The sequence below is a fragment of the Nicotiana attenuata genome, unplaced genomic scaffold (genome assembly GCF_001879085.1).
Source record: "Nicotiana attenuata strain UT unplaced genomic scaffold, NIATTr2, whole genome shotgun sequence".
NCBI classification, from domain to species: domain Eukaryota; kingdom Viridiplantae; phylum Streptophyta; class Magnoliopsida; order Solanales; family Solanaceae; genus Nicotiana; species Nicotiana attenuata.
The window spans coordinates 217143-280961 of record NW_017671406.1 but is presented as its reverse complement, the minus strand read 5'-3'; the positions used below and the strand labels follow the sequence as shown (position 1 = coordinate 280961).

Here is a 63819-nt window from a genome sequence, read left to right as displayed (position 1 = left end):
TGTTTTCAGAATGTAGTTCCTTCTATGAAAGTGTGAGCTGACACTTCATTCGTCTGATTGTGATGAGGACAGTCTCTGAGTAGCCCCTTGAACCTTTCCCAAGCTGAGTATAAAGATTCTCCTGCTTTCTGTTTGAAGGCAACTATCTCACTTCTGATCTTTGCAGTTTTGCCTGATGGAAAGAACCTTGCCAGAAATTTTCTTGCCAAATCATTCCATGATGTAATGGAATTTGCTGGTTCTGCCTTTAGCCATCGCTTAGCCTCACCCAACAGAGAGAATGGAAAAAGTGTGAGCCTCACATAATCTGGAGTGACCCCGTTAGTGATATAAGTATCACTAATCTCCAAGAAATTCAGAATATGCTGCTGTGGATCCTCGTGTGGAAGACCCATAAATTGCCCGTTTGCATGAAGTAGCTGGATCATGCTCTGTTTCAGCTCAAAGTGCCCAGTGATCCTGGGCTTCACTATACTGGAGGTGACATACAATGCTGGGCATCGCCACCTCCTGAACAGCCATGGGTTGCTCCTCTGCCATGTCCACAGGAAATTGAACAAGTTCCTGAATATTATTCGTGTCCCTTGCTTCCCTCAACCTCCTGTGAAATGTTCTCTCAGGTTCAGGATCAAAGCCTTGAAGTCGGTCCTGGCTTCTGACCCTACGCATTCAATCAAAGTTCCAAAGATCTGAGCAACAATCAAGTAACGTTAGACTAGACGAAATAAACAATTAAAGCAAAAACTAGCAAGTAGTTAATATTCAAGTCCCCGGCAACGGCGCCAAAAACTTGTTACTCCCAAACGCACACGCAAGTATACGTGGTCGACAAGTAATATAATGATAAATTGAGTGTCGAACCCACAGAGACTTGTATAAACTACTCAATAAATCACTAAAATTATTATTCAATCCAGCTAAAATTAAAGTCCAATAATATGATTATATTATACTACGATTCTAAATACTTATCAAGTAACAAGTTGATTGTTGTGTATTCAGTAGAGACAAGTATTCCAGGGTTGTGATTGATTCACCATTCGTATTGTGTTCTAATTAACTCTCCCCTTCATATAATTCACTCATGGTTGCTAATTAATCGATAAATGCTCTCATAGCCTTCTCCCGAAGTACTACTCACCTATTCTCAATAGATTAACGCCTATATTCCTATGAAATCAATCTATTAAGAACGCATTAAGATTACGATATTTAATTAAGCACGGTGACTAGGTATATTCCTATCCTAACCACAAATCCGCTCCCCCTAAGTGTTAAGATCATGCTCTCTTCAATTCTTCTCTAATCTAAACACGGCTTTCCGAAGCATAGTATAGATAGTAAATAGAACCTAACTGCTGGCCAGACAATTAAGCAATTAAACACAGAATTGAAGAAACAACCATATGTTGGTGAATTATAATCAAGGTTAAGTTAATATCAAACAACAATATTCATGGCTAAATCACAACCCCAGAACAATGTGTTTCTAGCCACTCATGAAGTAATCAAACAATTGCATAAGTGTTGAATCAATTGAAAATACTAGAAAAAGATGATGAAAACTGAGAATTCTCCGCTTCCTCACGATCCCGTGTGTGTTTTTACTCCAAAGTGGAATCTCCCCCTCCGAAAATAGGTTTAGTCTTGCTTTTATACGTGTTGGATAGGTCTAGGGCCGAAATAACCTTGTCCTGGGCGAAATAGGAAAAAATTCACGTCACCGGCGCCCAGCCCAGCGCCAGGCGCCCACCAGGGCGCTGCCCACTTTTGCATACTATTTTTGGCGCCACAGGTGGTGCCAGGCGCTACCTGTGGCGCCCAACTGGCTTCCTTTTCCGATTTTGTTCATTTTAGCTTCAAATCTTGCACGTTTTGCCCCCAATTGCTCCCGAATCATTCCTACAAGTAAAAATACTTCAAATTAATATAATTCGTAGCATTTAACATCCCAAATTCACGAAACAAGAGTAAGATATGAGGCGATATACATAAAAATATATATACTTTAAGCTAAACATCAGGCCACCTTCCCAAAGACGGTCATCCTCCATTTTTCCCTCCGATCGCGCTCAATCTCCATGATGAGAGTCTGATATGCAGAGGAAAGAAAGTCGACTTAAGTAGATTACGCATACAAAACAAATCCAAAAAAGGGGGAGAGTGAAAACATTTACCCGCAAAGCCATGCCAGAAATACTCCGTGATAATTCCGCGTCACTCATCGCTTGAAGCGTCGTGTTCTCGGAAGTAGCACACAAAGGGGAAAATGCTGACACTGCCTGCTCGGAGTTCACTTATGGATCGTAATCCATAGGAATGATTACGTGTCAATTAGGACCCTCCGTCCTCACTTCCACGCGGGTATTTCTCTCCAAGAAGGCCCGCACATCTTCAGGATCGATGTCCGAACCTGAACCATCGTCCTCAGCAGGCACCGCTCCACCCCCTCTGGCAGTAGACGACGTGCTACCTTCAGCAGATCCTATAGATACCCCGCCTTGGCATGTCTCTTCGGCCCTAGGTGACCTCCCTACCAAAATGGCGTCCTCCACGAAAACGGCCTCTATACCTGACCTGGGCGAAGACGCAACTCCCGAAGCAATAGTTTTCCTCTTTCCAATGCCGGTGGCGACGGCCTTCCCAAGCTCCACCCTCCTCCTCTTTCTCGACGGTGATTCATCTTCGTTGGAAGATTCATCTACGAGGTGGTAGATAGGACGGGACGAGATCTCGTCCTGTACAACGACAACCTGAGGAGGGTCCCTTTTGGGCAAAGTCTGAGTACGACCTCCGCGGATGAACTCGGCTATAGTAAATTGCATCCCTGCTGATGCAATGGCCTGGCAAAATGCCAGGACTGGAGCCTTCTTTTTGGAAATCTGTCGGCTGTCACCACAAATGGATCATATCAATAAGTAATAGCAAACAACCGAAGGTCGGAGCAAAAATAATACTTACCAGACGGAACCTTCGATCTGAAGCATTTGAAGAAGGCGGCCCAATCTCGAATCCCCACCATGTAAGGTAGCACGCAAGCTACCCAATCCTCAATGCCGACGACAGGAAAAGGCGCACGCCTCTCACCTGCACGGAAAAATCACGGATGAATAATAAATAGAAAGAGTGAAAGTAGATAACAAGCTTACGGCAACGACACCTACGGTTATGATTCCACTGCTCAGGAAATCCAGTAGGGTCCGACACCAAGTGCTCCGTTTTGATGAAAAATACTTGTGCTAAAACTTCCAACTCGCCCTGTCATCCGTTGCAACCACCAACCCCTAGTCCCGCGATGCCGCAAATGTATCATGGTACCTCTATGAAAGCTCGAGGAAAATAAATGTAAAAGGTGGCAGATGTTAACCTCACACCGAGCCAACTCCGCATACTTCGTCAGCATTAGAAAGATTTTATACAAGTACGGAGACAGCTGTGCCGGACAGACTTCGTAAAACCGACAGAACTCCTCCGCCAGCGGAAGAAGAGGGAGGGTATGACCAATCACGAAAGGATACACATAAAAAGCACAATATCTAGGTCTTTGGACCTCTACGATGTCTCCCCCAGCTGGAACCATCTCGACGTGAGGAGGAATGTGGTATGTAGACCGGAGTTCGTCTATCTGAGATGGCCCAGTTTCAGAAATCACCGGAATGGGAGAAAGTGCAGGTTCCTTATGAAAATTGCTCCTGGACAAAGGGTTTCTGGGGAGTATCTCCTTCACGGTAGGGAAACTATCACCCTCCTCGGCCGTGATATCCTCACCATCGGAAGGAGGGGCGACTAACAACGGAGTGGCATCGGAAACTTCATCGTGTGAACGAAAGGTTCGAGACATCTCGATAATAGAGGGTGTGCTAGTAAACCTGAAGGGAGAGACGACGACTAAACAGGAAGATGGTAAGCAGAATCGCAGAAATGGAGCTAAGAACTGAGAAAGATGATCAAAGGAGAGCAATGTACATACAAGGAAGGAATGGCAAAAATTTCTGAAAAAACAAAACCCCCACCACCTATTTATAGGGATGGGTGGCGCGAGAATCGAAGCAGAGGAGTGTCAATGGCGCTAAAACCAAAGCGACAAGCACACAGACGCTGTCTCGGGAAGATGCGTAATGATGACGCGCGTGGTGGCTGATAACTAGGGATTCTAGCCTATTTTATGCTCCTTTATGCTTAGGTTTTGGATTAAAAGTGTGTACAAGTATTCCCGAAAGCTAACTTGTTGTGCTTGTTTGATCAAAAAGAGACAAGAAAGTCAAAACCAGGTCAAAAAGGAGTGAAACCTGCACAAGTTCAAAGCTGAGTCAAAAGGACGCTGACAGCGGAAAATCAGAGGCGGACGCGGAGGGTCTACTGCTGAGGCGGTCTTGATTACACTCTCAGCGGTAGCAAGGTTCAGAGACTTGCAATTTTTGGCTTGCAAGTTACCGCTGCCCGCGGTGAAATTGTGCGGCAGTGGTGTCTCTAACGCGGCCGCGGACATTTTATCGCCCAGCGGAAGTGGGAATCAGAGAGCTCATTCTGGAGCTCAAATTGAAGACCGCGGTCCGCGCTCATATTTCGTGGCCGCGGTTGGAGGAGCGCTAAGGTGGTAGTTTTTCCGCTCCCAACGGACTCAAGTTCAGAACCTGCTCAGAAGAGAAGAACCGCGGTCCGCGCTTGCTTTTGCACGACCGCGGTAGTCCAAGCACTGAGGCGGTCCTTTTTTCGCTGTCAACGGTATCCTCGTAGGGGCAATTTTGTCCAGAAAATTTAGCTGTGTATAAATAGTTCTTTTTCAGATTTTAGGGTCATCTGTTGTTTGGTAGAGCACTGAACAGCCGTTTTTAGCCTTTTTGAATAATTTTTGAGCTTGTTTAACCATTAGTTTTAGATTCTTCTCTTGTAATTACTTTTTATGGGTTGTATTTCATCTAAATCTTTGATTTCCTCTTTAATTATGAGTATCTAAACCCATTAGATAGGGTTGTGGCTCAACCCTAGTGTGGGTATTTAATGGGTCTTCAATTTTAGGGCTTTTGCGTTTATGGGTGAATGATATTTGGCTTGACTTATGCTTTAAATGTTGAATTGGTGGTTGCAAACACTGATTTGTGCCTTTTTGACTTAGACTCTTCTTGAGAAAGAGAGACTAAGTCAAGGAAATTCAGGCCAACAAGGAATTGGGGTGCATTCAAGAGATTGATAGCCCCAATTAAAGGGTTAAACCTAGAGATAGTAATACCCGACTTGAGCCAATTTTACTTGCATTGTTTGAACACACAATTGGGCTTGAGGAAGCCAATTAGAGCAAAGTCACTCAAACTACCGAGAGGCATAGAGTGAGTAGTTACGTGCAGTGGCTATATCATGATCCCAATTATAACAAATTTTTCCTAAGTTTTAGATCCCGCTAGATACTCACCTAGGTATAAGTCACTTCCCTAGTGCCTTTTTACCAATTAAAAAAACCTACAAAAAATATCATACTTAGCTTAGTTTCCTACTTCATTAGTATTAAAATAGAATAGTGAACAAACAGAGAATGATTGGGAGTGCAATCAAGAACATCGTACATTGCTAGATTAGATAGGAACCCAATTCCAAACCTATCTTAGCTCTCTGTGGAAATCGATCCCGACCCCTCGGGTAAAAGCTGCATTGGTCGCTTTTGCCATTCTATAGTGGTATAGAGTTGGAACCAATCAGTGGTGACGTCACATGTTAACCCGGCGTAATCTAATAGCCAAATTCTCCCACAACGGAAACGAATGATGTCCGCTTACCGAGGACGTGCGGGGCTACGACCTCGCAAGCGGAGGGACTAACTGTATAGGTCCAAATTTGGTAACCACGATAACGGATAAGCAAAACATAGGACGGGGTTGATCACGACACAAAGACTGACGGCCGTCCAAATAAAGGCAGACGACTAGACGAGGGCGGCTGATATAGGATAGTAACGGTAACTTAAACACATAAATAGACAGGAAGAATATTCCTTTGGATATTCTTTATATTGTACTTTTTAGGGTTTTTTGGGGAATGTCCCTTATTAATAGGAGGAGATGGGGAACAAATGGGGATCTGTCCTTTTTGAGAACTGAGACATATTGTAAAGTTGAGAGAAGAATATACGAAAGAGTTGTCTTATTCTCTTTATTCAAGCACATGTTATTCAATCTTTATCCACAAATCTCAAGATCCCATAACTCAGATTGATTACTTACCTTTCAACGCCGTCAGAGAAAGAAAACACCCAATCGCACAATCATTGGGTGACGATTCCTTTACACTACAACCCTTATCATTCTCGCATTTATTATACATTTATGATATTACATTTCTTGCCAATCATAGCATATTAAATTTGCTATTTAATGTTCCTAACCCCAACTCGTCATACATTTATTATACATTTATAAAATAGTAAAAATTTTGGTCAAATTTAAAGTGCTTATAAGCTAAAATTCATAAGTTGGGGGTGACCAGCTTATGACTTTTGGCTTATTTTTGACTTATAAGAACTATTAACTTTACCAAACACGTAGATAAGCCGAAAAGTGCTTATAAGCTAGTTTGACCAGCATATAAGCTTACCCAAACACCCTCTAAGTATGTTTGAATAAAAGAGATGGATTTGTTTGTTTTCATTACCGTAGCAGTAACTGTAACTAAGCTCCCGTACGACTTTGATTTAACGCGATCAATTCGACGAAGTTGTAAGAGGGGATTTCTTTATATGTTATTATGTGAAGGAATCAGCATCGAGCAGCAAGTGAATTCTTTAATTATATGTAAAAGTGAAATATAAAGAAAGTCTTCTAGGTTCCAGAGGAGGGATAGGTGATCTTGCAAAAGATCATATCCTTATTCATATGGTACTTCAAATAAATCCCTTTTCGAGCAATGTGCTCTTTTCTCTCCTTCTATCTTTCTCACTCTTTAGTTTTGCTTACTCTCTCTGTTTCAGTTGTTGTGAACCTATTTTCTTTCTGGTTCGTTCTAAAAAAAATAATTCTTTTCTATATTTGGTAACAGTTTAGTTTAAAATTACAATTCTACCCTTAATGAGAAGCTTTTATAACCATACAAATACTCTGGCCCCTTTTTTGACTTGTTTAAGACCACAAATCCAAAAGTCTTTATTTTTTCTTAAACTTCGTGCCCAATCAAACAGGTTCACATTAACTGGAATGGACGGAGTAAGTTTTTTCTACTGCAGTCAATGGATTATTTCTTTTCTTTTCTTTTATCTCTTCTTCCTCTCCTATACTTGCTGTATTGGTGGAAAAGTGACATTACACGTGGAATGTTAATATGCTGACGAAGCATGACGCGTGGATCGGTAATATAGCGACAAGTGGCATTCTCAATTAATAGAACTAGCTGAGAGAGGAAGGCACGGGAGAAACACCCACGGGACAGTACAAAGAAGAGAACCGGGACTAATAGTTGCCAAAGAAGAGGCATGGACGGAATGAACAAGGATCAAAAAGAAGGGAAGATACATGAACAAGAAGTAAATAAGGAAGGGGAATCAGAATAGTTATAGGGCATTTATAACATTAAATACGCCAGTTACGGCTGTGGTAATGGGCAATTAATACAATTAATGACCATAATAAACCCAAATTACGTGAGAAAATCGTTATGATTGTACACTCCAATATAAGGATACAAATTCCGAGTACTATTGAAATATATTCTTTACTTCTCTGCTTTATCGAAGTTCTCAGCCTTGAGTTTATAAATTGGCCATCAATTTATTCCTTATTTCTTTTAATAAATTTTCTTTGCCATTCTTATTATTTTCCTTAAATATCATTGTGAAAGTGAAGTAAAACCTGGTTATCAATAACTCGTTTTCTTCTAAATTTAGACTTTGATCGAGAAATCTGTTTCTTAGTTAAACAAATTAGTTCCGTTACCGGAAATCTGATAATCTTTTTACTTTTCAAATTCTCTCTTTGACAACCAACCATGTCAACTGTCAACTAAAATAACCAGCTGAACCCACAGGAGGGAGAAACTCCACCAATCCCTTCTCCACAAGGATCTCCTCTACAATCTTGTGAGGGGTCACCTGAAAGATCAACGTCACACGTGAATGATCATCAAGGGGACGAGCAGATTGTCAAACAAGACGCTTTTAAACAATTGATCGCAGAACACGTGAACAGTGCTCTTCAAGCCTTTGTTAGGGGGTTGCCAACTACGCCGCAAACTCCTCCTCCAAACAATACTGTAATCGTAGAAAATCAACACTCGGGGCTCGCCAATTCTGGAAGCGGAGGAACTCCCAATGAATCTCGTGATGGAATGTCAGGTACACTAAATAATTTTGATTTACAAAATTTGGTACTAACTTTGCAGAAACAGTTGAAAGAGCAAAATGATCGCATAGAACAAATACCTGGCGTACCTTTCGTGATTAAAGGTGTAGATATTGATAAATATTCACAACAGCCCTGGAAGTCAAGTGCAACACCTTTGCCGATTCCTAAGAAGTTTAAAATGCCTTATATTCCAAAATATGATGGAACAACTGACCCTCGAGATCACATAACTGCGTTTACAACTAGCGTGAAAGGCAATGATTTAACCAAGCAAGAAATCGAATCAGTTTTGGTTAAAATATTTGGTGAAACACTCACGAAAGGAGCATTAATGTGGTATTCTCTCTTACCTGAAAAATCTATTGATTCTTTTGCTGAGCTTGCAGGTTCATTTATAAAAGCACATTCGGGAGCTCAAAAAGTTGAAAAAAGGATGGAAGACATCTTTAAGGTAAAACAAGGAAACATAGAATTACTCAGAGAGTTTGTGGATACATTCCAACGGGAGAGGATGATGTTACCACGAGTACCTGACAATTGGACAGCCATGGCATTTGCAAGCAATCGAAACGAGAAAAGTTCAGAAGCCACGAGGAGACTGAAGGAAAGCTTGGGAGAATTTCTAGCAACAACTTGGAATGACATGTACATCAGATACAACACGAAGCTGCTGATATAAGAAGACACGGTTGCACAGCCAAGGGTTGATGAAAGAGCAGGGTCAAGACGTTCAGAATCCAAAAAAAGACTGGGAAAAACAGGTACGAGCCTTATATGGGTCCTGCAGGTTGAGATTCTCGGTCCAAATAGGAAAACTTACGACCTGAATCGAGATCAGGACAAAAAGATGTGGGTTCCTCATCTAGATTTAGAAAGGAACGGGATGCACGAAGTGAAAACTCCAGCACACATGCGAGAGTCGTAGATTACAGTTTTAATGTTAGTACCTCCAAACTGGTGGTTGTTTCAAGAGGTATGGGAGATAAGGTGCGGTGGCTTAAAGAAATGAGATCAGACCTAAGCAAAAGAAATCCAGATTATTGGTGTGAAGTTCACAACGATCATGGCCACAGAACAACAGATTGCAGGTTACTACAAGGAGAGGTTGACCATTTGTTAAATCAAGGTTATCTAACTGACCTGTTCAGCGAGAAGGGTAGACAATCATATATGAAGAACAGACAAAAAACCTCGAAACCTCCATCTCCAAAAAGAACAGTTGACGTAATAACCGGGGGAGACGAGGTCAATGGTTTGACTTATACAGCTGCGAAGAAGACGTCAAAAGTCATAGTCACTCACGGTAAGCGAATACGCCAAGCCTTGGAAGGAGACAATATAACATTTGATAACGAAGATGCGGACGACTTGATGATTCCTCACAATGACGCACTTGTAATATCTTTACTTGTACACGATACTAACGTAAAACGAGTTTTGATTGACCCAGGTAGTTGCGTGAATATCATTTTACTAAGAGTGGTGGAAGAAATTCAAGCTAACGACAAGGTGATACCAAAGGCACGGTCTTTGTCTGGATTTGATAATTCAAGTGTTATCACAAAAGGGGAACTAGTGCTTCCTACGTTTCCAGAAGGGGTTATCAAGGACACAAAGTTTCAGGTGATATATGCAGATATGGCTTATAATATAATCCTAGGAAGACCATAGATTCACGATATGGATGTTGTACCGTCCACATTGCATCAAGTTATCAAATTTCCATCACAGTGGGGGATTCGTCAAATCCGCGGAGATCAACAAGCTTCTAGAAGTATCAATTCAGTGGTGGCTACCAGCACGGTAAACGATGTTGCAGGCGAGAAATAGCAGTTACAGAGTTTAGTTGAGGATGTTGTAATACAAACCTCAACTGAAGGCATTCTAGGACAAATTGATGTTGAATCGAGACCCGATGTTATTCAAGAGCTAGAAGATTATGAAAATATTAAGACAAATACCAAAGAACTCGAAGCGCTGGTGCTATTTAAATACTGGCCAGACAAAAAAGTTTACATCGGAGAATATCTGAGCACATAAATGAAAGGTAAGGTAATTGAATTTTTAAAAGCTAACGCACATTCCTTTGCTTGGTCGCATTCAGATATGACAGGTATACCACCGTAGGTGATGACTCACAAACTGAATGAGGACCCCTCATATCCACCTGTCAAGCAGAAGAAGAGGAAGCAGGGATCCTTCAAAAATCAAGTGATCCTAGATGAGGTACAAAAGCTTTTAAAAATTGGGTCAATACGAGAGGTAAAATATCCTAACTGGCTAGCTAATACTGTGGTAGTACCAAAAATGAATGGAAAATGGCGAGTTTGCGTAGATTACACTGACTTAAATAAAGCTTGTCCTAAAGATTCATTCCCTTTATCGCACATAGATCAACTAATTGATTCTACCGCAGGACATGAGCTGTTAAGTTTTTTAGATGCATACTCAGAATATAACCAGATAAAGATGGATCCTATAGATGAAGAAAAAATATCATTTATCACAGACAGGGGGACTTACTGTTACAAAGTCAGGCCCTTTGGTCTAAAAAATGATGGAGCCACGTTCCAAATATTGGTAACTAAAATGTTTCAAGAACATCTGGGAAAGACTATGGAAGTATACATTGACGATATGCTAGTCAAATCGGCACAGGCGGGAGATCATTTCCAACGTTTGTAGATACTTTCCAAATTCTCCTCAAATACAATATGAAGCTAAATCCAGAAAAATGTATTTTTCGCGTATCTTCAGGTAAGTTTTTAGGTTTTCTTGTTTCTAACAGGGGAATTGAAGTAAATCCTGAACAAATCAAATTTATCGAGGAAGTACCGGATGTACTCACAAGCAAAAAAGAAGTACAGAGATTAACAGGAAGAATAGCAGCCCTGGGAGATATATTTCAATATCATCGAAAAAGAGTTTTAAATTCTTTTCAGTATTGAAAAAGTAGAATCATTTTGAATGGACTGATGAATGCCAACAAGCCCTCAAGGACCTAAAATCGTATCTGTCAAATCCACCTTTGCTAGCCAAACCAAAAGACGGAGAAAGGCTGTTTATCTACCTTGTTGTGTCAGAGGTGGCGGTAAGTGCGGTGCTCGTACGAGAGGATAAAGGTAAACAATCTCCAATATATTATGTTAGTAAATCTTTGTTAGATGCTGAGACATGAAGCCCTCATCTAGAAAGCTTGCTTTAGCATTAATTATGGCATATAGAAAGTTGAGACCTTATTTTCAATGTTATCCTATCTCTAAAATGACTGCTTTCCCCCCTGAGAAATAAATTGCATACACAAGAACTATCCGGTAGGTTAGCTAAGTGGTCAATAGAACTCAGTGAGTATGATATCATATATTAGCCCAGAACTACAATAAAATCGCAGGTTTTAGCAGATTTCAGCACGAATTTAATTCCTAAAGCAGAGTTACAGGTATTTACCGGATCTAATCCGGGGACTTGAATTTTATTTACTGACTGTTCCTCGAGTGTTAAAGGAGCGGGCCTAGGTATTTTTTTAATTCCACCTTCAGGGGAAGTCATAAGACAAGCAATAAAATGTTATGCAGAGTACGAAGCTGTGATTGCAGGTCTGGAATTAGCACGAGAACTTGGCATAGAACATATTGTAATCAAAAGTGACTCGCAGCTAGTAGTTAACCAAATGCAGGGAACTTACATAGAAAGAGAGGCACGAATGCAACAATACTTGGAAAATGTACGGGAATTAGTCAAACAATTTCAATCATTGAAGGTTGTCCAAATACCCAGGGAGGAGAATGCAGAGGCAGATGCGTTGGCCAATCTTGCGTCTGTTATGGAGATAACGAATGCCGAAAACGCTATTGCAATACATTTGTTTCATTCGGCACTCGACCAAGGCAAGAACGAGGTAAATTTTAATAATTTAACTTGGGATTGGAGGAACGAGTTTGTGAACTTTTTGCAGTACGGAATCTTACCCGAAGACAAGAAGAAGTCACAGATACTTCACCAAAAAGCCGCCTGGTATTGTTTAATTGGTGGAAAATTATACCGAAAGATGTTCGGTGGACCTTTAGCACGGCGCCTTGGTCCCTCACAAATAGAATATGTGATGAGGGAAGCACATGAGGGTCACTACGGCAATCATGCTGGGGGAAGATCATTGGTGAAGACTTTAATAAGAGCGGGATACTTTTGGCCAAAAATGGAGGAGGAAGCAGAAAACTTTGTAGCCAAGTACGATAAATGTCAACAATATGCCAATAACATGCATCGCCCAGCAGAATTGTTACATTCAGTTATCTCGCCATGGCCTTTCATGAAGTGGGGCATGGAAACCGTAAGTCCGTTACCTCAAGCTGAAGGTTAGGTACGGTTTCTATTAGTTTTAACGGATTATCCTTCAAAATGGGTAGAAGCAGGAGCTTTCAAACAGGTGCGAGAAAAAGAAGTCAGGGACTTTATTTGGCAAAACATTATCTGTCGTTTTGGAGTTCCAAAGGAAATCGTGTGTGACAATGGCCCACAATTCATAGGCACGAAAATCACAGAGTTCTTTCAGAGTTAGCAGATTAAATGGATTACATGGTGCGCCTTACCTTTCCGTAGCCAATGGGCAAGCTGAGTCAACAAACAAAGTTATTATTAATAATTTGAAAAAGAGACTATAAGAATCAAAAGGCAAGTGCCAGAAGTGTTACTAGGAGTATTATGGGCTTATCGAACAACAGCAAAATAAGTACGGGCGAGACTCCATTTTCACTCGTCTATGGCACTGAAGCCCTAATTCCAGTAGAAATAGGTGAACCAAGTACGAGATACACACATGCTACTACGGAATCAAATGAAGAAAAAATGCAAACGAATCTAGATTTATTAGAGGAAAGGAGAGAAGCAACGCTAATAAGGATGGCTGTTCAAAAACAGATGATTGAACGATATTACAACAGGAAAGAAAATATGAGATACTTCAAGATTGGGGACTTCGTCCTCAAAAAGGTGTTTCGATCAACAAAATCGGCTAATGCGGAAAAGTTAAGTCCAAATTGGGAAGGCCCTTATAGGGTTTGAGGCATCACTGGAAAGGGAGCATATGAGTTGGAGACCATGAATGGCTGCATACTACCATCAAATTGGAACGTTGTTGATTTGAAAAAGTATTACTTCTAGACAAAGAAAATACCCATGGTCAGGTATCACTCAGATATAATTTTATTTTGTTCTTTTGAATTTTACTAACAATTTTAGATGATATGCAAAAAGCTAGCCCGTACCAAATGATGATATTAGACCCGAAAGACACGCGAAATACTGAATTATTCTCAGTCTAGGTTACAACCTTTCTGATGGAAAAAAAGGGGTTAAGCAGTCATCATCTAAATGTATATCTCCGAGTCTCGTGTGTATTTTCCTTTTCATGGAATGGACCAAAAAGAAGGAGCAATCCGGTGTTCAAGATTTCATACTTCAAAGCTCTAACACTTGGGGGACTATACATATAGACAAAGAAGTAAAAGAGCCAAAAATCAAGCCTGAATCAAAAACCTTGAAGCAACCTTGAGAAGGTGTAAACTCGCAAGAAGGATACAAGATACGTTCCAAGTTCCTACGAGTTTTAGGTTAAGGACAAAATTCAGCCACGAGATAATAAACCCGATTTTGCATGTGAAAATCCGCTAAAAAAACAGTTGTGGGAGTATTGTACGAATAATAGTGAAATTCATATCCAATGCCAAATGTCCATTTTTGTTTCTCGCAGATACAGTCACAACCATTATTCGCTTGTCTATATAGTTAAAATGTTTTCTGAAAATACGCATTTATATTAAGTTCCAATACTGCTACAGAAGTGGGCGCATCTAATGGCTAAAAGTTTTGAATCGGCATGTGTGTTGTATATTTATATTAATTATATTATTATCGGGTCTCGTTTGCTCCGATATAGTGATGAGATGAAGAAAGTCGAAATCTAGATGCTTATTCCAATGGAATGCCACGGGAAAATCGAATTTAGCACTTGAAATTAAGGTAAAAATAAGAAAAGAAAAAAAAGAAGGAAAGGCCATCTATTCTAAGGACATTGTTTTCTTCTAGTAAAACTATTAAAGCTGCTGCTACTTTCTTCGTGATCATCAGATTCATTAGCAGTCAGCTCAGTGATCCCACTGGAACCAGAAAATGACGTTGAAGCTGGAACTGATCCATTCAAATCTTCCCTCTCTCTGGCCATAAAATCGTAAAAGACTGCCTTCTTCTTATTCCCTGAATTTGCACTTGTGTTTCTGCTATTAAACACCTGATGTGTTATGTCCTCCTCCTTATTTTTACCATCTTTTCTCTTTAAGAATATGCGGCAGAGAACCCAGTTTTCCTGCACCAGATTAATTCACCAAGTTAATATAGAGGTGTTTGATTTGAAGCAAGTTTTAAGAAAAAAAGACTTTTGAAGATTTGGAGAGGAAAACTATGGGAGCCTAAAATAAGCAAAAATTCACCTGCGTAAGGTTGTTGTTGGGTAGGATTGAAATAGTTTCAAGATTAGGAAGACGATACTCGTGCATAATCCAATTGGTTCTGCAACCATGTGGAGATTTGCCTCTATAGAAGACAAGAGTTTTCTTCAATCCTACCAATTGTTGGCCCTTGCAACTCACTATTTGCTTGTCAATTCCTGTTGCCTTCCAATAGCCTGAGTTCGTTGCTCTATTTGACCTGTTCCCATTTGGATACTTCACCTCCCTTGTGCTAAAAAAGTACCTTTCTTCCTCCAAATCACCTGAACTCATGTTCAAAATACAAATTCAGCCCAATTTTAGTCTTAACAAATTTATTTAATATGTTCAAATTATTTATTTATTAATTTATAACTCAATAACTTAAAATGACTAAAATCCTGAACCCAGAAACTTCAGATTCTAAAGAAATTGCTCTCTAGCTTCCTTATCCAAGATAATCAAGTTTTTTTGTGCTTTGGGTTTACTTTCTTTTTTCCCCTAGTACTACTTGATCATTTCACAATTTATTTTTAACAAAAAAAAAAAAAAAGAAATAGAGAAGGAAGAGAGGTTGATTCAGATTGGGTGGGTGAGTTACGATTTTCATTAATCATTATTTGATTCAAATATACTTTGGACGAGTTGGGTCATGATAATTTTATTGTTTTGACTCGTTTGACTTGTCCAAATTTGAAATAACCTGCCAATTAGCCACCTCTGCTCAAAATCATAACTTGAATAATTTTTCTCTTTTAAGAGGCTATACTTGACACTAATTATGCCATTAATTTTGAACACCATATGATTAATTTGAAAAAAAACTCAAATGCTTTGGGACATGAACACATTTCTTATGGGTGTGAACGGACCTGGCAAATCCCAAGGATCAGACTTGTGAATTTCCACCTCAGGGATGATAGAGGCTGGCAAGGGGAAAGACAAGACCTTACGCTTTAAATACTGAACTACAAGCTCTTCATCAGTTGGACGAAACCTAAATCCAGGAGGCAATCTCAGTATACCATTCTTCACAAAATTAAGCTTCTCCATCCACAAAAAAGAAGAAGAATTAATATAATTGCAACTTAAAAATAAAACAATATATAAGTACTTAATAGTATTATTCAAAATCTGCCATTTGCAAATTGTAGAATGAGTTAATAGACAAAAGAAAGAAGAGAGAGACAAGAACAAGAACAAGAACAAGAACAAGAGGAGAAGTAGGTAGGGGGTGTGGTATGTTAAGAGGGAAAGTGTGGTTTCTTTATAGTAATTGAAGAAAGGAGAGGAGATTTTTGATTTTAGAAAGATAAGGGAATAGAATATGGACGACCCATTTTGCGTAAATTAGACTCAATCTCCTTTGCTTTGACGCTTCTCTTTTCAAATACTATCTATTTAGGTCCACATTTTTTCTAAATTCATCTACCAATTAAGCATTTGAAGTTTATGATTCCATGTAATGACCTCAAGATAATATATATTTGGATTCAAAATTAAATATTTACTAACTTTTTTTAATCTATATAGACTTTGGACAAAATTACAACAGGTAAAAATACATGGTAGATGTGCCCTTTTATATATATATATATATATATATATATATATATATATATATATACATATATATATATTATTCGATGTTTGCACCAAATTAAATAATATAGTTTAAGAATCACACGTTAAAGTAAGTTATGCATTTTAATTTGTCAGTTTGATTCGAACACTAACAAGTTGTTTAGTTTAAAACTTTTTACACAAAAATTAGTAGTACATGAATTAATAATGTTAGGGTTATGATATAGAGATTATTTTTTCTTAGGCATTTAGCTTTTATACCAAAAATGGGATATATATAGAGAGTTGATAATTGTTTCAGGGAACAAACAAAAGGTAATTTTGTCTTTTAGTGATTATCCATACTTAATCCATGTATTGTTATCCCATGTTATATTAGGTATAAATAAGATAACTATTGTTGTATTAAATTATACTTTGATTTACTATTTAAAAATTGTTATAGGGAAAAAATGACTTAACCACCAAGTAACAAATCCTAAAATCTCTCTAAAATATAGACATTCACCTTAAATACAATTCTATTTATAACAATTCTCTCTCTTTCTTTGCAATAATTCTTTTTTACTCTTTTATAACAAAAATTAAAATATAAAGTAAACGCTGAATAAAGCAATATCAAATTTCATACCAAATTTATTTCATCTTTATATCACACACTAAACAAGTCTGCATGTTAAGAATTTACCCTTAAGTGCATGTCTTTTTTTATCCTTGAAAAGATTAAGTTACGTATAGACAATAAGGAATTACAACTGAATTGAGATTAGTTGATAACAGAGTTATATGTCTTGTGATATATCTCTCTCCGAATGTGCAAAACTCAATAATTCGAAGTCTGATTTTAATTGGAAAAGCCTCGAACTTTTTGACAATGATTATCGCACGCGTGTAACTCATTGGACAAAAGTTTTCTTTTAAGCATTTATTAAATTATAATTAATTACTCCTCAAAAAGAATATTTTATGTATGATATTGATGTATTTATTTTGTGTAGTATAATTCTTTTTGGGAAAAAAGAAGAGTAATATTTAATTTTTTTTAATTATTTTTAATTCCTAATTTTCCTCATGCTATATGACAATGTCGTCGTTTTATTCCATTGTTTTGGTGAAAGTTGAAATCATTTTGCATATTCATATTGCAGAGACTGAAGTGAAATAAAAAAAAAAAAAAAAAAAAAGTAGAATTTGTGTGCAGAAATTACTGGACGGTGGGAGGACTTCAAAAGCATGAATTGGGTAAATTTTGGACCAAAAAGGTAAGAAAGTTTTGTTAATGTGTTAAAAATTAGGCCACACAAAAGTGGTAAAAAGAGTTTCCTGCTTCGTAAGGATGAAGTCACCATATGTCACACCTAACAGCTGGAGCTCCTCATGTACCCTTGGCATTGATTACTTGTACTTCAAACTTTAGTGCATTGACTGCATTCATATCCATCAACTTTTTGAATTATTGTTTCAACACCACAGTGAATCACTTGATCATAGGTTCGATCCCTAACTACAATATTTAGGGTTAATACATCTATTTCAATTTTAGTAAGCAGATATACTTGACACTTGTGCTTGTAGATTATAGGCTGACCGATGAATTAGCCAAAAATCACACAAAATATTCACTATCATGAAAATTATTGCAGATCAACTGGACAAGTAAAATTAGTTTACTCAAGTTAGAGAAGTTCAACTAATTTTTCGTACACACTTGATTTTATAAGTTTCCATCGTCAAGAAATATTCTAAGAAAGTAATGATGTAAATTGTCTTAATCTAAAACTGCTTCAGTACTATTTTCCCAGCATAATACTTCCACAAGGGATTCAATTGAACCCTTACAAACCATATAATTCCATCCCTAAATTCAGAAAAAGAATGAATGCAAGAAAGAAGTGCCTATGAGAATGGACAGAAAGAATACTTAATTGTTGTTTTATTATAAGTCATATTTTTTTAAATATAAAAATAAAGATGTGAAATTGTTTGCAGAATTAAGTGTAAATAGCTAATCCGTGAAATTAGTCAAGATATGCACGAGTTGTCTCTGTTACGCCTCATGTTTTCGTACATAGAATACGTCGTAAGTCAATTGATGTTTAGATATAAAATATAAAGTTTGGGAAAAATTGGATTTAACTTACGAAAAAATCGAGCTAAGATTTGCCTTGTAACGAGCCGTTTTGAGAAATTAAATTCGTAAGCTTTATGATGTTATTTTGGGGCATACCTCATACCAAAATTAAGGTCTTGGAACCTAGTTTCCAACGGTCCAAACCATTTATTCGTACGACATCGGGGTTGAGGAATATGGATTTTTAAAGTTAGGGTCGCCAAGTCATGTTTTAGAGAAACTGGCAGGTTTATAGGCCAAGTTGCGACGCAGTTTTCTCCCATTCTATTGAGAGTTACAACTAGATATTTATATGGAATTAAAGCTCCATGTGTCTAGTTTCTAACTCTTAAAACCGTTTGTCAATACGATATCAGAGTAGAGAGATACAAGTGTCCGAAGTTGCACTGCTCAAGTTGCCAAGCATGCAGCTTACCCACCTGCTTGGTGAATTGAGGCGGTGGGCTTATAAGTTGTCTTTACCCATTACAATTCGTCAATATCCAGAGATTTCTTACACCAAAAAACTCTCAAGCTCTCCAAGAACTGGTCCAAGATCCCAAGAACCAAACTCAAGAGAAATCAACACAAATCATCATCAAAGGTGTTAAAGACTCCAAGAGAATGCTTCTATGATGTTGTGGTGTGATTGAGGGCTATTCTGAGCTAAGTTGAGATAGGGTTTCGAGTTATAGCTGCTGTACAAGGTATGTATAACATCTTCTTGATTGTTCCTAAGGTTAATCTTGTGTTGGTTGTGTTGTTTGAGTGAAAAACCATAAGATAGCACTTGAAAGAACGTGGGATATGGTAGTCTTTTGGTTGGACTGTTTTGTGGCTAAATATATGGTTTGTGATGGCTGGAAATTATGTGAAATAATTTAATAATATTGTGGCTGCTGTTGTTAAGCTTTTCTAGGTGTTAATTAAGTTGATTGCAGAAGAAAAGATGAAAAACAAGTGATTGACGATAAAAAATTAAGGTGCTAGACGTATGGGGCTGTTTTGGAAGGTATTTTATGGATGTTTTAAACTAGAAATAATATGGTACATATAAGTATGATGTTCTAAAGGTTGTAAGCTAAATTATGGAATAAGAGTTGGATTCAGTTTATATCTTGTTATGAGAAAAAACGAGCTCGCCACTCAATATGATTGTTAAGATAATTGGAGAAACTCATATTAGATTATATTGTTGTTGTTGCTAGTGTTGGTTATAGTTGTTGTTGTTGGGATATTGATGACCCTTAGTGGTCTTTGGGATGTATTAAAAAAATAGGGGAGTTGCTGCCCGATCTTCCTTAAGTCATACGACTAGCCAAATATGATGGTACGACATTATATGTTAACGGCAATATCATTTCACTTATTGTAGATACAAGAAGTTGTGGTGAGCTTGGTCGAATAATAAGGAAGATGTCATGACCCAAACCTATGGACCGTAACAGGCACCCGGTACCTTACTCAACCGAGTACCAACATAACATATCTTTCTTATCATACTTTCATTGGCAAATGGGCCAAACGGACCGTCATGGGCTAGCCAGTATAAACATAGGAGAATACTCAATATAGGACGACCTAACCTAATATAAACACTTATACATGTGACATACGGGCCTATAAGGCAACATAACCATTTCTAAACTCAAAACATAGGCCAGCAAGGCCATAAAAGTATCTGTATACATGACTTCTGTCTACAAGCCTCTAAGAGTACATAAGTATCACAATGATCGGGACTGAGCCCCACCATACCAATCAATACATGTCTTAATTATACTGACCAAATAAGCAACTCCGAAGCAAATGGAGTGTACCAAAATCTTCCGCTGAGCTGATAGCCTACTTGGAGGACTCTCGACCTGTCTATCGGGACCTGCGGACATGAAACGCAGCGTCCCCAAGCAAAAGGGACGTCAGTACAAATAATGTACTGAGTATGTAAGGAATGAAAATTAGTAATAATAGACATGAGAGAAACATGGAGTAAAAGACTCGACGTGTAAGTCTAAAAAGCTCTGTGAATCATTTAATATTATAATGTCATGCATATGCGTATAAATGTTATGCCATGCATCGGTATATGCGTTCATAACATCATCAAGGATCTGAGGGCATCCCATCATATCATCTCGGCTACTGTGGGCAAAATCATCAACGTATACCAGCTGATCAGGTGGTGGTGCGTATATATTTCCGTAACCTTTTCCCATATCCCATATACATACATACATACATACATACATACATACATACATATATATATATATATATATATATATATATATATATATATATATATATATATATATTCGCATATATAACACCATCTGGTCATGGGTCAATGTACATGTATGAATGAATGCAATGCATGAGAAGTACGTACGTCAATAANGATGTCAGTAGAAATAATGTACCGAGTATGTAAGGAATGAAAATCAGTAAATAATAGACATGAGAGAAACATGGAGTAAAAGACTCAACATGTATAACTGAATAACTTTGTGAATCATTCAGTATTATAATGTCATGCATATGCGTATGAATGTCATACCATGCATGGGTATATGCGTTCATAACATCATCAAGCCTCTAAGGGCATCTCATCATATCATCTCGTCCACTGTGGGTAAATCATCAACGTATACCAGCTGATTAGGTGGTGGTGCGTATATAACACGTAACCTTTCCGTTATCCCATATATATATATATATATATATATATATATTCGCATATATAACACCATCTGGTCATGGGTCAATGTACATGTATGAATGAATGCAATGCATGAGAAGTACGTACGTCAATAAAAAATTTCGAAATGTCATGAGACCATTATGTCTCTGTTTATTATCATAAAATAAACTTTATCAACTTACGTATTCTCTGAGACCCATGAACAGACGATAAAATAATAAGACATATGGGAATTCAAGAACATATGCATTTCTAGCATTTCTATGAATAGAGTCATTTTAAAGAAGTTGTGCATTTGCTCGTTTCGTTTGTATCGTATGGATCATGCCAAAAGGAAAGAGGGAATAGCCTTAACATAACTGAGCCGATTCTCTTGACAATCACTCTAATACACGTCAATTGCGACAAAACACGTAACGACGGATCGAAGTAGGGAAAAATCCGTATGTTGTTCTTGAGAAAGATTGTACCGTGCTTCCTTAGAATCACATTTTATGCTACCGTAGTGTTATAATTGCTGCCACGTGGGGTGGGGGTGGGGGCTTTGTCCCCACGTACAATTATCCACAAATCCTTAATTACATGGTTAATCTCCCATTAAACCAATAATTAACCAATTACCCACATAATTAAGAATTGTCTCAAATTACTTAAAATACCACTCACTTTTAACATACCTTATATACTTCACTATCATGGTCATGTGGTACCTTGTATGGCACTAGTCCATAAACACCGGGTATTAGAGCTCGGGCCGTATTTTAATCCAAATTGACAAACTTTGACGAAATTTATTTTCTTCGATTTGCTTACCCTCTCACCTTCACGAATTTACTCATCACTTGTTTGAAATAGCATAATGATTATAATCTTAAAATAATTTTATTCCCGAACTTACGTCAATTAACTTACGATGAAACTTTAACATACGGAAATGCGGGATGTAACCTCTCATTTCCGAGATTCCCGGTACCTTACTCAACCGAGTACCAACGTAACGCATCTCTTATTACATCATCATAGTAAAGTCATATTATAACATAACTCTTACTTTGATTTATCGTTGCGGAGGCCTGCTACCAAATTCCAGCTTAGTCCCGTTGCTTATCCTATATGTATAAGTCTAAGTCCTTTAATGCTTCCTCATTACTGTTCATCTTAAGAATCACGACCTAATCTAATTTTATACTTTGTAACTTTTATCCATCCATTGTTGATTCACCTCAATATCGATCTATAATCTACCACTGATAACTGAAACTTCTTAGGTAATACCTTGCCACTAGGGCTTGCGTCTCATTGGGGAACATCTGAAGTAGTACTGATTTCTATTACTCTAGGGTCTAACTTTTCCTTTTGGTAATCACGTTAGAGTCACGAACTTATTTTTAGAAATGAGGATATGACTTTATGGCCTATACTCTTTTGGTTCCTCAAGGTTGTCACCTCTCATATTTTCCTTCACTTGACTATAGACTCTATAATACTCATCTTTTTGATCTACCGTTGTCATCCATGTATCACATCTTACTCATAATGCTTCCTCAACTCTCCTCTTTTTTTTCCACTAACATCTCTGTCTATCACTTTATTTTGAAAACTCCAACAAGACATTCTATTGCTTTTTGCTCCTCTCGCTCCATCCCCTGGCTCTTCGGGTTGCCTAACAATCTCACTCAAGTAGGGACGGGAGCCACACTAAGATAATATTTATCCCTTCTATGCTTCTAGTGCCTATCTTTGTAGTGCTCATATCTAGTTGTACTACTTTAGAGTGCACCATCTAGGTGTCTCACAAGGAGATTTATTAGCACATTTGCAATATCCTTCGGAACAGTCAAGTAACGCAAACAATCTATCCTTCATTTTGGTTACTCTAACCCTAGCGGGATCCTGGTATCCCACCCTTCTCTTAAACCATATCTATTAGCTCCCATAGGGTACAACTGAGATGGGTGTGGCCAATTGTACATACATCTATTACTGTCGAAGGTAACTTAAAATGCTTATATTTCTCTGCCTGAATTGTAAATACTGATAATGTTCATTAACTGGGCGCCTCGTACCCTTCTTCACCTTGCTTCTTTTACTTGTTGAAACTTGTATCTATCTTTTGAATCTCTTATCGCTTTTCACCATATGAGTGGATAGATATTCCTACCTTAAGGCCCCCTATTAAGAAGCTTACACATCTTAGTACACACATGATCTGCTGAATACCTCATATTTATCCATCATAAGCATGATCCAAAAATCGAGTCCCTATGACTCAACTCTTCCACAACTATATCTCTTACCAACATCTTTCTGGATGTAGGTATCGTCGTATCACGAATAAGATAGAGTTTAGGAAATTTAGTTCTTACAACTGAGCTCTATCACACGATCTAGAGTACTAAGAAAGAGTGACAGTCCTAAATGCCCTGTAGCCTCCTGCTTATAAGTGTGGTGCACGACACACCCATAAAAGAGACTCTACTAGACATGGCTTGTAGACTCCCTAGGACAGAACTGCTCTGATACCACTTTGTCATGCCCCAAACCTAGGGAGCCGTGGCTGGCACTCGGTGCCGTACTGGCCCGAGCGAACCATTCTGTAACTCATTCTTTCTGTGACCATCGTGGGCCAACATGGAAACAATTCGTAGTGCATAACTATTAGTCGGCGAACACTATATCAATAAACTATCGTTCTTAAAACATGAATACATATGAATCGAGGCCTCTAACATACTGTACAAAATGAAACTCTGTCTACAAAGCCTCTAAGAATATTTGACATCAAATGGGATAGGGTACCGGCCACCTATAAGTCTATAGAAAAATTCTGACACGATGACTGATAAACTCGGTTGAACTCCGAATAAGGTGGAGTCTTACCGATCCTTCGCTAAATGCTAACCTCGTCTACTATGAGGGCTCATCAAACTGTTTGTCTATACCTGCAGGCATGAATGCAGCGTCCCCAACAAAAGGACGTCAGTACGAATAATGCACTGAGTATGTAAGGCACATAAATAAGTATATAAAAGACATGGAAGAAACATGGAGCAAATGATTTAACCTGTAAGTCTGGGTAGCTCTGTAAATCATGAAATACTTATAGTGTCATGCATATGCGTAAGAATGTCATGTCGTGCATAAGTACATGTATTCATAATATCATCAAGCCTCTGAGGGCATCCCATCATATTATTTCGGCCACTGTGGGCAAAATCATAAACGTATACCAGCTGATCAGGTAGTGGTGCTTATATAACGTCGTAACCTTTTTCCATATCCCATATATATATATATATATATATATATATATATATATATATATATATATATATATATATATATATATATATACACGCGTATATAACGACATCTGGTCATGGGTCAATGTAAATGAATGGAATGCATGAGAAGTACGTCAATAAAATCTCTCGGAATGTCATAAGTCCATTATGCCTTTGAGTAATATCATCAAATCAACTTACGTATTTTCTGAGACCCATGAACAGACGATAGAATAATAAGATGTGGAATGAAGAGCATGGGACCTCTAGTATTCTATGAATAGAGTCATTTATGGAAGTTGTGCATTTGCTCGTTTCGTTTGTATCGTATGAATCATGCCAAAAAGAAAGAAGGGATAGCCTTAACATACCTGAGCCGATTCTCTTGAAAATTCCTCTAACACACATCAATTGCGACAACACGTGACGACAAATTGAAGCAGGGAAAAATTCATATGATATTCTTGAGAAAGATTGCACCGTATTTACTTAGAATTGCAAAATCATGCCAACCTATCTTACTTTGTAAAATAGTCATATGAATTTTTGTTTTGAGACTTTCATCCGTAACTCACTTACAAGATATATGAAAGTCCCTAATCCTTTAAGATTTGTGGGCCCCACTTATAAAGCTTAGTTTAGCCACCTATAGTCTCTTAAAATGCCACCTTTCACATTCATGTAAGAGTCATTAAATTGACTTTAATTTGCTGCCATGTCTTCATAAACCCATGTGAAGGTTGTCCCCTTAGTAATTATCCAAAAAGATTCAATTTACAAGTTAATATCCCACTTAAAAATCCATAACTACCCAATTATCCACATAATTAAGAATTATCTCAAATTACTTAAAATACTACTCACTTTTAACACACTTTATACACCTTACTATCATGGTCATGTGGTTCCTTGTAGGGTACTAGTCCATAAATACCGGGTATTATAGCTCGGACCGTATTTTATCCCAAAATATCAAACTTCGACGAAACTCGTTTTCTTTGATTCGTTTACCCTTTCACCTTCACGAATTTACTTATCACTTGTTTGAAATAGCATAATACTTATAACCTCAAAATATTCTCTTTCTCGAGCTTACGTCGATTAACTTACAATGAAACTTTAACGTACGAAAATGCAGGATGTAATATCTCATTTCCGAGCTTTCATTAATTTACTTATGGCGTACTTTCACATACGAAAATATGGGTGTAACATCATCCCCCCTTTGAAACATTCGTCCTCGAAGGTTGACTGATGCGTTTATCATTCTCATAACCCATAGCTCTTGCGAATACATTAATACTCTTCTTGCCATTTAGGCAACTTTTCTTTGAGTAAATCCAAAGGCCAAGTCACTCCCCCCTTAGGCCTATTTCTCACACCACGACTTGTATTTGGAATCCTTTCAATCTCGTAATTGTTGCTACCTTCTGTCATGCAGCCTGTACGATTCTGACCTTGTAAGTGCGCCTATGCGACTCTTCTCTCCTCTTTCCTCCGGCTTTTAGCCATATGACAAGTTGTCCCTCTGGGCGTCATTAGCTTTACTATATCTAAGTAGGTCATACTATACCTTTAACTCTTACTTCAATTTATTGTACTGAGGTTTGCTACCAAACTCCAGGTTACTCTTTCGCTGCTTATCATGTATGTATAAATATAAGTCCCTTAATGTTTCCTCATTACTGTTCATCTTAAGAATGAGAGCCTGATCTTATCTCATACTGTTGAACTTCTATCCTTCTATTGTTGATTCACCTCAATATTGATCTATAATCTATCGTTGATAACTTGACCTTCTATATAATATTGCCGCTAGGGCTCACGTCTCATCGGGAACATCTGAAATGATTAGACCGATCCACATGGGGCGATAACATGCTTCAATAACCGTATTTCATATCATCCCAATGTGATTCACCTTACGTGGGTATTTTAATCCCGTACTATTCATGAATTCCCCTTTTTTTCCCTTCAAATCATTACTCAATCGAAGGCTCAAACGCCATCCACTATTTATCACAATTACACCCTCATTCTACTACCAGGGCGACATTCCATCTCTTCTAAATGCTACTAGTCTTAGACTCCTTTAAGTTCGTTCAGGCTATGCTGAGCTTTCTATAACTTAGAGAAACCATTAACTCTCTTGTTTTCATGGGCTAATCCCGAGGACTTATCCATTTCTCGTCACCTTCTCACTTGCCTTTTCTTTATCCTTGCTCCTGTCTTCCTAAAACCTTGCTGCTTTATCGTACTTTAGCTTGAGACCGATTTTCTTATGTTATTCTGGAACAACAAGTGTGACATCACATCCTCTCAAACTCTTCTTTACTCTTTTAGCTAGACCTCTCGATATTTAGAAACCATAGATTGGAAGATAAGCCACTGACGATACCGCTATCATTCCTGGATACGAATCCCCGCGCTTCTAGCCTTCTATCCGAAGTATGGACTGTTCACAACCTTCTGCATTTGAGTATCTCGTACGTTGTTCACCTTTACCTTACTTACCTTAAAATCTTGCATCATATCTTCTATCTCTTTCATGACCTCCCTTCCACATAGATATAATTCACATCCACAACTTGAAGTTCTATTATAACATTTGCACCTTTGGTGCATACACAATCATGTGGGAGCTTCATACTGACTTCTTATAAGGTTGGTACCCTTCTAACTGGATTTACTGTAGAGCCGTTATAGAATAGGGCTACTGTACTATCTCTCTTGTAGCTCTGATATTAAGAGTGCTTCTATAATGTTCTCAATCATGATTTCTATAATTTTCTGGATGGCAAAATGCCTTACCCCCCTCCCCCTAAACTTGTCACGGATTATTAGTTACAACCTTAAACTATTCATGGTCCTAATTACCCCTCTCAACTAGGCCTTTTGAGAGCCATTACCCCCCTTGGACACTGATGTGGCAAATTGTGTGGGTGCACTCACCTGCCACGTGGATTTTTCTATATATGTGGCATTTTTCTTGAGAAATAAAATATATTTTACTTTTTTAAGTATGTTACTTTTTTAGATAATTTTTTTCGAATATAATTTAAAATAAAACTTGGATAGAACTACATTATTTAGGCTAAATTTTTTCATTTGGCTAAAAATAATAAAGTTTTAGTTAACCTTTTTTATAATTTGACCTGAAAATAAAGACTTATATAATTGAAATAAATAGTCAAGGCATCTAAAAAGTTATAAAAATACATAGTTTGAAATTAATTATTTTGGTTATAATTTTTTATATAGCTCTAAATTATGGTGCTCTAATTTATTTATTTTTTTACAAATTTTACCTGAAAAAAGTAAAAATATACAGTTGAAATAAATAGTCATTGTATCAAAAGAAGAAATAAAGAGAGTGTACAATTGCCAAAAACAACTTACTCTATGGATACATTTTTAGAGAAATAAAAGAAAGGGCAGCCCGGTGCACTAAGCTCCGCTATGCGCGGGGCCCGGGGAAGGGCCGGACCACAAGGGTCTATCGTACGTAGCCTTACCCTGTATTTCTGCAATAAGTATTTTTTAGAGCAATAAGTATGTTAGAAATAATAAGTTATTTCTTGCTGTTGTTCACTTTTTTTATTTCTTCTTTTGATGCAATGACTATTTATTTCAACTGGGTATTTTTACCTTTTCAGGTAAAATATGTAAAAAGTCTATTTTAGAGCATCATAAGTTAGAGCTCTATAAAAAATTATAGCCAAAATAATTATTTTCAAACTACGTATTTTTATAACTTTTTAGATGCCTTGAATATTTATTTCAATTGTATAAATTTTTATTTTCAGGTCAAATTCAAAAAAAGATTAACTAAAACTTTATTATTTTTACCAAATAAAAAAATTTAGCCTAAATAATGTTAGCTCTATCCAAGTTTTATTATAAATTGTATTTGAAAAAAATTATCTAAAAAAGTAACATACTTAAAAAGGTAAAAATATATTTTATTTTTCAAAAAAAAAGCCACATATGCAGAAAAATCTATGTGGCAGGCGAGTGCACCCACACAATTTGCTACATCAGTGTCCAAGGGGGGTAATGGCTCTCAAAAGGCTTAGTTGAGGGGGGTAATTAAGACCACGAATAGTTTAAGACTGTAACTAATAATCCGTGACAAGTTTAGGGGGGTGATAAGGTATTTTGCCTTTTCTGGATCCAATAATCAGACTCCTAATTTACTTTATTGATGTAACTCTTTAGTTTCCTCTTCCCTCTGACCAACCTTCATGTAGGCTTAAGCTATCTTCCGACCTACGACTCATGGTATTAGTCATTACTTTAGTCGTTCATGGATGCAATGGAATATCTATGATACAATCTTCTAACAATTCAATCCTTTGTCTATGACCTGGTCTCAATTCTTTCTTTTAACTTATACCGGAGTCTTCTATGGCTGTATAATAGTCAACATATATGCTGCATGGATAATACTCAGAAATCTTAGGTGCATTCATAATGTAATTATCTCTGGACCATTGATCGAATAATTTCATTCCTTCTACTTTCTTTAAATGCAACCAATCACTTTTCTTATCCGTTCTACCACTTGTTGCAAGAATACTTGGCTTATCTTAATGCCCACACATATTGGAATTCCATACAACCATATGATCTTGAATATAATCTTTTGATTTTTTTTCCGTTCATTATCCATGATAGGTGCCAATTTCTTATGGAGTGCATACAATATTGTTGTGAGACTGTTGCTACAAGACCATTTCCTCTTTTAGGTCACTGTGCTTAGGCTGAAGCCTTCTTCCTTATATCCTCAGCTAGTCTTTCGTCGTAGTACTTAGGGAGACCTGCTGACTCTTGTAAAGTTACAAGCTTGTTATATCATTTACTTGACAGAATTTTTGATGTTCGTATTCACTTATAATTACCTTTAGTTACTTACCTCCAAGCCCTTGTGCTTGTAGGGTTGCTTCCGAACTGATATTTTGACTGTCTTCCCAGTGGTACTCTCTTTTATTTCCGTAACACTCATATGGTACATTTAACTAACCCACTGCTATCTGAATATTTCTCAAAGATTACAATATCATAACTCGCGAGGGTGACACTTAGTGTAACTGGCACATACAGTCCCTTAAGCTTAACTTTGCTCACATTGCTTGCTTTAGGGAAGCGTCTTCCTGAATGACCATTCTCTGAATTTCTTATGATATTTCTTCTGTTGTCCATTCTATTATCGCCGGAACGCAATCTAAAATTCTCATGATGTCCATTATCAAACAACTCAGTCCCTAATTTATGTTTTGTTTATCTTGTTCACCAGCCCATATTAATTTCTATTACTCTGGGGTCTAACTTTTCCTTTTGGTAATCACGTTAGAGTCACGAACTTATTTTTCTAATTGAGGATATGACTTTATGGCCTATACTCTTTTGGTTCCTCAAGGCCTGTCACCTCTCGTATTTTCCTTCACTTGACTATAGACTCTGTAATACTTTCATCTATTTGATCTACCGCTGTCATCCATGTATCACATCTTACTCATAATGCTTCATTAACTCTCCTTTTTTTTCACTAACATCTCTGTCTATCACTTTATTTTGAAAACTCCAACAAGACATTCTTTTGCTTTTAGCTCCTCTCGCTCCATCCCCTGGCTCTTTGGGTTGCCTAACATTCTCGCTCTAGTAGGGACGGGAGCCACACTAAGATAATATTTATCCCTTCTAGGCTTCCAGTGCCTATCTTTGTAGTACTCATATCTAGCTGTACTACTTTAGAGTGCACCATTTGGGTGTCTCACAAGGAGATTTATTAGCACATTTGCAATATCCTTCGGAACTGTCAACAAACGCAAATAATCTATCCATCATTTTGGTTACTCTAACCCCAGCGGGATCCTGGTATCTCCTTCTTCTCTTAAACCATATCTGTTAGCTCCCATAGGGCACAACTGAGATGGGTGTGGCCAATTGTACATACATCTATTACTGTAGAAGGTAACTCAAAATGCTTATATTTCTCTGCCTGAATTGTAAATACTGATAATGTTCATTAACTGCGCGCCTCGCACCCTTCTTCACCTTGCTTCTTTTACTTGTTGAAACTTGTATCTACCTTTTGAATCTCTCATTACTTTTCACCATATAAGTGGATAGATATTCCTGCCTTAAGGCTCCTTATCAAGAAGCTTACACATCTTAGTCCACACATGATCTGCTGAATACCTCATATTTATCCATCATAAGCATGATGCAAAAATCGAGTTCCTCTGACTCAACTCTTCCACAACTATATCTCTTACCAATACATTTTTGGATGTAGGTATCGTCATATTATGAATAAGATAGAGTTTAGGAAATTTAGTTCTTACAACTGAGCTCTACCACACGATCTAGAGTAAAAAGAAAGAGTGACAGCCCTAAATGTCCTGTGGCCTCCTGCTCATAAGTGTGGTGCACGACACACCCATAAACAAGACTTTACTAGACACGGCTTGTAGACTCCCTAGGACAGAACTGCTCCGATACCACTTTGTCACGCCTCATACCTAGGGAGGCGTGGCTGGCACTCGGTGCCGTACTGGCCCGAGCGAACCATTCTATAAGTCATTCTTTCTGTGACCATTGGGGGCCAACATGGCAACAACTCGTAACTGTAAGTGGGCGAACACTGTATCAATAAACTATCATTCTTAAAACCTGAATACATATGGAGCGTCAAGGCCTCTAACATACTGTACAAAATGAACCTCTGTCTATAAAGCCTATATGATTACATGACATCAAATGGGATAGGGTACCGTCCTACCCATAAGTCTGTAGCAAAATCTGACACGATGACTCATAAACTTGGCTGCACTCCGAATGAGGTGGAGTCTTACCGATCCTCTGCTGAATGCTAACCTTGTCTACTATGAGGGCTTGTCAAACTGTTTGTTTATACCTGCAGGCATGAATGCAGCGTCCCCAACAAAAGGACGTCAATACGAATAATGTACTGAGTATGTAAGGCACATAAATAAGTATATAAAAGACATGGAAGAAACATGGAGTAAATGACTTAACCTGTAAGTCTAGGTAACTCTGTAAATCATGAAATACTTATACTGTCATGCATATGCGTATGAATGTCATATTGTGCATAGGTACATGTGTTCATACCATCATCAAGTCTCTGAGGGCATCCTATCATATCATCTCGGCCACTGTGGGCAAAATCATCAACGTATACCAGCTGATCATGTGGTGGTGCGTATATAATGTCATAACCTTTTCCCATATACCATATACATATATATACATATATACGTGTATATAACGCCATCTGGTCATTGGTCAATGTAAATGAATGCAATGCATGAGAAGTACGTCAATAAAATCTCTCCGAATGTCATAAGTCCATTATGCCTTTGAGTAATATCATGAAATCAACTTACATATTTTCTGAGAGCCATGAACAGATGAGAGAATAATAAAACATATGGGGAATCAAGAACATAGGACCTTTAATATTCTATGAATAGAGTCATTTATGAAAGTTGTGCTTTTGCTCATTTCGTTTGTATCGCATGAATCATGCCAAAAAGAAAGAAGGGATAGCCTTAACATACCTGAGCTGATTCTCTTGAAAATCCCTCTAACACACGTCAACTGCGACAGCGCGTGACGGCAGATCGAAGTAGGGATAATCCGTATGATATTCTTGAGAAAGATTGCACCGTACTCACTTAGAATCGCAAACTTTCTAAAAGAGTCATATGATTTCTTGTTTTGAGACTTTCATCCGTAACTCACTTACTAGATATATGAAAGTCTCAAATCCTTTAAGATTTGTGGGATCCACTTATAAAGCATACTTTAGCCACCTATAGTGTCTTCAAATGCCACCTTTAACATACATATAAGAGTCATTAATTTAACTTTAATTTGCTGCCAAGTCTTCATAAACCCATGTGAAGGTTGTCCCCTTAGTAATTATCCAAAAAGATCCAATTTACAAGTTAATATCCCACTTAAAAATTCATAATTACCCAATTATTCACATAATTAAGAATTATCTCAAATTACTTAAAATACTACTCACTTTTAACACACTTTATACATCTTACTATCATGGTCATGCGGTACCTTGTATGGTACTAGTCCATAAATACCGGTATTATAGCTCGAACTGTATTTTATCCCAAAATATCAAACTTCAACGAAACTCGTTTTCTTTAATTCGTTTACCCTTTCACCTTCACTAATTTACTTATCACTTGTTTGAAATAGCATAATACTTATAACCTCAAGATAATCTCATTCCCGAGCTTACGTCGATTAACTTACGACGAAACTTTAATGTACAAAAATGTGGGATGTAATATCTCATTTCCGAGCTTTCATCAATTTACTTATGGCGTACTTTCACGTACGAAAACATGGGGTGTAACAAGGCCATACAAGTATTCGTATACATGACATATATCTACAAGCCTCTAAAAGTACACACTAAACATAAAAGTCGGGACAGGGCCCTGCCATACCAAACAATACGCGTCTAAATCATACTGATCAAACAAGCAACTCCGGAGCAAATGGAGCGCACCAACATCTTCCGCTGAGCTAATAGCCTAATTAGAGGACTCTCGACCTGTCTATTGGGACCTGCGGATATGAAACGCAGCGTACCCAAGCAAAAGGGATGTCAGCACAAATAATGTACTGAGTATGTAAGGAATGAAAATCAGTAATAATAGACATGAGAGAAACATGGAGTAAAAGACTCGACATGTAAGTCTAAACAGCTCTGTGAATCATTTAATATAAATGTCATGCATATGCGTATAAATGTCATGCCATGCATCGGTATATGCCTTCATAACATCATCAAGCCTCTGAGGGCATCCCATCTTATCATCTCGACCACTGTGGGCAAAATCATCAACGTATACTAGCTGATCAGGTGGTGGTGCGTATATAACGTCGTAACATTTTTCCATATCCCATATACGTATATATACATATATACGTGTATATAACGCCATCTGGTCATGGGTCAATGTACTGTGTAAATAAATGTAATGCGTGAGAAGTACGTCAATAAAAATTTTCGAAATGTCATAAGACCATTATGTCTTTGATTAATATTGTTAAATAAACTTTATCAACTTACGTATTTTCTGAGACCCATGAACAGACGATAAAATAATAAGACATATGGGAATTCAAGAACATTGGCATTTCTAGCATTTCTATGAATAGAGTCATTTTATGGAAGTTGTGCATTTGCTCGTTTCGTTTATATTGTATGGATCATGCCAAAAGAAAAGAAGGTATATCCTTAATATACCTGAGACGATTCTCTTGACAATCCCTCTAATACACGTCAATTGCGATAAAACACGTAACAGATCGAAGTAGGGAAAAATCCGTATGATGTTTTTGAGAAAAATTGTACCGTGCTTCCTTAGAATCGCATTTTACGCTACCGTAGTGTTATAAGGGTTCATAATAATCCCCTTGAGAAAGAAAGTTCCATCCATCAGAGTATCTAATGTTGCTGGTCCTTGCTAGCAACGTTATCAATAAGAAACCAAAATAAGCAATGTTGCTTGTCTATCTTCTAAATTGCATTCCCATGTAAGAAACCAACCAAGGCAACTTATGTCCAATTCTCTAAATTATCCAAAGGAGAAAGTGTAATCAAGGAAACTTTATGTCTTTTAACTCATCATGGACATTTTGCCACTTTGGCTTGGCTTAAATTCCATGTGGCAACCCCAAAAATATCCTTATCCACTTAATCCTTCTTAATACCACAATTATCCCCACCATTAATTAATTATCTCAATAATTAGGAATTATCTCAAATTACTTAAAATACTACTTGCTTTTTACACACTTTATACACCTTACTATCATGGTCATGTGGTACCTTCTGTGGCACTAGTCCATGAATACGGGGTATTATACTTGGACCATATTTTATTCCCAAATTGCCAACTTCGACGGAACTTATTTTCTTCTATTTGCTTACCCTCTCATCTTCATGAATTAACTTATCACTTGTTTGAAATAGCGTAATACTCATAATCCCAAAATAAATCTCATTCCCGAACTTACGTCGATTAACTTATGACGAAACTTTAATGTGCGAAACTGCGGAATATAACATCTCATTTCCGAGCTTACATCAATTTACTTATGGCGTACATCGACGTACGAAAATATGGGGTTTAACATAATTTCCCCCTTTGGAACATTCATCCTCGAATGTTGACTGATGCACTGATCATTTTCATTACCTATGTCTTCCGAATACTTTAGTACTCCTCTTGCTATCTAGGCAACTGTTCTGTGAATGAATCCCAAAGGCCAGGGCATTCCCCCCTTTAGGCCTCTTTCTCACACCACGACTCGTGATCGGAATCCTTCCAATCTTATGACTGTTGCTACCTTTTATCATGCAGCCTGTACGACTCTGACTTTGTATGTGCCCCTATGCGACTCTTTTTTTCCTTTTCCTCCAGCTTTTAGCCAATCTCTAGGCCTCACTTGGTAAACATATATAGAGCTTAATAAGGTGTCCCTCTAGGCATCTCTAGGTATACTGAAGTTCTTTGCTCGGTGATTTGTCGAACTTACGAATATTGTTATATCTTATTTCATAGACCTGGTAATTCATCCATATGACTTTACTGCATCTAGGTAGGTCATACTATACCATAACTCTTACCTTGATTTTATTATTATCGAGGTCTGCTAACCAATGCCAGGTTACTCTCTCGCTTCTTATCATAGATGTAAAAATCCAAGTCCTGCAATGCTTCCTTATTATTGTTCATTTAAAGGATGGAATCCTTATCTCATCTCATACGTTTGAACTTTATCCATCTATTGTCGTTTCACCTTAACATTGATCCATAATCTACCATTGATACTTGGCCTCTTATTTAACACTGCCGCTACGGCTCACGTCTCGTCGGGGACATCTAGAGTAATTAGACTGATCCACCTAAGGGTGATACTATACTTCCATAACCGTATTTCATAGCATCCTAATATGATTCACTTAACGTAGGTATTTTAATACTGTACAATTCTTGAAATCCTCTTTTTTTTCTCTTTTTCAAATCATTACTCAATCGAAGGCCCAAACGTCATCCTTTATTTATCACAATTACACCCTCATTCTATTACCAGGGCGGTATTCTATCTCTTCTAAATGCTACTAGTCTTAGACTCCTTTGAGTTCATTCAGGCTATACTAAGCTTCCTACAACTTAGAGAAACCATTAGCTCTCTTCTTTTCATGGGCTTAATCCTAAGGACTTATCCATTCCCATCACCTTCTCACTCGCCCTTTCTTATCCTTACTCCTGTCATAAAACATTATCGCTTTACTATACTTTAGCTTGCGACCTATGCATATCTATTTATAAACTCGCAACCTTCTTTCAACTTGCTTGCACTATAGATTTCCTTATGTTATTCTAGAATATCAAGCGAGACATCACATCGTCTCTAAATCTTCTTTACTCTCTTGGCTAGATCTCTCGGTACCTAGAAACCATAGGCTAGAAGATATGCCACTGACGACGCTGCTATCATTCCTGGATACCGAATCCCAGCGCTTCTAGCCTTTTGTCCGAAGTATGGACAATTCACAACCTTCTGCATTTGAGTATCTCGTACGTTGTTCACCTTTACCTTACATACCTTAAAATCTCGCATCATATCTTCTATTCCTTTCATAACCTCCCTTCCATATATGTATAATTCACATCCACAACTTGAACTTCTATTACAATACTTGCACCTCTTTACACGATTCGGTGAGAGCTTTATACTTACTTCTAATGAGGTGGTACTCTTTTAACTGGCTTTATCATAGAGCCGTTATAAAAGATGGCTACCATACTGTCTCTCTTGTACCTCTGATATTGAGAGTGATTCTGCAATGTTCTCAATCACGAGGTCTATAATTTTCTGGGTCCAATAGTCAGACTCCTGATTTACTTAGTTAATGTAACTCTTTAGTGTGATGACCCAAGGGATCATCTTTTGTTTTAGAATCCGAATCTGGGTTCCGAGGCCTTGAAAACCTCATTTTCTTTCTCCTCAATTTGCATGCACAGTCCGAGCGCGTTTTCGGAAAAGCCTTTATGTGAAATCTAAGAAAAATATTGAATTTTGCCATTTAAACTGATTAAAGTTGACGTCGGTCAATATTTTTGGTAAACGGACCCAGACCCGTGATTTGACGATCCCATAGGGTCCGTAGTAAAATATGGGACTTGGGCGTATGCCCGAAATTGAATTCCGAGGTCCCTAGTCCGAGAAGTGAATTTTTGAAGAAAATTGTTAAGCTGGAAATATGATGGTTTTTAGAAATTTAATAATGCTTGATCTTGTTGGTATCGGGCCCGTAGTTTGGTTCCGGAGCCTGGTACAGGTTTAATATGGTATTTAAGTCATGTGTGTGAATTTGGTAAGAAACGGAGTTTATATGACGTGATTCGCACCCTCGATTATGAAAATAGAACTTTAAGTGTTCTTGAGAATTCCATTGATTTTGATGCTAGATTCGTTGTTTAAGATGTTATTTTGGCAATTTGATCGCACGAGCAAGTCCGAATAATATTTTTAAACTTGTGTGCATGCTTGGTTTGGAGCCCCGAGGGCTCGGGTGAGTTTCAGATAGGCCACGGGGTGTTTTGGACTTAGAGATTTCTACTGTTTTGTTGTTGCAAGTGCACAAATGTATCCTTCTTCACGTTCGTGAAGGAACTCTCATCAACGCGAATGGTAGATTGGTCTAGAGGAGAAATCCTTCTACGCGAACGCGAGGCACTGGTCGCGAACGTGAAGCGTAGGGGGCACTACCCTTCACGAATGCGTCCAGGCCATCGCGAACGTGAAGCATGGGAACTGGGGGAGGGGAATGAAACTATACGCGAATGCAGCAAGCGGCTCGTGAACGCGAAGTTTAGGGGGGATATACCTTCGCGAACGCGTAGGGTGTCTCACAAACGCGATGGTCACTAGGACCGCAGCTTCACGAACGCGACAGACCTCTCGCGAACGCGAAGAAGGTCTGTCCAGTGTTTTAAAAATAGAATAAAAAATGAGAGTCTTCTATAATTTCATATTTCTTCCATTAAAACTCGACCTTGGGCGATTTTTGAAGAGGGATTTCAAAACCAAATCACAGGTTAGTGTTCTTAAACTCATTTCTTTCAATTTCCATCAACACCCATTAGATTTCTAGGCCTAAATCTTTTTCTTTAAGGGTAGAAATTAGGGATTTTGGGAGAATTAGGAATTTTACAAATTTGGAAATTTAGACCTCAATTTGGGGTCGGATTCCGAAACTAATTAAATATTTGAGCTCGTGGGTGAATGGATAATTGGATTTTGGTTCGGAGCTTGAGTTTTGACCAAGCGGGCCCGAGGTCGAATTTTGACTTTCTGGGGAATTGTTGGGAAAACTATAATTATGCATTAGAATTGGTTTCTTGGGCTTTAATTGATGTTAATAAGTTAATTATGACTAGATTCGGGCGGATTGGAAGTGGAAACTAAGGGGAAAGCGGTATTTGAGGCTTGAGTTTGGCCGTGGAAATCGAGGTAAGTGTTTGGTCTAACCTTAGCTTGAGTGATTAGGTGTTGTTGTCTTATTTGCCACGTGTTAGTGTTGAGTACGACGTATAGGTGTGGTGACGAGTATCTATACGTTGATGTTGAGCATGCAAGTAGAGTCTTATACTGTAGCTGTTGGGTCTCTTATTACGTACTATTCATGCTTAAACTGATGATTCTCCATGTTGAACAAGTCTTATGATATTTTCTTGGTATTGGATAATTGTTGAGTATTGACTCAAGTTGAGACTTATATTGTGAAGTTAACTATTGAAATGATATTGGTTATTGTTGATTCCCTTGCCGGGATGTTATTGTTTCTATTGTTTGGGTGAGGAAGAGCGTAAAGCACGAAGGGTGATGCCGTGAATGATATTGTGAGTGAGTGTTAATGCACGAAGGGTGATGCCATGCCATATTTTGTGAGTGTTAATGCACGAAGAGTGATGCCGTGCCATATTCTGTGAGTGTTAATGCACGAAGGATGATGTCGTGCCATGATTATGAGAGTTAATGCACGAAGGGTGATGACGTGTCGTTTATGTTGTTTCTTATGGTGAGGACGAGAGTAAAAGCACGAAGGGTGATGCCGTGCACGTGTTACTATATCATTATTTCTATTGGTTCTAATATGGTGTTTACTTTGCTTCTCTATTGAATTACTGTCAGAATCTGATATTCCCCGCAGTATGTTTCCCCTTCCCGTCATTATCTGTTAAATTTCTATTATTATTATTTTCTCGTATATGATTTAACTACACAGGTTTATATTGAGGTCGTGTCCTAGCCTCGTCACTACTTCACCGAGGTTAGGCTCGACACTTACCAGTACATGGGGTCGGTGGTACTGATACTGCACTCTGCACTTTCTGTGCAGATTTCGGTGCCGGACCTCGTGAGTAGAGTTTGGGTTGCTGCCTTCAGTCCACGGGAGACCCAAGGTAGATCTGCCGGCGTTCGCAGACCCTGGAGTCCCCTTCCCTCTATTTTAGATTTCCTATCTTTTTCCATTTCGAGAACAAATGTATTTCTTTTAAACCAATATTTGTAGAACTTCTTAGACGTTTGTGAATTGTGACACCAGATCATTGGGGTAGACGTGTTTTGGAGTTTTTAAACTGTTATATCACTTCTGCACATTATATCTGTTTAGCTTTAGTTATTATTTATTTCTATTGAGTTAATTATTAATGTGTTAGAACCGTAATTGTTGGCTTGCCTAACATTCAAAAGTTAGGCGCCATCACGATCCCGACGTTGGAAAATCCGGATCGTGACAAGTTGGTATCAGAGCACTAGGTTGCCTAGGTCTCACAATTCACGAACAAGCTAGGTGGAGTCTGAGGTATCGGTAGGGAGACGTCTGTGCTTATCCCCCAGAGGCTACAGAGTTTAGGAAAAACTTCACATCTATTCTTTTCTGTCATGCGATTTGATTTCTCAATGCTAATTGAACTTTCACTCTGTTCTTTCGCAGATGGCGAGAACACGCACCACTTCATCAGTTGACCAGTAGCTCGAGCCCCTAGAGGTAGCTCCTATGAGGGACAGAGGACGAGCCTGAGGCCGTGCTAGAGGCCGAGGCAGGGGCAGGGCTCAGCCTAGAGCTCGAGCAGCAGCACCAGCGGCGGAGCCTCAAGTAGAGTTTGACGATGAGGTTCCGCCGTAGACCGTTCCAACAGGCCCAGCCTAGGTTCCGAAGGGGTTCATAGCTATCCCGGTACTTCAGGATGCTCTGGTCCGTCTAGTGGGCCTTATGGAGAGCGTAGCTCAGACTGGCACATTCCCTGTAGCACCAGCCGTCTCTCAAGCTGGGGGAGGAGCTCAGACTCCCGCTACCCACACTCTGGAGCAAATGGCTCCTTTCTTCCAGACTCCAGCAGCTCAGCCAGTGGGAGTAGCTCAGCTAGTTGTTGCAACTCAGGTCGTTGGTGGCTAATCTATGTCTTCTGAGGCTTTGTTGAGGTTGGATAATTTCACAAAGCTTTTCCCGGTTCATTACAGTGGGGCAGCTTCTGAGACCCCAACGATTATCTTGACCGCTGCCATGAGGTGTTGCGGAACATGGGGATAGTAGAGACCAATGGGGTCGACTTTGCTGTATTCCAGATGATAGGGTCCGCCAAGAGATGGTGGAATGATTTTGTGTTGACTAGACCAGTTGGTTTGCCTGCCTTGACTTGGGACCAGTTCTCTTAGCTTTTTCTCGAGAAGTTTCTTCCTGTCACTCAGAGAGAGGACTACCGCAGGCGGTTCGAGCATCTTCAGTAGGGTTCTATGACTGTCACCCAGTACGAGACTAGGTTTGTTGATTTGACTCTTCATGCTCTTCTTATACTCTCTACCGAGAGAGAGAGAAAGAGAGAAGGTTCATTGAGGGACTCGCTCAGCCTATCATATTGCAGATGGCTAAGGAGACGAGTAGCGAGATTTCTTTCCAGGATGCGGCCAATGTGGCCAGGCGGGTTGAGATGGTTCTAGCTTAGGGGAGTGGTCAGGGGTCTGACAAGAGGCCTCGTCATTCTGGTAGATTCAGTGGTGCCTCGTTTGGAAGCAGGGATTCTTTTGGTAGGGGTCATCCTCCCAGGCCATTTCATTAAGCACTTCAGGCTTCTCACGGTGCTTCAGGTGGCCGTGGTTCTCATACGCAGTATTTTGATCAGCTACCCTATAATGCCTCACCAGCTCCTATCAGTGCACCTCTGCTCCAGAGTTTTTAGGGTGGTTACTCAGGCCGTCAGGGTCAGTTTCAGGGTCAGCAGTCCCAGCAGATGAGGACTTGTTATACTTGTGGTGATCTGAGGCACATTGCTAGATTTTGCCCTCGAGCGTCGAGCAGTTCTCAGCATCAGGGTTCTCGTGCCATGGTTCAGGCACCGGGTTTTCCACCCCCTGCTCAGCCAGCTAGAGGTAGGGGTCAGGCAGCTAGAGGTGGAGGTCGAGGTATTAGAGGTGAAGGTCAGGCCTCTAGAGGTGGAGGCCAGCCAGCAGGAGGCCTCCCAGGGATGTAATTCAGAGTGGTGGGGCCCAGCTCCGATGTTATGCTTTCCCAGTCAGGCCTGAGGCTGAGGCATCCGATGCCGTTATCACAGGTACGGTTTCAGTTTGCAGTAGAGATACTTCAGTTCTATTTGATCCAGGGTGTACATACTCCTATGTGTCATCTTATTTTGCTACGTATTTGCTTGTGACTCGTGATTCTTTGGGTGCTCCTGTATATGTGTCCATACTGGTGGGTGATTCTATTATTGTAGATCGTGTCTATTGCTCGTGTGTGGTTATTATTGGGGGTCTTGAGACCCGTGTAGATCTTCTACTTCTTGATATGGTCGATTTTGATGTCATTTTGGGGATGGATTGGTTGTCACCTTATCATGCTATATTGGACTCTCACTCCAAGACCGTGACCTTAGCCTTGCTGGGGTTGCCTCGATTGGAGTGGAGAGGGACTCCTGGTCATTCTTCTAGTAGGGTCATTTCTTATAGGAAGGCTTGGCGTATGGTCGAGAAGGGGTGTTTGGCTTATTTGGCTTATGTTCGCGATTCCAGTGCAGAGGTTCCTCCCATGGATTCCGTACCAGTTAGTCGTGAGTTTCCAGAGGTATTTCCTACAGACCTACCGGGGATGCCACCCGATAGGGATATTGACTTTTGCATTGATTTGGCTCCAGGCACTCAGGCCATTTCTATTTCGCCATACCGTATGGCCCCACCAGAGTTGAAAGAATTGAAAGAACAGTTGCAAGACTTGCTTGATAAGGGCTTTATCAGACCTAGTGTCTCGTCTTGGGGTGCGCCGGTGTTGTTTGTTAAGAAGGATAGATCGATGAGGATGTGTATAGATTATCGGCAACTGAACAAAGTCACCATCAAGAACAAGTATCCATTGCCGAGGATTGATGATTTGTTTGATCAGCTTCATGGTGCTAAGGTATTTTCGAAGATTGATTTGAGATCTAGCTACCATCAGTTGAGGATTAGGGCGTCCTATGTCCCTAAGACAGCTTTCCGCACTCGGTACGGGCATTATGAGTTTTTAGTGATGTCATTCGGGTTGAGAAATGCCTCAGCAACATTTATGGATTTGATGAATCGGGTGTTCAAGCCCTATCTGGATTCCTCGTGATTGTTTTCATTGATGATATTCTTATCTACTCCCGCAGCCGAGAGGAGCATGAGCAGCACCTTCGAGTCGTTCTTCAAACTCTGAGAGACAGCCAGTTGTATGCTAAGTTTTTGAAATATGAGTTTTGGTTGAGTTCAATTGCTTTCTCGGGTCACGTCGTATCAGCAGAGGGTATTCAGGTGGATCCTAAGAAGATTGAGGCAGTCAAGGACTGGCCTGGACCCACATCAGCTACAGAGATTCGTAGTTTCTTGGGTTTGGCGGGTCATTACTGTCGATTTGTGGAGGGGTTTTCATCTATAACAGCCTCGATGACCAGGTTGACCCATAAGGGTGCCTCGTGCAGGTGGTCGGACGAGTGTGACATGAGCTTTTAGAAGCTCAAGACAGCTTTGACTATGGCGCCGGTGTTGGTTTTGCCCAAAGGTTCAGGGCCATATATAGTATATTGTGACGTATCTCGTATTGGACTTGGTGCGGTGTTGATGCAGAATGGTAAGGTTATTGTATATGCTTCGCGGCAGTTGAAGATTCACGAGAAGAATTATCCAGTTCATGATTTGGAGCTAGCAGGTTGTTCACGCACTGAAGATTTGGAAGCATTATTTATATGGCGTGTCATGTGAGGTGTTCACGGATCACAAGAGTCTGCAGTATTTGTTCAAGCAGAAGGAGCTAAATTTGAGGCAGAGGAGGTGGTTGGAGCTATTGAAAGACTATGATATCACCATCTTGTATCATCCTGGGAAGGCCAATATGGTGGCCGATGCTCTAAGTAGGAAGTCGGCTAGTATAGGTAGCCTTGCATATATTCCAATCGGTGAGAGACCGCTTGCTTTGGATGTTCAGGCTTTGGCCAATCAGTTCGTGAGGTTGGATGCCTCTGAGTCCAGCCGTGTTCTAGCTTGTACGGTCGCTCGATCTTCATTATTTGAGCGTATCAGGGATCAGTAGTATGATGACCCTCATTTGCTTGTCCTTAGAGACACAGTGCGGCACGGTGGTGCCAAGCAGGTTACTTTTGGAGATGACAAAGTTTTGAGGATGCAGGGTCGAGTTTGTGTACCTAATGTAAATGGATTACGTGTGTTGATTCTGGAGTAGGCCCATAGTTCCCGGTATTCTATCCATCCGGGCGCCACCAAGATGTATCAGGACTTGCGGCAACACTACTGGTGGAGAAGGATGAAGAAGGATATTGTTGCGCATATAGTTTGGTGTTTGAATTGTCAGCAGGTAAGTACGAGCATCAGACACCTAGTTGTTTCAGAAGATTGAGATTCCTGAGTGGAAGTGGGAGTGTATCACTATGGATTTCGTTATTGGACTCCCACGGACTCAGAGGAAGTTCGATGCGGTATGGGTTATTGTTGATAGGCCGACTAAGTCAGCGCATTTCATTCCTGTGGCAGTTTCCTATTCTTCAGAGCGATTAGCTAAGATCTATATCTGGGAGATCGTTCGTCTCCATGGTGTGCCCATGTCTATCATTTCGCATCGGGGTACGCATTTTACCTCGTATTTCTGGAGGGCAGTACAGCGTGAGTTGGGTACGCAGGTCGAGTTGAGCACAACATTTCATCCCCAGATGGACGGTCAGTCCGAGCGTACTATTCAGATTTTGGAGGATATGCTCCGCGCCTGTGTTATTGACTTTGGAGGTTCTTGGGATCAGTTTTTGCCATTAGCGGAGTTTGCCTACAACAACAGCTACCAGTCGAGCATCTAGATAGCCCCTTATGAGGCATTATATGGTAGGCGGTGTCAATCGCCAATGGGGTGGTTTGAGCCGGGGGAGGCTCGTTTGTTGGGTACAGATTTGGTACAGGTTGCCTTGGACAAGGTTAAGATGATAAGCTTCGTACAGCTCAGTCCAGACAAAAGAGTTATGCCGACCGTAAGGTTCGTGATGTGGCATTCATGGTCGGGGAGCGAGTGCTGCTTCGAGTGTCGCCCATGAAGGGCGTGATGAGATTTGGAAAGAAGGGCAAGCTAAGCCCTAGGTTCATTGGACCTTTTGAAATCCTTGGTCGAGTGGGAGAAGTGGCTTACAGACTTGCGTTGTAGCCGGGTTTATCAGCTGTGCATCCAGTATTTCATGTGTCCATGCTTCGGAAGTATCACAGCGATCCATCCCACGTGTTAGACTTCAGCATTGTCCAGTTGAACGGAGATTTGACCTATGAGGAGGAGCTGGTAGCTATCCTAGACCAACAGGTTCGTCAGTTGAGATCGAAGAATTATCCTTCGGTTCGTGTTTAGTGGAGAGGTCAGCCTGTAGAGGCAGCTACCTGGGAGTCCGAGTCCGATATGTGGAGCCGATATCCCCATCTTTTCACCCACTCAGGTACTTTTCTATGTCCGTTCGAGGAAGAATGGTTGTTTTAGAAGTGGAGGATGTGATGACCCAAGGGGTCATCATTTGTTTTAGAATCCGAATCTGGGTTCCAAGGCCTTGAAAACCTCATTTTCTTTCTCCTCGATTTGCGTGCACAGTCCTGGCACGTTTTCGGAAAAGCCTTTATGTGAAATCAAAGAAAGATATTGAATTTTGCCTTTTAAATTGATTAAAGTTGACTTCCATCAACATTTTTGGTAGACGGACCCAGACCCGTGATTTGACGGTCCCGTAGGGTCCGTAGTAAAATACGGGACTTGGGCGTATCCCCGGAATAGAATTCTGAGGTTCCTAGTCCGAGAAATGAATTTTTGAAGAAAATTGTTAAACGGGAAATATGATGGTTTTTAGAAATTTAATAATGCTTGATCTTGTTGGTATCGGGCCCGTAGTTTGGTTCCAGAGCCCGGTACAGGTTTAATATGGTATTTAAGTCATGTCTGTTAAATTTGGTAAGAAACGGAGTTTATATGACGTGATTCGGACCCTCGGCTGTGAAAATAGAAGTGTTCTTGAGAATTCCAATTTTTATGCTAGATTCGTCGTTTAAGATGTTATTTTGGCGATTTGATCGCAAGAGGAAGTCCGTATCATGTTTTTAGACTTGTGTACATGCTTGGTTTGGAGCCTCGAGGGCTCAGGTGAGTTTTTGATAGGCCATGGGCTGTTTTGGACTTAGAGATTTCTGCTGTTTTGTTGTTGCAAGTGCACAGATGTATCCTTCTTCGTGTTCGTGAAGGAACTCTCGCGAACGCGAAGGGTAGATTGGTCTAGAGGAGAATTCCTTCTACGCGGACGCGAGGCACTGGTCGCGAACGCGAAGCGTTGGGGGCATTACCCTTCGCGAACGCGTCCAGGCCATCGTGAACGCGAAGCATGGGAACTGGGGGAGGGGAATAATACTCTAGGCGAACGCGGCAAACGCCTCGTGAACGCGAAGGTTAGGGGGGATATACCTCCGCGAACGCGTAGGATGTCTCGCGAACGCGAAGGTCACTAGGACCGCAGCTTCGCGAACGCGACAGACCTCTCGCGAACGCGAAGAAGGTCTGTCCAGTGTTGTAAAAACAGAATCAAAAACGGGAGTCTTCTATAATTTCATATTTCTTCCACTTAAACTCGACCTTGGGCGATTATTGAAGAGGGATTTCAACACCAAATCATAGGTTAGTGTTCTTAAACACATTTCTTTCAATTTCCATCAACACACATTAGATTTCTAATATAGTGTTTACTTTGCTTCTCTATTGAATTACTGTCAGAATCTGATATTCCCCACAACATGTTTCCCCTTCCCGTCTTTATCTATGAAATTTCTGTTATTATTGTTTTCTCGTATATGATTTAACTACACAGGTTTATATTGAGGTCGTGTCCTAGCCTCGTCACTACTTCGCGGAGGTTAGGATCGACAATTACCAGTACATGGGGTCAGTTGTACTGATACTGCACTCTGCACTTTCTGTGCAGATTTCGGTGTTGTACCTAGTGAGTACATTTTGGGTTGCGGTCTTCAGTCCACGGGAGACCCAAGGTAGATCTGTCGGCGTTCGCAGACCCTGGAGTCCCTTTCCCTCTATTTTAGATTTCCTGTCTCTTTCCATTTCGAGAATATATGTATTTATTTTAAACCAGTATTTTTTAGAACTTCTTAGACGTTTGTGAATTGTGAAACCAGATCATTGGGCTAGACGTGTTTTGGAGTTTTTGAACTGTTATATCACTTCCACACTTTATATCTGTTTAGCTTTAGTTATTATTTATTTCTATTGAGTTAATTATTAATGTGTTAGAATCGTAATTGTTGGCTTGCCTAGCATTCAAGAGTTAGGCACCATCACGATCCCGACGGTGGGAAATCCGGATTGTGACAAGTTGGTATCAGAGCACTAGGCTTCCTAGGTCTAACAATTCATGAACATGCTAGGTAGAGTCTGAGGGATCTGTACGGAGACGTCTGTGCTTATCCCCTAGAGGCTACAGAGTTTAGGAAAATCTTCACATCTATTCTTTTCTGTCGTGCGATTTGATTTCTCAATGCTAATTGAACTTCCACGCTATTCTTTCGCAGATGGCGAGAACACGCACCGCTTCATCAGTTGACCAATAGCCCGAGCCCCTAGAGGCAGCTCCTACGATGGGCAGAGGACGAGGTCGAGGCCGTGCTAGAGGCCGGGGCAGGGGCAGGGCTCAGCCTAGAGCTCGAGCAGCAGCACCAGCGGCGGAGCCTCAGGTAGAGTTTGACAATGAGGTTCTGGCCCAGACCGTTCCAGCGGGCCCAGCCCAGGTTCCGGAGGGGTTCATAGCTACCCCGGTACTTCAGGATGCTCTGGTCCGTCTAGTGGGCCTTATGGAGAGCGCAGCTCAGACTGGCACATTCCCTATAGCACCAGTCGTCTCTCAGGCTGGGGGGGGAGCACAGACTCCCGCTACCCACACTCCGGAGCAGATGGCTCCTCCGTTCCAGACAACAGCAGCTTAGCCAGTTGTTGCAGCTCAAGCGGTTGGTGGCTCATCTCTGTCTTCTGAGGCTTTGTTGAGGTTGGATAAGTTCACAAAGCTTTTCCCGGTTCATTACAGTGGGGCAGCTTCTGAGGACCCCTGGATTATCTTCACCGCTACCATGAGGTGTTGTGGAACATGGGGATAGTAGAGACCAATGGGGTTGACTTTGCTGTATTCCAGATGATAGGGTCCGCAAAGAGATGGTGAAATGATTTTGTGTTGACTAGACTAGTTGGTTCTCATGCCTTGACTTGGCACCATTTCTCTCAGCTTTTTCTCGAGAAGTTTCTTCCTGTCACTCAGAGAGAGGACTACCGTAGGCGGTTCGAGCATCTTCAGCAGGGTTCTATGGCTCGTCATGCTCTTCTTATACTCCCCACCGAGAGAGAGAGTGTGAGGAGGTTCATTGAGTGACTCGCTCAGCCTATCAGATTGCAGATGGATAAGGAGATGGGTAGCGAGATTTCTTTCCAGGATGCGGCCAATGTGGCCAGGCGGGTTGAGATGGTTCTAGCTCAGGGAAGCGGTCAAGGGTCTGACAAGAGGCCTCGTCATTCTGGTAGATTCAGTGGTGCCTCGTCAGGAGGCAGGGAGTTTTTTGGTAGGGGCCATCCTCCCAGGCCGTTTCATTCAGCACTTCAGGCTTCTCACGGTGCTTCAGGTGGCTGTGGTTCTCATACGCAGTATTCTGACCAGCTACCCTACAGTGCCTCACCAGCTCCTATCAGTGCACCTACGCTCCAAAGTTTTCAGCATGGTTACTAAGGCCGTCAGGGTCAGTTTCAGGGTCAGCGATCCCAGCAGCCGAGGACTTGTTATACTTGTGGCGATCCGAGGCACATTGCTAGATTTTTCCCTCGAGCGTCGAGCAGTTCTCAATATCAGGGTTCTCGTGTCATGGTTCAGGCACCGGGTGTTCCACCGCCTGCTCAGCCAGCTAGAGGTAGGGGTCAGGCAGCTAGAGGTGGAGGTCGAGGTATTAGAGGTGGAGGCCAGCCAGAGGAGGCCGTCCCAGGGATGTAGTTCAGAGTGGTGGGGTCCAGCCCCGATGTTATGCTTTCCCAGCCAGGCCTGAGGCTGAGGTATCCGGTGCCGTTATCACAGGTACGGTTTCAGTTTGCAGTAGCGATGCTTCAGTTCTATTTGATCCAGCGTCTACATACTCTTATGTGTCATCTTATTTTACTACGTATTTGGTTGTGCCTCGTGATTCTTTGGGTGCTCCTGTATATGTGTCCACACCAGTGGGTAATTCTATTGTTGTAGATCGTGTCTATCGCTTGTGTGTGGTTATTATTGGGGGTTTTGAGACCCGTGTAGATCTCCTACTTCTTGATATGGTCGATTTTGATGTCATTTTGGGATGGATTGGCTGTCACCTTATCATGCTATTTCGGACTGTCACGCCAAGACCGTGACCTTAACTCATATGATCTCGGATATTACTTTTGACTTTACTTCCTGTTCATTAGCCATGGTAGGTGCCACTTTCTTATTGGAGTGCATACAACGTTGTTGTGAATCTGTTATTATAAGACCATTACCTCTTTGGGTTACTGAGCTTAGGTTGAAGCCTTCTTCCTTACTTCCTCAGCTAGTCTTTCACTGTAGTACTCAAGGAGGACCCTCTAACCCTTGTAAAGCTATGAGAATATTACACCGGATACTCGATGAACTTTTTAATATCCTTCCTCACCTATAATTATTCGTAGTTTACGCTCATGTGCTTGTAGGGTTGCTTCTGAACGTGATATTTTGACTATCTTCCCAGTGGCATTCTCTTTAATTTCAGTAACACTCATATGGTACCTTTAACTACCCCAACTCCTATCTGAATATTTCTCAAGGATCACGATGTCATATCTGCGAGACTGAAATCCCCGTGTTGGGGTGCACTATGTTTATCTTGCATGATTTGTTGATTTGTCTGTATCCTCTTGTCTAGCCATAACTAGGCTCTTCCTGAATCAACTACTAACTACTTGTTGGCCCATTCTCATATCAATATTCCACGTAATCTTTCTTGGCTTATTTCCTTTGTCTTAACCTACCTCTCGCACTAGCTCCTTACTTATCAATAACATCCTGGGCAGGAACCCTTACTTCCTTTCCTTGACGTTGTACTTGCATAATGTTCTGGAATCGTAGCATATCTGTAGGATTCAGATAAGTAAAATCTCATTCCTTTCTCATTTTTATCGCATTCTTCCTTTACCATTCCATAGTTACTAGAACCACTTAATTCTGTCTTAATGCCACATTACTCCATATTCCCCTCTTTTTGGGGAGTACTATGATTTAGTGCTACGATAATCTATGTATAGATGTTTTACCTTTTCATCTTTGGCGTCTTTTCATATCATTGATGACCCGTACTTGCCTCGTGGTAATCCTTCTGTACCAAGGATAATAAACTTCCTTGCTTGTGAGGGTGACACTTAGTATAACTGGCACATACAGTCTCTTCAGCTTAACTTTCCTCACATTGCTTGCTTTAGGGAAGCGTCTTCCTGAATGACCATTCTCCGAATATCTCATGAATCTTCTTCTGCTATCCATTCTATTATCGCCGGAAAGAAATATGAAATTCTCACAATACCGACTATTATCAAATCACTTAGTCCCTAGTTCATATTTAGTTTATCTTGTTCACCAGCCCATACTGATTTCTACTAGTCTGGAGTCTAATTTATCCTTCTGGTAGTCGTGTTGGAGTCACGAGCTTATTTCTCGAAATGAGGATATGACTTTATGGCCTATATTCTTTTGTTGTTTCAAGGCCTGTCACCTCTCTTCTTTTCCTTCACTGGACTATAGACTCTATAATACTGTCATCTTTTTTATCTACCGTTGTCATCCATGTATCACATCTTACTCATAATGCTTCATTGACTCTATTCTTATTTCCCGCTAACATTTATGTCTATCACTTTATTCGAAAAAATTCGAACAAGACATTCTTTTGCTTTTAGCTCCCCTTGCTCCATCTACTGGCTCTTCGGGTTGCCTAACGTTCTTTCTCTACTAGGAACGGGAGCCACATTAAGATAATATTAATCCCTTCCAGGCTTTCAGTGCCTATCTTCTTAATTTATTGATCATGCTAGTATTCACATCTAATTGTAATATTCTAGAGTGCACCATCTGTGTGTCTCACAAGTAGATCTATTAGCACATTTGCAATATCCTTCGAAAATGTCAACTAACGCAAACATTCCGTCCCCCATTTTGGGTCACTCTAATCCCAACCGGATCCTGATATCCGTCCTTCTCTTATACTACTTCTGTTAGCTTCCATAGGGCATAAATGAGATGGGTGTGGCCAATTGTACCTACTTCTGTTACAATTGAAGGTGACTCAAAATGCTTTTATTTCTCTGCTGGAACAGTAGATAATGTTCATCTCTACTCACTAGGTACCTCGTACCCTTCTTCACCTTACTTCTTTTACTTGTTGAAACTTGTACCTTCTGATTCTTTCATTGCTTTTTATCATAAGAGTGGATAGGCATTCTTGCCTTAGGGATCCTTATCAAGAAGCTTACACATCTTAGTATACACATGATCTACTGAATACCTCATCTTTATCCATCAAAAACATGATGCAAAAATCGAGTTCCTCTGACTCAACTCTTCCATAGCTATATCTCTTACCAACCGTCTTTCTAGATGTAGGCATCGTCGTATTATGAATAAGATAAAGTTTAGGAAATTGAGTTCTTACAACTGAGCTCTACCACACGAACTAGAGTAAGAAAAAAAAGTGACAGTCCTGAATGCCCTGTTGCCTCCTGCTTATAAGTGTGGTGCACAACACACCCATAAATAAGACTCTACTAGACATGGCTTGTAGACTCCCTAGAAGAGAACTGCTCTGATACCACTTTTGTCATGACCCAAACCTATGGGTCGTAACGGGCATCCGGTACCTTACTCAATCGAGTACCAACATAACATATCTTTCTTATCATACTTTCATTGGCAAATGGGCCAAACGGGCCGTCATGGGCTAGCCAGGATAAACTTAGGGTAATACTCAATTTAGGACGACCTAACCTGATATAAAGACTTATACATGTAACATACGAGCCTATAAGGCAACATAACCATTTCTAAACTTAAAACATAGGCCGGTAAGGCCATACAAGTATCTGTATACATGACATCTATCTACAAGACTCTAAGTGTACATAAGTATCATAAAGATCGGGACTGAGCCCCGCCATACCAATCAATACATGTCCTAATTATACTCACCAAATAAGCAATTTCGAAGCAAATGCAGCGCACCAACATCTTCCGCTAAGCTGATAGCCTACTTGGAGGACTCTACACCTGTCTATCTGGACCTGCGGACATGAAACGCAGCATCCCTGAGAAAAAGGGATGTCAGTACAAATAATGTACTGAGTATGTAGGGAATGAAAATGAGTAATAATAGACATGAGAGAAATATGGAGTAAAGACTCAACATGTAAGCACAAATAGCCCAGTGAATCATTTAATATTATAATGTCATGCATATGCGTATAAATGTCATGCCATGCATCGGTATATGTGTTCATAACATCATCAAGCCTTTAAGGGCATCCCATCACATCATCTCGGCCACTGTGGGCAAAATCATCAACGTATACCAGCTGATCAGGTGGTGATGCGTATATAACACCGTAACCTTTTCCCATATCCCATATACATACATATGTACATACATATATATATATATATACATATATACATATATATATATATATATATATATACACGCGTATATAACCCCATCTAGTCATGGTTCAATGTACATGTATAAATGAATAAAATGCTTGATAAGTACGTCAATAAAAAATTTCGAAATGTCATAAGACCATTATGTCTCTGATTAATATCTTGAAATAAAATTTATCAACTTACGTATTTTCTGAGACCCATGAACAGATGATAAAATAATAAGACATATGGGAATTCAAGAACATAAGCATTTCTAGCATTTCTATGAATAGAGTCATTTTATGGAAGTTGTGCATTTGCTCGTTTCATTTGTATCGTATGGATCATGCCAAAAGGAAAGAAGGAATAGCCTTAACATACTTGAGCCGATTCTGTTGACAATCCCTCTAATACACGTCAATTGCGACAAAACACGTAACGGCGGATCGGAGTAGCGAAAAATCCGTATGATGTTCTTGAGAAAGATATGTTATGTTGGTACTCGATTGAGTAAGGTACCAGGTGCCCGTTACGGCCCATAGGTTTGGGTCGTGACAGAAGAGATCATACAGGTATGTTAAGTCTAATCCTTCCTTCTTTCGGCATGACCCAAGTAACGAAACGTAAACGTAATGTTGATCTATAAGTGGTTCTACTCTTAGCAGTTAAGGATGTCTATGTTATTCATTCCTGTAAAATGATATTCAAGTATGTCTAAGTATGTTCCTAAGTCTCTATTGAGGTATATGATAAAGATGTTAGCGTTCATAATGGTATTCTATGGATCATTCATTTATCACCGAGCTACGATCGGTTGGGCATTCATGCATTTACCATCGAGCTACGGCCGATTGGGCAATTACACATTTACCACCGAGATATGACTGGTCGGGAAGTCATGCATTTACTACCGAGCTACGGCCGGTTGGGCAGTTACACATTTACCATCAAGCTAAGGCCGGTCGGGCAGTTACACATTTACCATCGAGCTACGGCCGGTCGGGCAGTCATGTATTTACCACCGCGCTACAGCCGGTCCGGCAGTTACCACTGATTAGTTGGGCAGTCATGCATCGATATGGATAATGGTTCCAAAGAGGTTATATATATATATACATATAAGTATAATAAGCATGCATATACGATAGCACTTCAGAGGTTCAGGTGATTCTTATATCTCTTTCATTAATGTTGACTTATTATTATGTTTCAGTTCTGCCTTACATACTCGGTACATTATTCGTACTGACGTCCTTTTTATTGTGGACACTGCATTCATGCCTGCAGGCATAGCTAATCAGTTTGACGATCCCTCATAGTAGACGAGGTTAGCATTAAGCGAAGGATTGGTAAGACTCCACTTCATTCGAAGTGCAGCCGAGTTTATAAGTCATTATGTTAGAGTTTTGCTACAGACTTATGGTTATGTAGGGGCCCTATCCCATTTGATGTCGAATAATCTTAGAGGCTTTGTAGATAGAGATTCATTTTTGCAGTATATCAGAGGCCTTGACGTCCCATATGTATTCATGTTTTAAGTACAATGGTTCGTTGATACAGTGTTGCCCACTTACAGTTGTACATTACAAGATGTGACCATGTTGGCCCATGATAGTTACAAAAAAAATATCACTGAGTGGTTCGCTCGGGCCAGGACAGCACCGGGTACCAGCCATGCCTCCCCAAGTTTGAGGCGTGACTGTCTCTGATGCGGAGCTAGGTGGGCGCAAGGGGGCTGAAAATTATATACACAAAGATTAATATTTTTGTCATGTATATATTAGATGTTGAATTTCCGTAGCTTCTTCGCATGTTTAACTTTTTATTTTTAAATTTCCTTGGTGAAAATTTTCGCCACTTCACTCGGACACCATAATTAATAAATTAAAAAGAAGCTCAAAGAGCGTAGAATGTGGAAGTATGGATAAATAAATTACTTGTACTTCAAACTTTAGTGTATTAACCGCATTCATATCCATCAACTTTTTGAGTTATTGCTTCAACACCATCTTGTTGGAGTTGTACCTTTTCTAGAGGGCTTTGAGTTTCTTTTCATTTTTTTTGGTATGTACAAAATATAAATTACTCATTTAATGAATTAGATGACTATAATTTCCACAGTGAATCACTTAATCATAGGTTCGAATCTTAACTTACACTATTTAGGGTTAATACATCTATTTCAATTTTAGTAGGCAAATATATTTGATACTTTGTCACGATCCAAAAACAATCGTCGTGATGGCGCCTATCGTGGAACTAGGAAAGCCACAACTCAACATTTCTAACACAGTAACCCTTTTCAAATAAAGGCTGGGGCAATTAATATTAAAGAAAAGCCTTTTTGAAAATAGAATTAATCCAAAGTACGATACAATCTATCCCAAAATCTGGGTGTCACAGAGTACATGAGCATCTAAACCAGAATACAGTCCACTATAGTGTCTAGAGAATAAAGCTGAAAATACAGATAGAATAAAGAAGGAGAGTCAAGGCCCGCGAACGCCATGTAGCTACCTCGATAGTCTCCGAACTCTGATGCCTCAATCAGCAGCCGTCATCGTGACCAAAAGCGCCTGGATCTGCACACGAGGTGCAGGGAGTAACGTGAGTACATCCAACTCAGTAAGTAACAAGTCCGACCTTTGGACTGAAAGGTAGTGATGAACTCAACAAGTACAGTTACAATAGTATTAACAGTGCAAAAATGTAGGCATGCTTTAAATGTAAATAGACAGCTCAGATAGTGAAGTAGACCAGATCCGAACAAGGTAAAGAATATAAATCTTCTATCTCTGCATGCCAATGCACATGCTGTATGTGATGCACCATGTTGTCGGCCTCATGTGCTCACATTCTCCAATGCTCAACCACTCGGTACTATATATAGCCCATTCGGCCAGGGACGATCTATCCCGGAATATATATATCACTGGCTATAAGCCACCCAGTACCGAGGAAGGCCAATCCAGCCCTATGGAGAAGATCCATCTCCAGGTATCAAGTACTTTGGACAAGATCCATGTCCAGGGAAGATCCATCACACAATAATATCATCCGCGCTCACTGGGGGTGTGTACAGACTCTGGAGGGGCTCCTACAGCCCAAGCGCTATCATAACATCAGTATAACCGCTGCGACGTATAGCCCGATCCCATAACGGTCACTCATAATCAGGCTCTCGGCCTACTCAGTCATCAATCTCTCCAGTCTCACTCACGGACTCAAAATATCATAAAAACTAGCCCGAAATAATAATATGATGAGTCAATAAATGACAAGTGAGACTGAGATATGATATGAAATGCATGTATGTGACTGAGTACGGAATATCAATAAAATCAGTAAAGTGACAGCAAGAAATGACCATTATGGGTCCCAACAGTACCGGCATGAAGCGTAAGCATGATTGACAACTCAATTACTTTATCACATGATGAAAACACAGATGTCAACAAGATAGTATCACTATACAATGCCATGGAACCAACCAGGCCACAATTCTCACGGTGCATGCTCACACGCCCGTCACTTTGCGTCACCTCAATACCAGTTAAATAACACATAATTTGGGGTTTTGAACCCTCAGAACCAAGTTTGAATGTGTTACCTCAATCCGGGCCAAACTCTACTCCAAAATGCATTTGCCTCTCAAATCGGTCTCCAAACGTCCCGAATCTAGCCACAAGCAATACAATAGGATTAATATAGGCTAAAGGGATCAATTCCATAAGAAAACTACTAAATTATGGCCAAAATCCGAAATCAGCCCGAACCCGGCCCCCCGACCCACGTCTCAAAACCCGACAAAAGTCACAAAACCCGAAAGCCCATTCACTCACGAGTCTAACCATATCAAATTTACTCAAAGCCAATAACAAAATCCCACTCAAAACCTCAAAAATCTAACTCAAGAACACTTCCTCTTTTTTTCCAATTTTCCACCTCAAATCACTAATTAGATGATGAAATTATAGACATAATCATGGAATATAGCCAAAACCAAGTAAGAATCACTTACGTCAATCAACTCCACGAAAATCCCTTCAAGAATCGCCCAAATCGTGGTCTCTAGCTCAAAGTATGAAGAATGGGTTCAAACCCTCGTTTTTGAAATTAAATAATGTTGCTCAGATTTCCTTCTTCGCGAACGCGACCGTCCTATCGCGTTCGCGTAGCCCAACTTGACTGCCTCTCAGCTTAACTCTTCGCGAACCCGACCAACCCTTTGTGAACACGATGCTTTACAAACTCTGACCTTTGCAAACACGACCTATGCCTCGTGAACGAGTAGACCAAAAAGGCTGGGGGTCCCAGCTACCTCAGTCCTCTTCGCGAACGTGATACCACTCGCGCATTCGCGATGCACACATAGTCATACCTTCGCATTCGTGTCCTCTCCTTCGGGAACGCAAAGAACAAAATATCCCCATCTCACAAACACCCTTCGTGAACATGAGGCTCCTCTTGTGAACGCGTAAGAGTAAACCAAAAAAATACACCGGCAGATATCAGCTATCAACCAGAGTCCAAATATTGTCAGTTAACCACCCGAAACTCACCCGAGGCCCCTAGGACCTCGACCAAACATACCATCAAGTCCCAAAATATCATACGAACTTAGTCGAATCCTCAAATCACCTCAAACAACATCAAAAACACGAATTACACGCGGACTCAAGCGTAATGAACTTTGAAATTTCCAAATTCTACCAACGACGCCGAAACCTATCAAATCACGTCCGATTGATCTCAAATTTTGCACACAAGTCATAAATGACACCACGATCCTATTCCAACTTCCGTAAATCCAATCCGACCCCGATATCAATAAGTCCACTCTTGGTCAAACTTTCCAAAATTCCAACTTTCGCCAATTCAAGCCTGATTCTACTATGGACCTCCAAAATACAATCCGGACGCACTCCTAAGTCCAAAATCACCTAACGGAACCATCAAAATTCAAATCCGAGGTCGTTTACATATAAGTCGACACATTCAGTCAATTTTTCCAACTTAAGCTTTCAATTAAGAGACTAAGTGTCTCAATTCGCTCCGAAATCACTCCGGACCCAACAACTAACCCGATAAGTCATAATACAGTTGTAGAACACAAAAGAAGCGGAAAATGGAAGAATAGGGTTACAACTCTCAAAACGACCGGCCGGATCGTTACATACTTGTGCTTGTGGATTATATTAGGCTGGCTAATAAATTAGCCAAAATGCACACAAGATATTCCCTGCCATGAAAAATATTGTAGGTCAATTGGACAAGTAAAATTTGGTTTACTCAAGTAAGAGATGTTCAACTAGTTTTTCACACCCACTTGATTTTATTAGTTTCCGTCATCAAGAAGTATTATAAAAAAGTAATGATGTAAATTGTCGATATCTAAAATTCTTTCCGTATTTGCTTATAACTCTTTATTGTAATTGATGATTTCTACGCCCATGGTCATGCTTAGACAAACAAAGGCGAGAACATCGTTTGAAATCGAGGAAGTTGCATATGTGATTCAAGCAGTGATAAGATTAGGAAATCTAACAAGGGGATCAAATGTGAAAATGCAGATTGAGATTCAAACTTGCAATCTAAAGCATATTTGAATTATATTTTTCATCCTTTTCATTACTTTAGAAGCTTCTCTTGTGCGAAGAAAATTCAGCAATTTATATATATTTATAAAAAAGTTGCCACATCATTCGCAGCATAATATATCCCCAAGGAAATTCAATTAAACTCCTACGAACCATATAACTCCAATCCTAAATTGTTTTAAAAAAAAAAAAAAAAGAGTGAATGCAAGAAACAAATGCCTATGAGAATGGACCAAAAGAATATTTAATTACTAGTTTAATATAAGTCATAGTATTGATAGAAAAATAAAGATGTGCAATTGTTGGCATATATGAGATGCTTAAAAGAAATTAAGCGTAAATAGTTAATTTGTGAAATTAGCTGAGATATGCACAAGTTGAATCGGATATCATAATTATCAATTAAAAAAAAGCTTAAAGAGGGGAGAAATTCAAAAATAGCCAGATTTACAAGTGGTCATTCAAAAATAGCCACAGTTTCAAAAGTAATCAAAATTTAGTCATTTTTCATGTAAAGATAAATCTGAATGAAAACACTGTTCAAAATCTGAAAAATACTCCAGCATAATATACTGGAATTCCAGTATAATATACCTGTCCAGCATAATATGCTGGAAGTTCATACACAGGTGCTTCGATCTCCAGTATATTATGCTGGAACTTTCCGCGTGTTAGAGTTCCAGCATAATATGCTGAAAGTTCATACACAGGTGCACCGATCTGCAGTATATTATGCTGGAACGGTCCCTGTTGCAGCAAAATAGTGGCTATTTTTTAATGACTTTGTAAATGCTGACTATTTTTGAATGACCGGTCCGAAAAGTGGCTAGCCCGTGCTATTTTTACCTTAAAAGCGTAGAATGTGAACTTATGGATAAACATAAGTTGGGCTATATAGTTAATTACACTAATTACTTGGGAGAAATTAAAAAATAGCCAAATTTACAAGTGGTCGTTCAAAAATAGCCCAGTTTCAAAAGTAATCGAAATCTAGCCACTTTTCATGTAAAGATAAATCTGAGCGAAAACACTGTTCAAAACCCGAAAATACGCCAGTATCCAGCATAAGTATACTTGAACTCCAACATATTATACTGGAGTTCCAGGATAAATATGCTGGAACTCCAGCATAATATGATGGAGTTCCAGCATAAGTACACTAGAACTCCAGCATAATATACTGGAGTTCCAGCAAAGTATACCGGTCCAGTATAATATGCTGGAAGTTCATACATGTGCTCGAATCTCCAGAATATATTATGCTGGAACTTTCCGTGTGTTGGAGTTCCAGCATAATATGCTGGACCGATCTCTGTTGCAGCAAAATAGTGGCTATTTTTCATTGACTTAGTAAACGCTGGCTATTTTTGAATGACCAGTCCGAAAACTGGCTAGACCGTACTATTTTTACTAATTACTTGTATAGAGGGAGCCCTTGGTATGGTAGTAAAAGGAAAGTAGCAAAGAAGGAAAAAGACAAGACGTTTACGAAACACGCATTTAGTAGAGGTAGCAAAATCGTGTCCAGTGCAGAGAAACAGCTTTGGCAACAAAAAGTAGAAACTGCTGCAGCCAGCAACACACAACTTGGTCATTGCATAAAAAGTCTTGTGGTTCTGGATTTGTAACTATCCATCTTTCTCAATCTATCTCCATCTCTTTTTATGCATAGGGACAAATACAGATTGAAGCCAACAAAGTGACGTATCAATGCTCTTTTACTCCAATTATATATACCTCAATTTCATTTTATGAGGAATTTATTCCTTATTAATTCATTTTAAAAAGAATAATATATTTTATTATAGGAAAATAATTTAATTTTAAATCTTCATCTTTTATCCTTAATGGCATGCTTTTATAGTCAGAAAAATCTCAGGGCATACTTAAAGTCATAGGTTTCAGAAGTCTTTCTTTCTTTTTTAAATTGAAACGAAGGAAGTAATATATACACACTCATTTCAAGTGTATTTTTACAAACAAATATAAGGTGAATTCGGCATCCTTTAAACTTACAATTATAAATTCATCTATTTTACCAAAAATGGCAGGTATAGTTAATTAGGAGTGGGGATGTCCATCTCATTAGTCCTTTCTTCAGACTGGCCCTTTTGAGTTGTCAAAAGTTGGAAATTAAATACCACAAATTGCAATATCAAATCAACCATTCTATTCTCATTGGGATATAATGAATCTTTTATTGCATTCAACTACCTATCCAACTTCCATTATTTCTTAGTGCTCTTCACTTTGTCTTTCCTTTCATTCAATTATCATTATTACATAAATGATCATTAGGCAACTTAAATTGAACTGGGATGCCAACAAAGGCAAAACAAAAGAAAGCAAACAATAAAACCTACTACTATATAGAGGGAATAAAGTTTGGCCAGTCTCTCCTATCCCCACCTATCGAATTTCAAATAAAAGAACTCCCAAGATATTACACAAATTACACCCAAAAAAATAAAAAATAAAAAATAAAGAGAAGAAGAAGAAGAAGAAAATGGCCACTTTGCGGGTTGGAAAAAATGAGGGTCAAATAGTTTTGTATCCCATTATAAACTTGATTTTAATTTTATGACCATATAAAGGTCTAAAAAGACACTTTCTTAATTTCAATATCGTAAAAAATCATGAAGGCCTATTACCAACAAAGATGCGATAGCTAGAAAATAACACAAGACCCAATTGAAATGAAACAAGAACACACAAGCAATTGGATGAAAGAAGATAATTAAATAAAAAGAGAAACTAGACTAAATTATAAGTACTCCAACTGTTTCACTTTAAATAATATACTTTCCTTATTAGTTCATTTTAAAAAGAATGACGCATTATTATATTTAGAAATAATTTAATTTTAAACTTTTCGTTTTTCCGGCTTTAACACTTAATGAGAAGTTTATATAATCACACAAAAATTTATTGCCTTATATACTTTTGCCCCTTAAACTTTTAGGACCATCTATTTCAAGTTTTATATTAGAAATTAATATTCTTATCTCAATAATGAAACGATTCCAATAAAAGTAAATTAAGAATAGTGTATGTTGCACTAGGGATTGTACGGGGCACTCCCTAGATTTGCAATCGCACAGTTCAAAGAAGATCTTTAAGTCGAAAATCTTTTCTTGCTGTGCGTGCGGTTGGTCTGGTCTTGCACCACAACTCTTTCCCCCCAGCTCTCTTTAGATTTAGCTTGTGGTGCGTGAACTTGGGAGTTTCGATTTGCGATTTTTGAGAATGACAATGATGATTCTTTAAATATTCCTTCCGGTTCACAATAAGTGTCCAATTTATTTATTCATTTTGGTTCAAAATAAGTGCCCGATTATGTAATCAAGAAAGAATTCAATTTGTTTTTACAAAATAACCCCTACGTACATATCCCTAAAAAGTTTTCTTACTCCTCACATTAAATGTTTAATTAAGGGTAGTTTAGTCATAGTATGTATTTTTGTATAGAAATTAGTATTTTCTTAATGGGCGTGCTAAAAGCAAATTGGACACTTATTGTGAACCAGAGGGAGTATATATTTTGATCAGTCTTCATCCTTTTTTAAAAAAAAAAAAAAATAAAAGATGCTTGTATTAATAAATTAAGTCGCGTTACAGGGAGTGGTGGACCGTGATGATTCCACAGTACAAAAAGATGCTAAAACTGACGGGCAGTGTTGTCCCGATCTAGTACAAGTAGTTGGTGCTAAATTTAAATCAAAAAAAGTTGTAGTGTTGGCCATATGAGTTGAAGAGTGCCGCAACTGTGTAGTGCCCATATGGTCATGCATCAGGTCTGCCCTCAAAAAGAGTGGAGGAATCAAAAACATCGTAGGTGTATTTTTCATAGCTAAGGTGGATCCATGTTTTGCAAGTTTGTCTGCCACTGCGTTTAGCTACTTGTATATGTGCGAAATACGTGAACTATCCAACTGTTGGGATAGAGACCTGCATTCATAAAGAACGGATGAGTAATGAAAATTATAGGTATGCAGCATATTAATTACCACAGCGGAGTTTTCATGATGTTTTTGGTTAAATCTTTATTTACAGAATTCTCGTCAAATCTAACCAACGTAATTTGTTAAATATTTTACAGAGATAAAAAATGCTCACTTTTTGATAAATTTAAATGAAAAGCTATTTACTTAAAACATATTTAAAGGACTAGTGTAATGTTAAGCCTCTTTCAATTAGTGTAAAGTAACACATGTTACCAGTTGCTTTTATGAAACGTACCAAAATTGGTTTAGACAATGAAATTAGCTGAAGGAGGTAGGAGCTAAATGTCTACTAATAGCTTTAGTCAACCCAACAAAATTGAATTGACGATACGATTGAGACGTTTTGATAAAGGCATGGGTTACAAAGAGGGTCCGTATTTGACAATCTCCACATCTTTTAATTAACATACGTACAAGCCATTGGTTACTCAAGGATTGGCATTAGATATTAGTTTTTCAAAAGATACTCTCACACTAAAATTTTATTTTTACAATACCAACTCAATTAACCAAAACATGTGAATCCGTTTCCACAATTAATTTTTCCTTGAACCAATTGATTGCCCTCTCTTACCGCAAAATTTATAGAGAGGCCAGATTTGTCATGCGTGGCAAACAGACGGGTCGGATGTAAAATGGACGGATCGAAAATGGGTAATACAAAAAGGAAGAATTTATTTGAGCTGACCCATATTTAATACAGATAGAAAATGGGTTAACTGCCGGTAAAATGGATATTCATATTGTGAGGCCCCGTAAAATTTTTGGCTCAAAACCTAGTATCTTGTGGTGTCGACTCCGAATATGTGTTAGGAATGCGTAGAATTTCGGACCCTTGGTATTGATCTAAGCTTGTAAAAATCAAAAGAATCAATTTTTCTAGAAAATGACATTCTGCGGCCCAGAATGCAGTCGCAGATCTAGTATGCGGACCGCATTCCTACCGCAGAGTGAAACAGAAGAGTTGTCAAAATTAATGTTGAAAATGCGGTCTATTATGCGATCGCATAACCAATATGCGGACCGCATAATCGCCGCATAAGTTCCTCAAGGATTTGTGAAGGTCAGTTCTGCGGTGCACAATATGACCGCATAACAGGAATGCGGACCGCATTCCTGTCGCAGACCCAAACAGAATCATCAGAGTTTTGGGGGCGATTCTGCGGTCCAATCTGCGGACCGCATTTCAGTTCTGCGATCGCAGAATGCGACCGCAGATCTTGCTCGGGCTTCTATTTTCTAAATTTTATACCCGACCCCCTTTTTAATAAAACACCCCCAGCCCCTCATTTTTAACGATCTTCTGCACAAAATAAGAGGGAGGAAGAGAGGGTCTTGAGAGAGAAAGTCATCTTCTCCAAAATTTGATTATTCAAAACCATCCGGGCCGGGAAATTTCAAGCTTATCTTCATCCCCCTTTTCTTGCAGGTAGCATCCCTAACCCTTTTTACTGAATTTCTGGTTTAAACTAAGGGGGGGGGGGAGTCTCATGCATTGGTTTTTGAAAATAGTGGTTGAACTCATACATGCATGTCATTCTATAACCTAAAACCTAGTGAGAGTAATTGGGTAGGAGTAAAAGATGGTGCAAAGATGGGTTGGTAACCTAAATAAGTTTGAGTAGAAATTGTGAACTTCTTTTCTAAGTCATACGCGTTAACTTGTGCACAAGATTGACGTTGCTAGACCATTTGGTGAATTGGAAATAGAAGTTAAAAGGGAATTCGGCTCCAGGTATGTAAGGCTAACTTTGAACTTGTAAAATCGCCTTGTTTGGGTGTTTCAGTGCTTGGTATGTGATTTCTACGTGAATTGTTTGTGAATTGTGATTGTTCGGTGGGATCGGGTTGCACGCCGCAACACGAAGAAATAAGGTGTGGGTTGTGGTGATAAGGGTGGCCGAGGTAATAAGGGTGGCTGAGATAATAAGGTTGGAAAGCGATCGAAATCGCTATTGAAATGAACTATGAACAAATTGTGAAATTATTGATGTGGAAATGTGGAAGGGGAAACAGGAGAGTTTGTAAACTTGTTGGTTTGATTGCTCTTTCTTTGTGGATTTGATTGTTATTTCCGTTTCAATTACATGCTTGTTTATGGAGGAGAGATTGTATACCTGTTGGCTTAATTGTTCCTTCCTTGTGGATTTGATTGTCGCTTTTATTACTGCTACTTACTTGCTTATGGTTCGAGTTTACTTGGAGCAAAGTTTGTTCATACATACCAGTACAATTCAAATGTACTGACGTCCCTTTTGCCGGGGGCGCTACATTCGTGTTATGATTCTAGGTGGATCCGTAGCAGGTACTCCAGTCCACCGATCGTAGCTCCCCTTCGTCATCCATCAGCTTTTTGGTGAGCCCCTTTCCTCTCGGGGCCCTGCGTGGTTCAGGC

General features: G+C 39.4%; 1 protein-coding gene across 1 annotated transcript; it reads right to left on the bottom strand.

The window, feature by feature from the left end:
* Window positions 1-14273: 14273 nt before the first annotated feature.
* Window positions 14274-16140, bottom strand: LOC109208093 (NAC domain-containing protein 83-like). The gene is made up of 3 exons (XM_019371118.1): window positions 15679-16140; window positions 14810-15090; window positions 14274-14685 (listed from the first exon to the last, which is right to left on the bottom strand). Exons 1-3 carry the CDS (start codon window positions 15857-15859, stop codon window positions 14386-14388), a joined length of 762 nt encoding a protein of 253 aa, XP_019226663.1. The 5' UTR covers window positions 15860-16140; the 3' UTR covers window positions 14274-14385.
* Between the last annotated feature and the right edge of the window lie 47679 nt (window positions 16141-63819).

Excerpts from the sequence above, each read along its gene's own strand:
- LOC109208093 (XM_019371118.1), bottom strand. The coding sequence starts at position 15,859 with ATGGAGAAGCTTAATTTTGTGAAGAATGGTATACTGAGATTGCCTCCT. Across the intron at positions 15,091-15,678 it reads TGATCCTTGGGATTTGCCAG|GTGATTTGGAGGAAGAAAGG; the intron begins GTCCGTTCACAC and ends ACATGAGTTCAG. Across the intron at positions 14,686-14,809 it reads CCAACAACAACCTTACGCAG|GAAAACTGGGTTCTCTGCCG; the intron begins GTGAATTTTTGC and ends AATCTGGTGCAG.